The 72,089-nt window shown below is 48.7% G+C and overlaps 1 protein-coding gene across 6 annotated transcripts; it reads left to right on the top strand.

Moving 5' to 3' along the window:
• Positions 1 to 30,766: 30,766 nt before the first annotated feature.
• BICDL2 (BICD family like cargo adaptor 2) lies at positions 30,767 to 71,549 on the top strand. 6 transcript variants are annotated; one of them, XM_073560517.1, is made up of 10 exons: positions 30,767 to 30,913; positions 40,687 to 40,990; positions 41,326 to 41,541; positions 54,866 to 54,982; positions 56,136 to 56,282; positions 62,685 to 62,861; positions 66,604 to 66,741; positions 68,483 to 68,613; positions 69,424 to 69,577; positions 69,941 to 71,549. In XM_073560517.1, exons 2-10 carry the CDS (start codon positions 40,700 to 40,702, stop codon positions 70,094 to 70,096), a joined length of 1,527 nt encoding a protein of 508 aa, XP_073416618.1. In that variant the 5' UTR covers positions 30,767 to 30,913; positions 40,687 to 40,699; the 3' UTR covers positions 70,097 to 71,549. The 6 variants fall into 6 exon arrangements, with proteins under 6 accessions (XP_073416618.1, XP_073416623.1, XP_073416620.1 ...); XM_073560522.1 differs by having other exon boundaries at positions 30,768 to 30,913; positions 69,457 to 69,577; XM_073560519.1 differs by lacking the exon at positions 30,767 to 30,913 and adding an exon at positions 30,965 to 31,157.
• The last annotated feature ends 540 nt before the right edge of the window (positions 71,550 to 72,089 follow it).

Here is a 72,089-nt window from a genome sequence, read left to right as displayed (position 1 = left end):
TAAATGGCAGAGACCGGCCACCTGAGGAAGAGGACTCTGATTGGACCTCAGAAGTTTCTGATTGGATTTAAGGCAGCCGACTCCCTAGTTTCTTGCTGGCTGGTGATTTTTCCTGACTGTGGCTTATGGTTTCCAGTTTGGTTCCTGCCTTCTTAAAGCTAAGTTTTCTCTGCTATTGTTCATATGAGTGTTTGTCTGGTTTACTTAGTTTTTGTGTCCAGCCAGCCCTGGCTGGAACTGGGCTGAATCCCCATTTTTTGTCTCTGATCAGTTGATCTCTTTTGCTCTGTCTTCAGAATATACCTGAGTGTTGATATATGGAATTGAAGTCTATTGACTTCAGGGCTTTTTTCTATCAGATGTGTTGGACATTTTGGCAGGGTTTTTTGCGTGATTGCAGACAGCAGCTTTTCTTTCCTGTCCTTTCTAGTCAGTGAGGGCCCCATCGTTTGCTCAGCCTATCTTTCTATCTGTGTTTGTGTTTTAATCTTGTTTCACCGACAATACATGTTGGGGGCTGTCTATTGCTTTGGGATCTGCTCTGGGGCAGTTTAGATTTTCCCTTTCTTTCTTTAGGCTTATTTAGTTCTCCAGCCGTGACGAGGCGTCTAGGACCACCGTAGGCACGCTCCACGGCTACTGCTAGTTGTTGTGGATAGGATCAGGGGTCTGCAATCCGCTAGTTACCAACCTCTCCGGTTTTCTGGGCTTAGCTTGCTTTTTGTTTTTTCCTCCTCGGTGACTCATTCATAACAGGCCTCCATCCTTGTGTCCTCCGAGTACTGATGACAGCAGCCATTACCTAGGAAGGATTCAGGGCAGTAAAGTGCCTGATACTAATGGCCTCCATCCTTGTGTCTTCTGAGTACTGATTATACCAGCCATTACGTAGGAAGGATTCAGGGCAGTAAAGCGTCTGATACTAATGGCCTCCATCCTTGTGTCCTCTGAGTACTGATTATACCAGCCATTACCTAGGAAGGATTCAGGGCAGTAAAGCGTCTGATACTAATGGCCTGCATCCTTGTGTCCTCCGAGTACTGATCACAGCAGCCGTTACCTAGGAAGGATTCATGGCAGTAAAGTGCCTGATACTAATGGCCTCCATCCTTGTGTCCTCCGAGTACTGATGACAGCAGCCGTTACCTAGGAAGGATTCAGGGCAGTAAAGCACCTGATACTAATGGCCTCCATCCTTGTGTCCTCTGACTACTGATTATACCAGCCGTTACCTAGGAAGGATTCATGGCAGTAAAGCGCCTGATTCTAATGGCCTCCATCCTTGTGTTCTCTGAGTACTGATTATACCAGCCGTTACCTAGGAAGGATTAAGGGTAGTAAAGCGCCTGATACTAATGGCCTCCATCCTTGTGTCCTCCTGAGTACTGATGACAGCAGCCGTTACCTAGGAAGGATTCAGGGCAGTAAAGCGCCTGATACTAATGGCCTCCATCCTTGTATCCTCCGAGTACTGATTACACCAGCCGTTACCTAGGAAGGATTCAGGGCATTAAAGCTCCTGATACTAATGGCCTCCATCCTTGTGTCCTCCGAGTAATGATGACAGCAGCCGTTACCTAGGAATGATTAAGGGTAGTAAAGCGCCTGATACTAATGGCCTCCATCCTTGTGTCCTCTGAGAACATAGATGAAATTATTAAACCGCATCATAAGTTAAGTTGTATTCAAGAGGTACATAAAGAGACAAGTCAAGCAAGATGTCTAGCTATGTGATAGTATTTTTATATTACGGGTGTCAGAATGAAGAAAAAAAAATGGAGAGGGCAGTATCTCTAGCAAAGATCAGAGCTGTGAGGATAGAAGGTGGGGAGTCTGGCTAGAAGCTGTATCACCTACAGAGGATGCTAGGATTTCTCTGCAGTTTATCAGATATGGAGGAGACAGGATGAAAACTTTACCCCGATCTTCTGGGGAGAGTGTCTTGTAATTCAGTTGGAAAAGTAACCCTAGTCCTTCTCCCTCTTCGGAGCAGCCCGTATAGTGGTGAAACTAAAATTTTCTAGGACCGATCGGAATCCGAAAGAAAGCCTTATAGTTCCTTGAAAAAGTATTAATACCCCATGAACTTTTCAGCATTTTTTCACATTACACCCACAAAGTGAAATGTATTTTATTGGGATTTGTGACGTGTAAAAGGAATGATACAAGGTTTTCTAAATATTTTAAAAATATAATCTGATAATTGTTCCGTGCGTTTGTCTTCCGCCCATGAGTCAGTACTTTGTAGGACCACCTCTCACTGTACTTACTGCTGCAGTCTTTGGGGTCTAAAACACAACAAGAAAACACAAAATGACAAATTTGTAAAAATACGCTGCAGTAAAAATTATGACAATAATCAGCAAGTGCTGGATAACAAATACAGGGTATTTAGTCGATACGTTTTTTGCAAAAAATGTATGCCAAGCTGCTCCACCTCGTCACGGTAACCCTTCACGGAGCAGTCCCTATCTAATGTATTTAAAACCTGAACATGTGAACAGTGTCTAAATGGACAGGATACAGACAGGCGCCTCCTAGTATTGGCTCGTGGTGTAAGACAGCTCATTTATGTACATGTCACACAAGAGAGGGGTGGGGTCTCCCAAACCATGCTAAGCAAGGAAAAAACGGATTAAAAACATATGTGACATGCACAAATGTGAACAAGTCATTGGGTGGTGTGAACACTGTCCGACCTACTTGTTCACATTTGTGCATGTCACATATGTTTTTAATCTGTTTTTAATCAGTCTTTGGGGTCTGTCTCTCCAGCTTTGCACATTTAGAGGTGACATTTTGCCTCTTCTTTGCGCTCTCGCTCAGTGTCATTGGATGAAGACGTCTGTGATCAGTAATTTTCACGACTTGTCACAAATCCTCCAGGAATATGCTCTGATCTATACCCTCCATTGTAGCTCTGGAGTGTCGTCCTGCTGGAAGGTGAACCTACGCCCCTATATCTGGTCTTATGCAGCCTCTAGCAGGTTTTCCTCCATGGTTGTTCTGTATTTAGCTCTATCCACCTTCCCTCTGACCAGCTTCTTTGCCCCTGCTGAAAAAAACCCATCCCAAAGCAGGATGCTGCCACCACCACGTGTGACTGTGGGGATGGTGTTTCAGTGTGATCATAGAATCACTGATGTACAGTGTTAATTTTCTGCCACAAATAGCGTTTTGCCTTTAGCCCTGTAAGGTCTACTTTGACAAGACCACCTTTACCCATATGCTTACCGTGTCCCCTACATGGTATGTGATGTGACAAAGTCACTGGTAAAGTGCTGGAGGGGAGATATGTTTCACTTCGCCTAATGGCGTCAGTGATATAAAACCCAGAGTTTTGCTCCAACATACTAAGCGTTGTGAGGGGTTAAGCAAATTTGCATAATGGGCTGGCTTTAATGTGAACATCCATAAAGAGGGTGGGAGGATGTCCATCTTCTCTTCACCCCAGGGTGTGGTCTGGGGATTAAGTATCTGGCCTCCAAAAGCAGCAGTGTTCAGTGTCTGGAGAGGAGCACTCCACAGAAGTGTTTTGTGGTTTTAGTTTATGCCTGAACCATGAGTCTTGCTAACCCTCAGCGGGCTGATCCCCGCTAATGTAAGGACTGTATCTGCTACCGTTTTGTTTTGCCGAGAGGGCAGTATTTATTTTGTACTTCAGCTTGCTTTGTGCCGTAAGTAATAAAGCAAGTGCATTCCTAATGCCACAGTTTCTCGTGTCTACCTTCGTCTGCAGCCAAGTGAGCCGATCTACCGCAGTGGTAAGATGAGTCCAAAGTAGAACTTTTCTGGCTAAATGCAAAATGCTATGTGTGGCTGAAAACTATTACTGCACATCACCCTGAAAACACCATCCCCACCGTCACACGTGGTGGCAGTCTCATGCTGTGTGGAAGCTTTTCTTCAGCAGGGGCAGGCGAGTGGCAGAAATAGGTGCTGGCCAAACAAGCTCTCCTGTGTATGGGAGAGATGTCTGGTGGCTGAACATGGACTCTTGTGTATGGAAAAGGCAGGCAAGGTGGCTGTTTACCGAACCGTGTCTGTTAAGCTACTGGTGTAGCACGACTGGAATCCAGTGGCCGGAGAAACATAAGCAGGAATAATAGTAAGTGTTAGAGTTCTTGGTTGTTTCTATGATCCATTGCTACAATCTGTGTAAGACAGTTTGTGGAGACTGGAAGTGGGCAGACGGCGAGAAACAATACTCCAGCAATGAGTGAACGTTCCGTGTGGCTTTAACCCCTTCGTCACCTTGGGTTTTTCTCTTTTTGAGTGTCTGTTTTTTTATTCCCCTTCTTCCGAGAGCCATAACTTTTTTATTTTCCTGTCAATATGGCCATGTGATGGCTTTTTTTTTGCGGAACGAGTTGTACTTTTGAATGACATCATTGGTTTTGTAAAATGGGAAAAAAAAAATCAAAGTGCGGTGAAATTGCCAAAAAAAGTGCAATCCCACAGTTGTTTTTTGTTTGGCCTCTTTGCTAGGTTCCCTGTATGCGAACACTGCCCGGCCATTATGATCCTCCAGGTCATTACGAGTTCACAGACACCGAACATGGCTAGGGTCTTTTTTTATTTAAGTGGTGAAAAAAATCCAAAGTTTCTTTAAAAAAAGTCCCCATATTCCGAGACCCGTAGCGTCTCCATTTTTCGTGATCTGTGGTTGGGTGAGGGCTTAATTTTTGCATGCCGGGCTGACGTTTTTAATGATACCATTTTGGTGCAGGTATGATCTTTTGATCGCCCGTTATTGAATTTTAATGCTATGTTGTGGCGACCAAAATAATGTAATTCTGCCGTTTTGACTTTTTTTTTTCGCCGTTTAGCAATCGGATTAATTATTTTTATAGCTTGATAGAGCGGGCGATTCTGAACGCAGCGATACCAAATATGTGTATTTTTTTATTTTATTTTGAATGGGGGGTGATTTGAACTTGATACATTTAATATTTTTACAAACTTTTTTCTTACTTTACACTTGCTTCAGAGACTAGAAGCTGCGATCTTCTGATCGCCTCTGCTTACACATAGGGGTGCAGCTGGGTGCAATCCGGCAATGACTATCACAGGGGTCTGCTGCAGACCCCGGGTTGTCATGCCAACCCATTGGCGACCAGCGGTCATGTGACTTGGGTGGGATTAGTGATGCGCTTCCTGCGCAATCGTGTTAAATGCCGCTGTCCGAGATTGACAGTGGTATTTAACATGTTAAGAGCTACGGGTGGATCACAATTCCACCCTCGGATTTTAGGGGCACATGTCAGCTGATGGAATCAGCTGACGTGCCAGAAAAGATGCGGGCTCAGCACTGGAGTCCGCAGCCAACAAAGGGAGCCTACCTTAGACATAACAACATATCTAAGGTAGTAAAGTGGTTAAATAAACCCATACAGGAAACAAGAAGGCTCCTACTGCCAACTTACTAAAGGTGACAGCAGAACACCAGCAGCCTCTGGTGGTAAGGAGTGGAATTGCAGCACAATTTATCAAAGTGAATAATGGCAGCCACTAGTGGTCAGTCTGGAGAAGGACAGCAGAATCCTGACATTACTCCCTCCTTTCACCTCTGGATGCTGCTTGACTTGGTTTATCTGGATACCTCTAGTGACACTCTTTAAGCAGGCAGCGATAATAATTTCTACAGATCCCCAGGATACCCTCATGGCCATACCCATGGTGGGTTCTCGGACACAACATGGTGGGTTCTCGGACACAACATGGGGGTTTCTCAGACACAACATGGGTGGGTTCTCGGACACAACATGGTGGGTTCTCGGACACAACATGGGGGTTTCTCAGACACAACATGGGTGGGTTCTCGGACACAACATGGTGGGTTCTCGGACACAACATGGGGGTTTCTCAGACACAACATGGGTGGGTTCTTGGACACAACATGGTGGGTTCTCGGACACAACATGGGGGTTTCTCAGACACAACATGGGTGGGTTCTCGGACACAACATGGTGGGTTCTCGGACACAACATGGTGGGTTCTCGGACACAACATGGGGGTTTCTCAGACACAACATGGGTGGGTTCTCGGACACAACATGGTGGGTTCTCGGACACAACATGGGGGTTTCTCAGACACAACATGGGTGGGTTCTCGGACGCAACATGGGGGGTTCTCGGATGCAACATGGGTGGGTTCTCGGACACAACACGGTGGGGTTCTCAGACACAACATGGGTGGGTTCTCAGACACAACACACTTTTCACTGGATTCTAATGTTCTGCAGAATTAGAAGAGATTAGTATAACATCCAGATAAATGACTGCAAATTGATCCAATAAGTCTGTGAAAATGTCATTAACACAATGCTGGAGCATCAAAAAGTACAAACGACATGACAAAGTGCTCATAGTGTCCATAACGTGATCAAAGTGCCATTTTCCATTCATGACTTGGTCTAACATGAACCAAGTTTTATGCTCCTTAAAAATCCCATTGTGTGAATGTCTTTGCATGATGAACTCAACTTCAACTCGGGGACCAAAGGCAGAGAGTAACAATTCTTTATGGTACTTGTGTTAATTCTCTGTGAGCAATACAAGGTGTCAAGAATCTGGCTTTCCTTTTGACAAGGAATCTAGGTGTACCTGCTGGTGACCAATTGGACAGTGGTACGGCCGATGAGGAGGGAGTTTATTGGCATTTTACTTGTCGCACACATCAGTAAATTCCTTTTGTATAGATGGCATTGTAGAAGATTGCTCAGGACCCTCTACAAAGTCTTCATTTGGTGACGCCTGTGGGGGTGGACAGGAGATGGAAAAGTACTCAAATCGAGTAGGTCGGAGGCTCGGGCGGGCTCGATTAGAGGAACGAGTATAATGAAAGCCAATGCGAAACTCGAGCCCTTATCCCAGGAGAGCTGGGGGGCAAGGAAATTACTGAAATGGAAGGGAACAGCGTGGGGCAGACGCCTGGACCCATCTCTGAGTCGCTGGTGGAAACAATGTTGTCAGAGTATTACGCCACTCTTAGACTGTGTGCACACGCTGCGGATTTTGCTGCGGTTCCGCAGCGGTTTTGGCCGCTGCGGACCCGCAGCAGTTTTTGCTGCGGTGTACAGTACCATGATTCCCTATGGGAATCAAAAACCGCAGTGCAGACGGTGCGGAATTTTCCGCGCGGATTATCTGCGGTTTTCAATCCACAGAAAGAATTGACATGTCAATTCTTTCTGCGGATTCTCCTGCGGTTTGCCATCTCCTCCATTGAGGAGATGAAAACCCGCAGGGCAAAACCGCAGAGCAATCCGCAGGTAAAACCGCAGGTCTTTTGACCTGCGGTCTTTTGAATCCGCACCTAATCCGCAGCGTGTGCACACAGCCTCAGAGACTGACAATAAAACAGCAAACCAAAGATAAAATGGATTTTACAGGAAAAAAAATTATAGGAAACTTTCTTTCTTGTATAATTTGCATACAAGACAAAAAAAAAGAAAAATAATCGCCTCCCCCTCCAATAGCCAGGCCATCCCTCACCGTACACCTGAGGCCTACAACGCCAGGCGATAACATAGCAGAGGAGGAAATACAACAGCCCCCTCCGATGCTCACCAAGTAAATGTACCTGTAACACTTTACTACCTTACCTGGCCATGTGGTGTGTGTGACACGTCAGACTCCTCCGGATTAATTTATCAAGGACGGACTCTGAGACTCACAGAGCCTATGGGGACGATATGAGAACAGAAGAGAGAGGGACTCGGATACACCCGGTGTTACACATAGTGGAGGCCTCATACACACTCTGTTACAATTATTAGGTGTATATATATATATACATACACATATATACATACAGCTCTGGCAAAAGCTAAGAGACCGCTGCACAATGTTCAGTTTGTCTGATTTTCCTCTTTATATTTCTGAGTAAAATGTAAATTGGTCTTTTATTCTATAAACTTCTGACAACATGTCTCCGAATTTCCAAGCAATACATTTTTTATTTGTTTTCAGAAAATGAGAAATGGTCAAAATAACAAAAAAATGCAGAGTGCTCGTAGACCTCAAATAATGCTAAGAAAACAAGTTCATGATCATTTAGAAGCAACAATCCTAATGTTTTACCTCAGGAAGAGTTCAGAGATCGATATTCTGTGGAATCCCCATGATTGTTAACCCCAGCTTTCCTGCGTCTTGGCTGCTTTCCTCCAGTCTCTCACACGGCTTTTGGGTGACCTTATGCCGCTCCTGGTACACACGTGTCAGCAGTTCTTCTTTGTGTGATGGCTTGTGACTCTCCATCTTCCTCCTGATTACATTCCAGAGGTTCTCAGTGGGGTTCAGGTCTGGAGATTGGGCGGCCATGACAGGGGTTTGATGTGGTGGTCCTTCATCCACACATTGAGTGACCTAGCTGTGTGGCATGGCGCATTGTCCTCAGAGTTGGGGAACATTGCCTGAGCAGAAGGAATCAGCTGTTTTTCCAGGATAACCTTGTGTGCGGCTTGATTCATACGTCCTTCACAAAGATTAACCTGCCCAATTCCAGCCTTGCTGAAGCCTCCCCAGATCATCACCGATCCTCCAACAAATTTCACACTGGGTGCAAGACACTGTGGCTTGTACACCTCTCCAGGTCTCCGTCTAACCATTAGATGACCAGGTGTTGGGCCAAGCTGAAAATTAGACTCATCAGAGAAGATTACCTTACTCCAGTCCTCTATGGTCCAATCCTTATGGTCTTTGGTAAACTTCAGCCTGGCTCTCCTTTGCTTCTCATTCATGAAAGGCTTTTTTCTAGCTTTACATGATTTGAGCCCTGCCTCTAGGAGCCTGTTACCAACTGTTCTTGCCATGCACTTCACTCCAGCTGCCATTTGCCATTCCTTTTGTAGGTCTCTTGATGTCATCCTGCGGTTGCTGAGTGACATTCGAATAAGATGACTGACATCCCGGTCAGTAGAGAGTCGTTTTCGCCCTCTGCTGGTCTATAGCTTTGTTGTCCCCAATGTCTGCTGCTTGACCTTGTTGTACTGGACTGCCGTCTTGGAAATTTTAAGGATGGAAGCAACATGGCGCTCACTGTATCCCTCTGCTAGTAAAGCCAGCATTGAGCCATTTTCTTCATTCAAGACTTTTCTTTTCAATTACTTTGGCATGGATAAAAGTTATTATTTCATTCCTATTACTTTTGGGATATTACTAGCACTTGTTTTGCCGTCCAGCTTGTCCTATGGCAGGAGGACTGTGAACACCACAGCAGGGTTTTTTATACTTTCTTTTCTTGATAAGATTTGGTTCAGGTGATCACCTAATCAGAAGCACATTAAGTAGAATGAGGTGGACTCTGGCTGGAATTCAGCTGACACTGGAATGGAATGGCTGCCAGACATGGAGAGAAGCGGATTTTTATAAACCACCGCAGTGGGCTCTTAATTTTTGCCAGAGCTGTATATTATGTATACATGTATAGCAACAAAAATCCCAAAGCATATTGATAAGCCAGGGTGGTGGTAAGTAGTGATATCCACCCCAGACTAACTACATCAACTCCAGCAACATAGAAAAAGGAGAACAAGGAGCAAAAGATGGTATCTTAATAAAATCACCAGTCAATTTTATTAATCAATATATAAAAGTAAAAATACATAACATTATGACAAAAGTGCAGAAGAAAAAAAAACCCAAACCCACTCCCCCCTCACAAGATGGAAACCACCTAAGGCAAACCCCATGTATCAACATATATGTCCAGTGACTCAAAGGGGGTAGTGAGAATCTCGAAACCAGCTAATAAGGTACAGTGTAAACACCAACATATGACCATGAGTATTCCTAACAGGAGACTCAAGACAGAGAGCCCCATTAAAAAAAGCCAATTACTAAAGAGAGCTTACCAGCAGATGGATGGGGAGGGGAGGGGCCAGGCAGTGGACCCCCGACGCACGTTTCACGGTAACAAAGGGCTGCTTTCTCAAGGTGATGTGACAAAAGGCTCCAACAGGACCTTCAAATAACCCAGCGACCCCAGTCTCCTGAACAGAAGTAGCCAGTCACGGTGGCGCTTTCGGTGCATACGCACTGGGGCCGCCAGGTCCCAACATGTGAACAAAGCATCATGCACAACGCGCATGCGCAGGGCATAAAGACGTCCGTCCACAGACAGGACCTAGCTGGTCACAACGTGATGCACACAGCCACACAAGGGATGACAGCGTCATGCAAATCAATATAGTACAGTGATATATAGATACATGACAGGTGATATACTATATAAAACATACCCCCAAATCCCTCAAACACCTAAGGATGACCAATCATATAAATCTGAAACATGTCACAGAATATCAAATAAATATTAGTCCATTCAAAGTTCACAACTGTGATCCATAGTTAGTGAAGTGGAAGTAAGTTCTCATCCACAATGTTTGGCCATGATCCATGGTTATGATGGACATGTACGATCGCTCCTGGGTCCAAAAGAAGGGCCAGATGAAGGCCATGATGGGAACCAAAGGTCAAAGAGGCCACTAGTGATACAAAATGAATTGACATTAGAGACAAACACGAATTAAAAACTAAAGCTAAAAACAACGCAAAACTGCCACATATCCAAGGGGGTTAAGGGATGAAGTGATGGGAACAGAGAGGTAAGGTACCGCTAAAGAAATATACTGTCAGCCTACTACAAAACAGGGGCAACACTCAAAGATTCGTAAAGCCCCTGCGGTGTCATTGTGTCCAAAAAAACAATCAGAAAAATAAAGAAGACTTGGATACATCCAAAACCAGACCATTATCGGTCAGTTTATCAGAATCCAACATCTCAGTCTGAAACTGAAAGCAGTGGTGATGCTACTCCCATAATAAAGACGGGGCGGGAGGAAGAACCGGCGGCGCGCACAGCAGGACCACAAGATGCAAGGCATAACGGAGGCAACAATGAGTGTACTGAATCTGTCTTCCCGGGTTTTTTCTAATGAACAACTTATTTTGCGGTCAAGAGGCACAATCATGGACATTATCCGCTTCATAAGAAACCTCACAGCTAAGAAACATGAAGAAGAGGAGGTTCTGGACAGGAAAAAGAGGTTTGTGAAAATGTTTACCGAGAATTGGATATTTCAGAACAGATTGCTCTACTGAATGTGGAAGAATTAAGAGGAAATTCACCTAAAGATGCCGATCAAAGATGACAATATTAGGGTGAAACATCCTTATTTCTATCCTGACAACTAAAGGGTGGATTGTATGGAGCGGTCTCAGGAGGTCTTGGAGAGGGGGAATTGCGCAGCTTAAGCCTAAAAATCAATAAAAACACCCCACCTAAAAATCCGAGTCCAAGATTAGTGAAAGTATTTAATCAGCTAAAATCCATGAAAGATATCACAGGTGGCGAGATAGTTGTGTCAGACACTGAAACTTACAAGGCGCAGATATTGAAGCTTTTGATGAAAACACATCTTCCCGCCTAAAGTTTAATCCAACCAAAACATTCAGTGAGCAAATTAATATCTTAATGGCGGAAGGTGTAAAGTTAGATAAATTAACAAAAAAAGAGTGAATATCTAACATCATTGAATCCTGTAATGCCTACAGTGCACGCCCTACCAAAGGTGATAAAGACCTCCACCGCGGATGAATGCACGCCCTACCAAAGGTGATAAAGACCTCCACCGCGGATGAATGCACGCCCTACCAAAGGTGATAAAGACCTCCACCGCGGATGAATGCACGCCCTACCAAAGGTGATAAAGACCTCCACCGCCGATGAATGCACGCCCTACCAAAGGTGATAAAGAACTCCACCGCCGATGAATGCACGCCCTACCAAAGGTGATAAAGACTTCCACTGCCGATGAATGCACGCCCTACCAAAGGTGATAAAGACCTCCACCGCCGATGAATGCACGCCCTACCAAAGGTGATAAAAACCTCCACCGCCGATGAATGCACGCCCTACCAAAGGTGAAAAAGACCTCCACCGCCGATGAATGCACGCCCTACCAAAGGTGATAAAGACCTCCACCGCCGATGAATGCACGCCCTACCAAAGGTGATAAAGACCTCCACCGCCGATGAATGCACGCCCTACCAAAGGTGATAAAGACCTCCACCGCCGATGAATGCACGCCCTACCAAAGGTGAGAAAGACCTGCACCGCCGATGAATGCACGCCCTACCAAAGGTGATAAAAACCTCCACCGCCGATGAATGCACGCCCTACCAAAGGTGATAAAGACCTCCACCGCCGATGAATGCACGCCCTACCAAAGGTGATAAAGACCTCCACCGCCGATGAATGCACGCCCTACCAAATGTGATAAAGACCTCCACCGCCGATGAATGCACGCCCTACCAAACCTCCACCGCCGATGAATGCACGCCCTACCAAAGGTGATAAAGACCTCCACCGCCGATGAATGCACGCCCTACCAAAGGAGATATAGACCTCCACCGTCGATGAATGTACGACCTACAAAGGTGATAAAGACCTCCATCGCCTATGAATGCATGCCCTACCAAAGGTGATAAAGACCTCCACCGCCGATGAATGCACGCCCTACCAAAGGTGATAAAGACCTCCACCGCCGATGAATGCACGCCCTACCAAAGGTGATAAAGACCTCCACCGCCGATGAATGCACGCCCAACTAAAGGTGATAAAGACCTCCACCGCCGATGAATGCACTCCCTACCAAAGGTGATAAAAACCTCCACCGCCGATGAATGCACGCCCTACCAAAGGTGAAAAAGACCTCCACCGCCGATGAATGCACGCCCTACCAAAGGTGATAAAGACCTCCACCGCCGATGAATGCACGCCCTACCAAAGGTGATAAAGACCTCCACCGCCGATGAATGCACGCCCTACCAAATGTGATAAAGACCTCCACCGCCGATGAATGCACGCCCTACCAAAGGTGAGAAAGACCTGCACCGCCGATGAATGCACGCCCTACCAAAGGTGAGAAAGACCTCCGCCGCCGATGAATGCACGCCCTACCAAAGGTGATAAAAACCTCCACCGCCGATGAATGCACGCCCTACCAAAGGTGAAAAAGACCTCCGCCGCCGATGAATGCACGCCCTACCAAAGGTGATAAAGACCTCCACCGCCGATGAATGCACGCCCTACCAAAGGTGATAAAGACCTCCACCGCCGATGAATGCACGCCCTACCAAAGGTGATAAAGACCTCCACCGCCGATGAATGCACGCCCTACCAAACCTCCACCGCCGATGAATGCACGCCCTACCAAAGGTGATAAAGACCTCCACCGCCGATGAATGCACGCCCTACCAAACCTCCACCGCCGATGAATGCACGCCCTACCAAAGGTGATAAAGACCTCCACCGCCGATGAATGCACGCCCTACCAAAGGTGATAAAGACCTCCACCGCCGATGAATGCACGCCCTACCAAAGGTTATAAAGACATCCACCGCCGATGAATGCACGCCCAACTAAAGGTGATAAAGACCTCCACCGCCGAAGATTGCACGCCCTACCAAAGGTTATAAAGACCTCCGCCGCCGATGAATGCACGCCCTACCAAATGTGAGAAAGACCTCCGCCGCCGATGAATGCACGCCCTACCAAAGGTGAGAAAGACCTCCACCGCCGATGAATGTACGCCCTACAAAGGTGATAAAGACCTCCATCGCCGATGAATGCACGCCCAACCAAAGGTGATAAAGACCTCCACCGCCGATGAATGCACGCCCAACCAAAGGTGATAAAGACCTCCACCGCCGAAGAATGCACGCCCTACCAAAGGTTATAAAGACCTCCGCCGCCGATGAATGCACGCCCTACCAAAGGTTATAAAGACATCCACCGCCGATGAATGCACGCCCAACCAAAGGTGATAAAGACCTCCACCGCCGATGAATGCACGCCCTACCAAAGGTGATAAAAACCTCCACCGCCGATGAATGCACGCCCTACCAAAGGTGAAAAAGACCTCCACCGCCGATGAATGCACGCCCTACCAAAGGTGATAAAGACCTCCACCGCCGATGAATGCACGCCCTACCAAAGGTGATAAAGACCTCCACCGCCGATGAATGCACGCCCTACCAAAGGTGATAAAGACCTCCACCGCCGATGAATGCACGCCCTACCAAAGGTGATAAAGACCTCCACCGCCGATGAATGCACGCCCTACCAAAGGTGATAAAGACCTCCACCGCCGATGAATGCACGCCCTACCAAAGGTGATAAAGACCTCCACCGCCGATGAATGCACGCCCTACCAAATGTGATAAAGACCTCCACCGCCGATGAATGCACGCCGTACCAAACCTCCACCGCCGATGAATGCACGCCCTACCAAAGGTGATAAAGACCTCCACCGCCGATGAATGCACGCCCTACCAAAGGAGATATAGACCTCCACCGTCGATGAATGTACGACCTACAAAGGTGATAAAGACCTCCATCGCCTATGAATGCATGCCCTACCAAAGGTGATAAAGACCTCCACCGCCGATGAATGCACGCCCTACCAAAGGTGATAAAGACCCCCACCGCCGATGAATGCACGCCCTACCAAAGGTGATAAAGACCTCCACCGCCGATGAATGCACGCTCAACTAAAGGTGATAAAGACCTCCACCGCCGAAGATTGCACGCCCTACCAAAGGTTATAAAGACCTCCGCCGCCGATGAATGCACGCCCTACCAAATGTGAGAAAGACCTCCGCCGCCGATGAATGCACGCCCAACCAAAGGTGAGAAAGACCTCCACCGCCGATGAATGTACGCCCTACAAAGGTGATAAAGACCTCCATCGCCGATGAATGCACGCCCAACCAAAGGTGATAAAGACCTCCACCGCCGATGAATGCACGCCCAACCAAAGGTGATAAAGACCTCCACCGCCGAAGAATGCACGCCCTACCAAAGGTTATAAAGACCTCCGCCGCCGATGAATGCACGCCCTACCAAAGGTTATAAAGACATCCACCGCCGATGAATGCACGCCCAACCAAAGGTGATAAAGACCTCCACCGCCGATGAATGCACGCCCTACCAAAGGTGATAAAAACCTCCACCGCCGATGAATGCACGCCCTACCAAAGGTGAAAAAGACCTCCACCGCCGATGAATGCACGCCCTACCAAAGGTGATAAAGACCTCCACCGCCGATGAATGCACGCCCTACCAAAGGTGATAAAGACCTCCACCGCCGATGAATGCACGCCCTACCAAAGGTGATAAAGACCTCCACCGCCGATGAATGCACGCCCTACCAAAGGTGATAAAGACCTCCACCGCCGATGAATGCACGCCCTACCAAAGGTGATAAAGACCTCCACCGCCGATGAATGCACGCCCTACCAAATGTGATAAAGACCTCCACCGCCGATGAATGCACGCCCTACCAAACCTCCACCGCCGATGAATGCACGCCCTACCAAAGGTGATAAAGACCTCCACCGCCGATGAATGCACGCCCTACCAAAGGAGATATAGACCTCCACCGTCGATGAATGTACGACCTACAAAGGTGATAAAGACCTCCATCGCCTATGAATGCATGCCCTACCAAAGGTGATAAAGACCTCCACCGCCGATGAATGCACGCCCTACCAAAGGTGATAAAGACCTCCACCGCCGATGAATGCACGCCCTACCAAAGGTGATAAAGACCTCCACCGCCGATGAATGCACGCCCAACTAAAGGTGATAAAGACCTCCACCGCCGATGAATGCACTCCCTACCAAAGGTGATAAAAACCTCCACCGCCGATGAATGCACGCCCTACCAAAGGTGAAAAAGACCTCCACCGCCGATGAATGCACGCCCTACCAAAGGTGATAAAGACCTCCACCGCCGATGAATGCACGCCCTACCAAAGGTGATAAAGACCTCCACCGCCGATGAATGCACGCCCTACCAAAGGTGATAAAGACCTCCACCGCCGATGAATGCACGCCCTACCAAAGGTGAGAAAGACCTGCACTGCCGATGAATGCACGCCCTACCAAAGGTGAGAAAGACCTCTGCCGCCGATGAATGCACGCCCTACCAAAGGTGATAAAAACCTCCACCGCCGATGAATGCACGCCCTACCAAAGGTGAAAAAGACCTCCGCCGCCGATGAATGCACGCCCTACCAAAGGTGATAAAGACCTCCACCGCCGATGAATGCACGCCCTACCAAAGGTGATAAAGACCTCCACCGCCGATGAATGCACGCCCTACCAAAGGTGATAAAGACCTCCACCGCCGATGAATGCACGCCCTACCAAACCTCCACCGCCGATGAATGCACGCCCTACCAAAGGTGATAAAGACCTCCACCGCCGATGAATGCACGCCCTACCAAACCTCCACCGCCGATGAATGCACGCCCAACCAAAGGTGATAAAGACCTCCACCGCCGATGAATGCACGCCCTACCAAAGGTGATAAAGACCTCCACCGCCGATGAATGCACGCCCTACCAAAGGTTATAAAGACATCCACCGCCGATGAATGCACGCCCAACTAAAGGTGATAAAGACCTCCACCGCCGAAGATTGCACGCCCTACCAAAGGTTATAAAGACCTCCGCCGCCGATGAATGCACGCCCTACCAAATGTGAGAAAGACCTCCGCCGCCGATGAATGCACGCCCTACCAAAGGTGAGAAAGACCTCCACCGCCGATGAATGTACGCCCTACAAAGGTGATAAAGACCTCCATCGCCGATGAATGCACGCCCAACCAAAGGTGATAAAGACCTCCACCGCCGATGAATGCACGCCCAACCAAAGGTGATAAAGACCTCCACCGCCGAAGAATGCACGCCCTACCAAAGGTTATAAAGACCTCCGCCGCCGATGAATGCACGCCCTACCAAAGGTTATAAAGACATCCACCGCCGATGAATGCACGCCCAACCAAAGGTGATAAAGACCTCCACCGCCGATGAATGCACGCCCTACCAAAGGTGATAAAAACCTCCACCGCCGATGAATGCACGCCCTACCAAAGGTGAAAAAGACCTCCACCGCCGATGAATGCACGCCCTACCAAAGGTGATAAAGACCTCCACCGCCGATGAATGCACGCCCTACCAAAGGTGATAAAGACCTCCACCGCCGATGAATGCACGCCCTACCAAAGGTGATAAAGACCTCCACCGCCGATGAATGCACGCCCTACCAAAGGTGATAAAGACCTCCACCGCCGATGAATGCACGCCCTACCAAAGGTGATAAAGACCTCCACCGCCGATGAATGCACGCCCTACCAAATGTGATAAAGACCTCCACCGCCGATGAAGGCACGCCCTACCAAACCTCCACCGCCGATGAATGCACGCCCTACCAAAGGTGATAAAGACCTCCACCGCCGATGAATGCACGCCCTACCAAAGGAGATATAGACCTCCACCGTCGATGAATGTACGACCTACAAAGGTGATAAAGACCTCCATCGCCTATGAATGCATGCCCTACCAAAGGTGATAAAGACCTCCACCGCCGATGAATGCACGCCCTACCAAAGGTGATAAAGACCTCCACCGCCGATGAATGCACGCCCTACCAAAGGTGATAAAGACCTCCACCGCCGATGAATGCACGCCCAACTAAAGGTAATAAAGACCTCCACCGCCGAAGATTGCACACCCTACCAAAGGTTATAAAGACCTCCGCCGCCGATGAATGCACGCCCTACCAAATGTGAGAAAGACCTCCGCCGCCGATGAATGCACGCCCTACCAAAGGTGAGAAAGACCTCCACCGCCGATGAATGTACGCCCTACAAAGGTGATAAAGACCTCCATCGCCGATGAATGCACGCCCAACCAAAGGTGATAAAGACCTCCACCGCCGATGAATGCACGCCCTACCAAACCTCCACCGCCGATGAATGCACGCCCTACCAAAGGTGATAAAGACCTCCACCGCCGATGAATGCACGCCCTACCAAAGGTGATAAAGACCTCCACCGCCGATGAATGCACGCCCTACCAAAGGTGATAAAGACCTCCACCGCCGATGAATGCACGCCCTACCAAAGGTGATAAAGACCTCCACCGCCGATGAATGCACGCCCTACCAAAGGTGATAAAGACCTCCACCGCCGATGAATGCACGCCCTACCAAACCTCCACCGCCGATGAATGCACGCCCTACCAAAGGTGATAAAGACCTCCACCGCCGATGAATGCACGCCCTACCAAAGGTGATAAAGACCTCCACCGCCGATGAATGCACGCCCTACCAAACCTCCACCGCCGATGAATGCACGCCCTACCAAAGGTGATAAAGACCTCCACCGCCGATGAATGCACGCCCTACCAAACCTCCACCGCCGATGAATGCACGCCCTACCAAAGGTGATGAAGACCTCCACCGCCGATGAATGCACGCCCTACCAAAGGTGATAAAGACCTCCACCGCCGATGAATGCACGCCCTACCAAAGGTTATAAAGACATCCACCGCCGATGAATGCACGCCCAACTAAAGGTGATAAAGACCTCCACCGCCGAAGATTGCACGCCCTACCAAAGGTTATAAAGACCTCCACCGCCGATGAATGCACGCCCTACCAAATGTGAGAAAGACCTCCGCCGCCGATGAATGCACGCCCTACCAAAGGTGAGAAAGACCTCCACCGCCGATGAATGTACGCCCTACAAAGGTGATAAAGACCTCCATCGCCGATGAATGCACGCCCAACCAAAGGTGATAAAGACCTCCACCGCCGATGAATGCACGCCCAACCAAAGGTGATAAAGACCTCCACCGCCGAAGAATGCACGCCCTACCAAAGGTTATAAAGACCGCCGCCGCCGATGAATGCACGCCCTACTAAAGGTTATAAAGACATCCACCGCCGATGAATGCACGCCCAACCAAAGGTGATAAAGACCTCCACCGCCGATGAATGCACGCCCTACCAAAGGTGATAAAGACCTCCACCGCCGATGAATGCACGCCCAACCAAAGGTGATAAAGACCTCCACCGCCGATGAATGCACGCCCTACCAAAGGTGATAAAGACCTCCACCGCCGATGAATGCACGCCCAACCAAAGGTGATAAAGACCTCCACCGCCGATGAATGCACGCCCAACCAAAGGTGATAAAGACCTCCACCGCCGATGAATGCACACCCTACCAAAGGTGATAAAGACATCCACCGCCGATGCCACCGCTAATCCATGGAATTGGATCATGTAAGGAACGCTTGGAGACTGGATGGAGTTGGTCTCGCAACCTTTGGTGCCTGGATACAGCAGTGACACTAAGGATATTGTAGATCAGTTGTCACACCAGAGATGGTCATTAGATGACCCCCGGATGGGCTGTGATGTTAACTCTTTATATGCCCTGTAGCTATGGGAGCATTGAGATTCCATTTGCAGAAGATCACTCTGTTTCCTGATGTAATGTAAGAATCTATATGAGACGTAACCAATTTTTTATTTAAATCATAATTATTTTGTTTTTGGCAGAATTTGTTATTTACAAACCCAAGGAGTCTCGATGGGCGCTCGTCTTTTGTTGGGAATCTCTCTCAGGCAAAACTAACAGGTCAAGGAAATTCTTATCCTCTCTTGCTGACAACTTTATCTTCCAAAAGGTAAAGGAGAAAACAAGGGGAACTGCTACCTTGGATCTAATCCTTATAAACAGGGAGGAAATGGTTGAGGAGGTAAAAGTGGCTGGGACCCTAGGAGGTAGCGACCATGCTATTTTAGAATTTTGGATAACTAGAGGCGGAAGACCTGTGAAGACTCAGACGTCAAGGTTAGATTTCAGAAAGGCAGATTTTAAGGGATTCAGAAAGAGAATTGGAGGGATCCAATGGCTGGATATCCTTAAAGACAAAAATGTCCAGGAAGGATGGGAAATCTTGAAAAATGAAATTCTCAAAGCACAGTTGTTAACAATTCCGAAAAGAGGGAAGAATAGGAAGCAGTTAAGGAAACCAGGATGGATGAACACAGAACTTAAGCACATGCTAAAAAGGAAGAAAAAAATGTTTATAAAATGGAAAGAGGGAGGCATATCTAAAGAAGAATATAATGCTGTCTGCAGAACCTGCAGGGCACAAATCAGATTATCTAAAGCTGAATATGAATTGAGGCTTGCAAGAGATGTCAAAAGCAATAATAAAGGATTTTGGGGATATGTCAAAAGTAAAAGAAAAGTCAAAGATGCTATAGGATTTTTACAGGATGAAAATGATGAAATGGTAAGACAGGATGCTGAGAAGGCTGAACTTTTAAATTCCTATTTTGCATCTGTTTTCTCTCAGAAACGAAATGTAACATCAACTGTTATTCACTGTCCTATTAAGGGAATAGAAGAATCCAGGATATCTATAAACAGAAAGATAGTGAGGAAACACTTAGCTAGCCTAAATGAATTCAAGTCTCCAGGTCCAGATGAATTACACCCCAGAGTACTGAAGGAGATAGCAGAAGAAATTTTTGAACCCCTCTCTATAATCTTTGAAAATTCTTGGAAAACAGGAGAAGTGCCAGAAGACTGGAGAAGAGCAAATGTTGTTCCTATCTTCAAAAAGGGGAAGAAGGTGGACCCAGGCAACTATAGGCCGGTGAGTCTGACTTCTATACCAGGAAAGATCTTTGAACAAATTATTAAACAACATGTATGTCAATACCTGGATAAGAATGAAGTGATTAAACAGAGTCAGCATGGGTTTGTAACTAATAAGTCATGTCAGACTAACTTAATTTCCTTCTATGACGGTATCACTGATTGGGTGGATCAAGGAAATTCTGTAGATATAGTATATCTTGACTTCAGCAAAGCATTTGACAAAGTCTCTCATACAATCCTTATTGAAAAAATGATTAAGTATGGAATGGACAAGGCAACTGTTAGGTGGATTCATAACTGGCTTAGTGATTGGACCCAAAGAGTGGTCGTAAATGGCTGCACATCCAGTTGGAAGAATGTCTCAAGTGGGGTACCACAGGGCTCTGTCCTGGGCCCTGTATTGTTCAACATCTTTATCAACGATTTAGATGAAGGAATTGAGGGTAAACTGATTAAATTTGCTGATGACACAAAGCTAGGAGGGATAGCTAATACTAGAGAAGAGAGAGAGAGGATTCAAAAAGATTTAAATAAACTGGAGAAGTGGGCAGCAACTAACAGAATGGTTTTTAACAGGGAGAAATGCAAAGTACTACATCTGGGCAATAAAAATGGAAAAAGCATATATAGAATGGGAGGAATAGGGCTAAGTGACAGCACATGTGAAAAAGACTTGGGTATACTAATAGATCACAGACTGAATATGAGTCAACAGTGTGATGCAGCAGCAAAAAAGGCAAATGCAATTCTAGGATGTATTAACAGAAGCATACAGTCTAGATCACGTGAAGTCATTATTTCCCTCTACTCCTCTTTGGTCAGACCTCATCTGGAATATTGTGTCCAGTTTTGGGCACCACATTTTAAAAAAGACATCAACAAACTGGAGCAAGTTCAGAAAAGAGCGACCAGAATGGTGACCGGTCTGCAAACCCTGTCTTATGAGGAAAGGTTGCAGGATTTGGGAATGTTTAGTTTGCAAAAGAGAAGACTGAGAGGAGACTTAATTGCTGTCTACAAATATCTAAAGGGCTGTCACATTGTAGAAGGATCAACTTTATTCTCATTTGCACAAGGAAAGACTAGAAGCAATGGGATGAAACTGAATGGGAGGAGACACAGATTAGATATTAGAAAAAACTTTTTGACAGTTAGAGTGATCAATGAGTGGAACAGGCTGCCACGAGAAGTGGTGAGTTCTCCTTCAATGGAAGTCTTCAAACAGAGGCTGGACAGACATCTGACTGGGATGATTTAGCGAATCCTGCTTTGAGCAGGGGGTTGGACCAGATGGCCCAGGAGGTCCCTTCCAACTCTACGATTCTATGATTCTATGATTCTATGATTCTTTCACCTTCTCTTATTGGGAACATTGTTTTTTGTATTCAGACGTTAACCCTTCCATCTCTCATCTATCCTGCTATGGTAGATTCATAGATGATATTCATATGGCAGGGGGTGAATCTGCCGTACCAGGATTTGTCACATTTCCTGTTTCCTATGATTCTAGAACTTTGTTGTTCTTAGATTTGATTCGTACGGGCGTTCCAGGTGACATTATATCCACTGCCATCCATCACAGACCGTCTGTGGGTAACTCCATCATGCATCATTCCAGCAGCCACCCGCAGCACATGTGGCCAAGGCCATACCAGTAGGTGAGGTCACGAGGATCGCCAGAAATTGTTCAGACCCCGCAGCGGTGGAAAATGAAATAATATCATCCTCGGAGGGATTGAAACAGCGGGGTTATCCCCAATGGGTGTTGGACAGGGGGATGAAAATAATTCTGACAAAAAACAAACTGATTGCGTCCTAAAATAAAAGTAAAAAATGATTTTTTGAAAAGTAACCCTGTCATTTCTCTGCAATACAGTGCACAATTTTCTGGGTTCATGGAGCACTAAAGGTTTTAATCTAAAGAGAGAAACCATGGACCACCATGGACTGCGCTCACTCTTCTGTTGGGTAAGGAATGTAATCGCTGATCATGTCCTGTGACTTGTTCCTACTGTTTTCATTGACACTTTTAGAATTTTAGTAAATCCTTTTGTTTGTGTAGCCAAGCTGTGATAAAGAACACACGTGAGCACTCGAAACGCGTCTTGCCCCCCGCCCTGAGGCCCAGGATCCGAGGCCGAGACCCACAGGACACTGTCGTCATGGCAGCTCCGTGGGCTTCATGGATTGTGTCCAGCCCTTTGGTGAAGTCATTGGGTTATGCTCCACGTTCTGCCGGTGTAATAAGGTATAAATGTGGGAATATTACACCTATCCCTGCACAGTAAGGAGTCTGTGACTTTTCTTGTAACTAATCTGTTTAAACACATGTGGAATTCTAAACCGCGCCTGACACGAGCAGCGAAGGATTGCCGAAACATTTATCAAGTGTCACATTTTTGTGCATGCAATAAAAGGCTAAAAAAAATGGATTTTACTCCAAAACTCTGGAGAAGCAGCATTAATAAGTGAAGCAATGTGTTACAGCTGTACTACAGATACTGGCCAGCAGAGGGCAGCCACAGAGTTTCATGAGCAGTTTTCCTGATTGATGTCCGATGCCATGCCTGGCGCTGATTCCTGTAGGTGTCATCTTACAGTTCTGGTGGTGCGGTGCCTGGCGCTGATTCCTGTAGGTGGCATCTTACAGTTCTGGTGGTGCGGTGCCTGGCACTGGTTCCTGTAGGTGGCATCTTACAGTTCTGGTGGTGTGGTGCCTGGCGCTGGTTCCTGTAGGTGGCATCTTACAGTTCTGGTGGTGCGGTGCCTGGCGCTGATTCCTGTAGGTGGCATCTTACAGTTCTGGTGGTGCGGTGCCTGGCGCTGGTTCCTGTAGGTGGCATCTTACAGTTCTGGTGGTGCGGTGCCTGGCGCTGATTCCTGTAGGTGTCATCTTACAGTTCTGGTGGTGCGGTGCCTGGCACTGGTTCCTGTAGGTGGCATCTTACAGTTCTGGTGGTGCGGTGCCTGGCACTGGTTTCTGTAGGTGGCATCTTACAGTTCTGGTGGTGCGGTGCCTGGCACTGGTTTCTGTAGGTGGCATCTTACAGTTCTGGTGGTGCGCTGCTTGGTGCTGATTCCTGTAGGTGGCATCTTACAGTTCTGGTGGTGCGGTGCTTGGTGCTGATTCCTGTAGGTGGCATCTTACAGTTCTGGTGGTGCGGTGCTTGGTGCTGGTTCCTGTAGGTGTCATCTTACAGTTCTGGTGATGCGGTGCCTGGCGCTGATTCCTGTAGGTGTCATCTTACAGTTCTGGTGGTGCGGTGCCTGGCACTGGTTCCTGTAGGTGGCATCTTACAGTTCTGGTGGTGCGGTGCCTGGTGCTGATTCCTGTAGGTGTCATCTTACAGTTCTGGTGGTACTGTGCCTGGTGCTGATTCCTGTCGGTGGCATCTTACAGTGTGGCATCTTACAGGTGTGGTGCCTGGTGCTGGTTCCTGTAGGTGTCATCTTACAGTCCTGGTGGTGTGGTGCCTTGTGCTGGTTTCTGTAGGTGGCATCTTACAGTCCTGATGGTGCAGTGCTTGGTGCTGGTTCCTGTAGGTGGCATCTTACAGTTCTGTTGGTACTGTGCCTGGTGCAGGCTCCTGTAGGTGGCATCTTACAGTTCTGGTGGTGCGTTGCCTGGCACTGGTTTCTGTAGGTGGCATCTTACAGTTCTGGTGGTGCGGTGCCTGGCACTGGTTTCTGTAGGTGGCATCTTACAGTTCTGGTGGTGCGTTGCCTGGCACTGGTTTCTGTAGGTGGCATCTTACAGTTCTGGTGGTGCGGTGCTTGGTGCTGATTCCTGTAGGTGGCATCTTACAGTTCTGGTGGTGCGGTGCTTGGTGCTGATTCTTGTAGGTGGCATCTTACAGTTCTGGTGGTGCGGTGCTTGGTGCTGGTTCCTGTAGGTGTCATCTTACAGTTCTGGTGGTGCGGTGCCTGGCGCTGATTCCTGTAGGTGTCATCTTACAGTTCTGGTGGTGCGGTGCCTGGCACTGGTTCCTGTAGGTGGCATCTTACAGTTCTGGTGGTGCGGTGCCTGGTGCTGATTCCTGTAGGTGTCATCTTACAGTTCTGGTGGTACTGTGCCTGGTGCTGATTCCTGTCGGTGGCATCTTACAGTGTGGCATCTTACAGGTGTGGTGCCTGGTGCTGGTTCCTGTAGGTGTCATCTTACAGTCCTGGTGGTGTGGTGCCTTGTGCTGGTTTCTGTAGGTGGCATCTTACAGTCCTGATGGTGCAGTGCTTGGTGCTGGTTCCTGTAGGTGGCATCTTACAGTTCTGGTGGCACGGTGCTTGGTGCTCGTTCCTGTAGGTGGCATCTTACAGTTCTGTTGGTACTGTGCCTGGTGCAGGCTCCTGTAGGTGGCATCTTACAGTTCTGGTGGTGTGCTTGGTGCTGGTTCCTGTAGGTGTCATCTTACAGTTCTGGTGGTACAGTGCGCTGGTTTCTGTAGGTGGCATCGTACAGTTCTGGTGGTGCGGTGCTTGTTCCTGTAGGTGTCATCTAACAGTTCTAGTGGTGCGGTGCCTGGTGCTGTTCCTGTAGGTGGCATCTTCCAGTTCTGGTGGTGCGGTGCTTGGTGCTGGTTCCTGTAGGTGTCATCTTACAGTTCTAGTGGTGCGGTGCCTTGTGCTGGTTTCTGTAGGTGGCATCGTACAGTTCTGGTGGTGCGGTGCTTGTTCCTGTAGGTGTCATCTAACAGTTCTAGTGGTGCGGTGCTTGGTGCTGGTTCCTGTAGGTGTCATCTTACAGTCCTGGTGGTGTGGTGCCTTGTGCTGGTTTCTGTAGGTGGCATCTTACAGTTCTGGTGGTGCGGTGCGGTGCTGGTTCTGTTCCTGTAGGTGGCATCTTACAGTTCTGGTGGTGCGGTGCCTGGTGCTGGTTCCTGTAGGTGGCATCTTACAGTTCTAGTGGTGCGGTGCTTGGTGCTGGTTCCTGTAGGTGGCATCTTACAGTCCTGGTGGTGTGGTGCTGGTTCCTGTAGGTGGCATCTTACAGTCCTGGTGGTGCGGTGCCTGGTGCTGGTTCCTGTAGGTGGCATCTTACAGTTCTAGTGGTGCGGTGCTGGTTCCTGTAGGTGTCATCTTACGGTTCTAGTGGTGCGGTGCTTGGTGCTGGTTCCTGTAGGTGTCATCTTACAGTCCTGGTGGTGTGGTGCCTTGTGCTGGTTTCTGTAGGTGGCATCTTACAGTTCTGGTGGTGCGGTGCTTGGTGCTGGTTCTGTTCCTGTAGGTGGCATCTTACAGTTCTGGTGGTGCGGTGCCTGGTGCTGGTTCCTGTAGGTGGCATCTTAAAGTTCTGGTGGTGCGGTGCCTGTAGGTGTCATCTTACAGTTGTGGTGCACTGGTCACTGGCAATGAGACATCACCCAAGTTCTGACCACTCTGTTGGACCCCTATAGCAGTGGTAAACAAGTCATCCATGTGTCACAGCTGAGATGACATGAGGGGTGTACAGAATATTCAGTGTGGTTTTAATAGCATTGTTGTAGGGTGGTTGTTTCTATGCACAGTTTTTATTTATTCATTCATTTAATTAACTCATTCTTCTCTTCTTTTGAGGTCTGGTCTCCCAAGGATTCAAACTCCTATCCTGTGTCAGACAAGTATGTACATGTGTATTTGAGTTTTCTTCTTTACAGGCACTTTGTCCTGGTACATGGAGCTTCTTCTCTATACACCAGTGCATTTCTATCTACCTGCTTTCTAGGGGTAAAATAAAAGTCTGACATTTTTTCTTCCTGTAAAATTGCAAAAAAAAAGTCATTTTGAATCCACCTATTTAACAAAATAAACTTCACAAATCAACAGGCGTATCTGTGTGCCTGTAATGGTAGCGAAATAACAGTACGGTGATCAGATTATTTTTGTGGATTGGTAAAAGGCGTAGAAAGAAATGGCGTGAATGTAAAATGTAACACTGAGGCCGTGTTCACACATAGCGTAAATGCTGCACCACACCACGCAGTAACAGCCTTCTCTGGTTATTACGTGTTTGCTGCATTTTCTGGTGCAGATGTGAAGCCGCGTTTCTCACGTGTATTTTATATACAGAGAAGCTTTGTCGCTGCAGTTTTTTTTTCATGCATTTTTCAGACTTCACTTAAAAGACACTAGAAAAAAAATCACCAAAACCGCAGAGTTCAGCGGCACCTTAAGACCACAGGGGGCGCAGTTCTCGTGAAATCACATCCACTTTGCTTGGACAGTTAAAAGCAGCAGAATTTCTGGGAAAAAAATGTAGCATATTTTCTACATGTGAACATGACCTTACTGACGTATTTGGCAAAATGGCGCTTCAAAAACTGCAGCTCATCTCACATATAAAGGAGCCAGAGCTGAAATGGCAACTCTGACAAGCGTGTGAAAAGGTAAGAAGGTTCTCGTGACTACATCTGTGAATTAAATAAGTCCCCAGGTCCAACCATCCCAGATCTGGGTCTCTGCAGTCACTGCCACCGCCCCTCTGACAATTCCTCCTGTCAGATGTCACAACACAGCTGTTGGGTGATCCAGAACCAGGGGCTCCTTCCCCTGTCGCTAACACTAGGGGGCATCCTAACAAGCCCTATTCCACGGTATACTTCTGAAGGTGAGGATGCCGGGGCCACCACCCTTCCCTTATCTCCTGAATCAGCCCTCCGTCTGTTCTCTTCCCACACCCAGGGAAGAGGGGCGCTGCCGTGCACCACAGTACACCAACCTGACAAACAAGGCAACACGTGCAATGGTAAACTGAAAACACCAGGCTTACAAAATATTCACTCACATATAACAGAGGAATGCAGCGAGGAGTGGAGAATGGGGAAAACCAACATAGAGAAGGGTAGAAACCCACGCAACAGTCACAGATAACTTCTATAAAACACCTCTCCTCCAAGCCATGCAGCATAAGCTACCTCTGACAATGTGTTAAGAACGAAAGTCACAATCAGCACAAAATGTCTGGGGTAAATAACGAAGCAATTGCTTTGGTCCAAAGACAAAGGCACAAATGCCAGTCAAGATAGAGTACAAGGTGGAAAAGCACCCATAACGACAATGGGCAAAACAAGAGAACACATATGGAGCCAAAAATGCCACCAATAATAAAAGACAAATATATTCTTTATTGATCCATACAAATATTAATGCCAACAATATAGGCCACTGGAGGGAAAAAGGGACAAAAAAAAGTACTGCAGGTACATACGAGAGTGCACAGAGAACAGCAGAGACCAAAAAATATTGAGTATATTAATCTCCCCAATATAGAGAGTAACGGGTAAGTATATAGCAATACATATATATACCAAGATAGGGCAAGTATAGGTGAGAAAGCACGTAACGCGAAACGTGCGTCAGGGGGTCTGCAGGGAGGCGCACAGACAGACCGGTGACCATGGGTAAGCGGCACTTTCACTTTTATTACCACATTTGGGCATATTAATTTGCATATCCTCTGTATGTGCACCCTATTTACTTGCCCTATCTTGGTATACATATGTATTGCTATATACTTACCCGTTACTCTATATATGAGAGATTAATATACTCAATATTTTTTGGTCTCTGCTGTTCTCTGTGCACTCTCGTATGTACCTGCAGTACTTTTTTTGTCCCTTTTTCCCTCCAGTGCCCTATATTGTTGGCATTAATATTTGTATGGATCAATAAAGAATATATTTGTCTTTTATTATTGGTGGTATTTTTTGCTCCATATGTGTTCTCTTGTTTTGCCCTCTGTGTGTCAGTCAGGACCCAGATTATATAGGGAAAATGGCTATCCGAGCTCAGCTGACATCTCAGACTCCCAGAGCTCCCAACATGGCCGATTAACCCCTGTACAGCCAAAAGAAATAAACACCATTTAAAAAGAAGGTGAAGTGCTTCTCTTCAGCGCAGGAGTAGGAGCAATCAGACGCTGCGGTCTCCTGCCTCCTCTCTGTTGCGGTAACCCAGTGACATCAGGGTAGAGAGCATGAGCGTATCCACCGTGGGGCAGGGGGGCAGCTGCCCCCCCCAGAAACAGGGGCGCACAATTAAAGAACACCTGGCCATGGTAGTGGAGAGCAAGTTTAATTTTTTTTTCTCTCTCTGTTCTTTCTTTCTCTCTCTGTTCCTTCTTTCCCCTCTTTCTTTCTTTTTCTTTCTTTCTCTCATTCTTTCCCCTCTTTCTTTCGCTCTCGATCTCTGTTCTTTCTTTTTTCTCCCTCTGTTCTTTCTCTCTCTGCTCTTTCTTTTTCTCTCTCTCCCTTTTCTTTCTTTCCCCTTTTTCTTTCTTTCTCTCTTCTTTTTTCCCTTCCCCTCTTTCTTTCTCTCTCTCTGTTCTTTCTCGCTCTGTTCTTTCTCTCTGTTCTTTCTTTTTTCTCTCTCCCTGTTCTTTCTTTCTTTCCCCTCTTTCTTTCTCTCTCTCTCTGTTCTTTTTTTCCCTGTTTATTTTTTTCTGTCCTCTCTTATTCTCTCTCTGGTCTTTCTCTGTTCTTTTTTTCTTTCTCTGTTCTTTCTTTCTTCCCCTCTTTCTTTCTTTCTCTCTGTTCTTTATTTATCTCTCTCTGTTATTTCTTTCTCTCTGTTATTTCTTTCCTCTTTCTTTCTTTCTCTCTGTTCTTTCTTTCCTTCTTTTTCTCTCTGTTCTTTCTTTCTTTCCCCTCTTTCTTTCTGTCTGTTCTTTCTTTCGCTCTCTGTTCTTTCTTTCCCCTCTTTCTTTCGCTCTCTGTTCTTTCTTTCCCCTCTTTCTTTTTCTCTCTGTTCTTCCTTTCTTTCTCTATTCGCTCTTTCTATCGCTGTTCTTATTTCTATCTCTCTGTCTCTTCTTTATTTCTCTCTCTCTTTTCTTTCTTTTTCTCTCTCTCCCTTTTCTTAACCCTCTTTCTTTCTCTCTCTGTTCTTTCTTTCTCCTCATTCTTTCTTTCTTTCTTACATTTTTTGCCATTTCTTTCTCTCTCTGTGTTCTTTCTTTTTCTCTCTCTCTGTTCTTTCTTTTTTTTCTCTCTCCCTGTTCTTTCTTTCCATCTGTTCTTTTTTCCCCTCTTTCTTTCTCTCTCTGTTCTTTGTTCTGTCCTCTCTCTCTCTCTCTCTCTCTGTTGTTTTTTTCTTTCTCTGTTCTTTCTTCCCCTCTTTCTTTCTCTCTGTTCTTTCTTTCTCTCGCTCTGTTATTTCTTTCTCTCTCTCTGTTATTTCTTTCCTCTTTCTTTTTCTCTCTGTTCTTTCCTTCCTTCTTTTTTTCTCTCTCTGTTCTTTCTTTCCCCTATTTCTTTCTCTCTGTCTGTTCTTCTTTTCTCTCTCTGTTCTTTCTTTCTCTCTCTGTTCTTCCTTTCTCTCTCTGTTCTTCCTTTCTCTCTCTTTGTTCTTTCTCTCTCTGTTCTTTATTTCTATCTCTGTCTCTCCTTTCTTTCTCTCTCTCTGTTCTTTCTTTCTTTCTTTTCCTCGGTTCCAGCCACTGTGCCTATAATGCCAGCCACTGTGCCTTCAGTACCAGTCAGTGTGATCAGCAGTGCTAAATGGGTGATGTTGGGGCGTAGATATGGGTGTGACTAATTGTGAAATGGGTGTGGTCGGGGACGTGGCCTAAAATTTGCCACGCCCCTGACCATGGCTTGCCCCCCCAGTTCTGATCCTGGGTACGCCCATGGTAGAGAAAAGTGGTAAAGGGCCACATGGTTCTCCCTCTTAGAGAGCAATAGGGTGAAAGCCCCGACATCTGCGCTCCGTGGTCTGTCCTGGAGACCACTGTGAACAATTCTCTGTGAGGATACAAGGGAGTGAATACTTCTGCACTCAGCAGTAATGGCTGGAGATCGCAGCATACAATCTCAAAACTGCAGGTATCAGTTTTTGCTGCGTTTTTGGTGCAGAAGCCTAAGGAGGTAAATCCAGGCTTTTTTGGGCACTAAACCTTATCTCATGCACAAGAGACAACAGAAACGCAGCAAATCCGGCTGTGAGCAGCTTCTTTCCTGCCAAGACAGCAGATTGTGCCTATAGAAAAAAACGCATCATGTAAACATAGCCTTATACTGCCGAAGTCTGCTGAGCGGGGACTACAGGGCTCAGCAGCACCCCAGCATTGTGATCTTGTGGATTAGATTGTGAGCTCTTGGGACAGGACAGGCGTTCGGCCTTGTTACCCCCCAGGGCTGAGTATGTGATAATCCTCCGTGGTCAGGGCTCAGAGCAGATCCTCTAATCCTCAGCCCGTGGTAATTCCCAGGTCACAGCTGACGCTGAGCTGACATCTCCGTTCTGTCTGCAGGTGGCGCAGACCTGTGTGCGGTATGAGGGAGGCTCTCGGCTGTCGTCTCCGGTCTCCTCCCTGTGGAGCCACACCTGACACCTGAGGAGAGTCAGGAAGAGTGCAAGAGACAGCTGCTCTCACGGAGATGGTCCCGGGACCCCCTGACTGCACAGGTGAGAGGCCTCGCTGCCCTGCATGTGCTGGCGACATAGGGAATGGGACTTATCGCTATCAGGTGTGTGCGCGTCCTGCCCGACTCCTCCAGGAATACGCCACAGCCTATGTCAGCGCTCCCGTGCAATCCTCTCCTCCCCGCACATATTTCTTGTACATGGCAGGAGGATCAATCCTCGTACTGCACAGGCCGGAAACTTCAGTGTGACACCTGGAAAATGGCGGCGGTACGTGTGATACCGGGTATGTGATATGTAACACCGTGATATTACACTTGTGGGGGGAGTGTTTGTATTACACGTGTGATATTACACGGGAGAGTGTCTGTATTACACGTGTGATATTACACGGGAGAGGGTCTGTATTACACGGGTGTGTGTCTATATTACACATAAGATATTACACAGGAGAGGGTCTGTATTACACATGTGGTATTATGTGTGAGGTCTGTATTACACATGTGATATTACACAGGGGGAGTGTCTGTATTACACGTGTGATATTACATTGGGGAGTGTCTGTAATACAAGGGGGGGTCTATATTACACATAATATTACACGTGTGATATTACACAGGAGAGGGTCTGTATTACACGGGTGTGTGTGTCTATATTACACATAACATATTAGGCAGGGAGGTTGTATTACACATGTGCTATTATGTGTGAGGTCTGTATTACACATGTGATATTACACGGGGGGAGTGTCTGTATTACACGTGTGATATTACATTGGGGAGTGTCTGTAATACACGGGGGGGTCTATATTACACACATAATATTACACGTGTGATATTACACAGGAGAGCTCTGTATTACACGGGTGTGTGTGTCTATATTACACATAAGATATTACGCGGGGGGGTTGTCTGTATTACACATGTGGTATTATGCGTGAGGTCTGTATTACACATGTGATATTACACGGGGGGAGTGTCTGTATTACACGTGTGATATTACATGGGGAAGAGTGTGTGAATTACATGTGTGATATTACAAGGGGGAGTGCTTGTATTACAAATGTGATATTACACAGGAGAGTGTCTGTATTACACGGGTGTGTGTCTATATTACACATAGGATATTACACGTGTGATATTACACGGGAGAGTGTCTGTATTACACGTGTGATATTACATTGGGGAGTGTCTTTATTACACGGGGGGTCTATATTGCACACACGATATTACACATGTGATATTACATGGGGAAGAGTGTGTGAATTACATGTGTGATATTACACAGGGGACTGTGTATATTACATGGGGGGGAAGGTCTGTATTACACATGTGTATATACAGTTCTGCTCAAAAGTTTACACACCCCGGCAGAATTTTTGCTTTCTTGGCCTTTTTTCAGAGAATATGAATGATAGCACCAAAACTTTTTCTCCACTCATGGTTAGTGGTTAGGGTTTTGTACAGTTTAATTACCTTTTCCCGTAGATCCATTGACAATTCTTTTGCTTTCCCCATGACTCACAATCCAGAAATGTCAGTGGCTGGATGAAAGATGCAAGAGTCTGTCTGGATCCCAGAAACTCACTCAGCTTTTATGCACACACACTGATTACAAGCAAACACGTCACAGGTGAGGATGTTACCTTTAGTAGCCATTCACACCCATTTGTGTCAACGTCTGTGCATGTTATCAGGCCACAATCACCAGGGTATGTGAGCTTTTGATCAGGGTCATTTGGATGCTTTGGGTTGTCATTATGATGTAAAAAGAGAAAACACAGTAGTCTGACAATAAATGGCTTCCCCCAACCACTAACCATGAGTGGAGGAAAAGTTTTGGTGTTATCATTCATATTCTCTGAGAAAAGGCCAAGAAAGAAAAAATTCTGCCGGGGTATGTAAACTTTTGAGCACAACTGTACATGGGGGAAGTATTACACGTGTGATGTTACACGGGGGAATGCCTGTATTATTATTATGTGTGAAATTACAAAGAATCATAGAATGGTAGAGTTGGAAGGGACCTCCTGGGCCATCTGGTCCAACCCCCTGCTCAAAGCAGGATTCACTAAATCATCCCAGTCAGATGTCTGTCCAGCCTCTGTGTGAAGACTTCCATTGAAGGAGAACTCACCACTTCTCGTGGCAGCTTGTTCCACTCATTGATCACTCTAACTGTCAAAAAGTTTTTTCTAATATCTAATCTGTGCCCCCTCCCATTCAGTTTCATCCTATTGCTTCTAGTCTTTCCTTGTGAAAATGAGAATAAAGTTGATCCTTCTACAATGTGACAGCCCTTTAGATATTTGTAGACAGCTATTAAGTCTCCTCTCAGTCTTCTCTTTTGCAAACTAAACAATCCCAAATCCTGCAACCTTTCCTCATAAGACAGGGTTTGCAGACCGGTCACCATTCTGGTCGCTCTTTTCTGAACTTGCTCCAGTTTGTTGATGTCTTTTTTAAAATGTGGTGCCCAAAACTGGACACAATATTCCAGATGAGGTCTGACCAAAGAGGAGTAGAGGGCAATAATGACTTCACGTGATCTAGACTGTATGTTTCTGTTAATACATCCTAGAATTGCATTTGCCTTTTTTGCTGCTGCATCACACTGTTGACTCATATTCAGTCTGTGATCTATTAGTATACCCAAGTCTTTTTCACATGTGCTGTTGCTTAGCCCTATTCCTCCCATTCTGTATATGCTTTTTCATTTTTATTGCCCAGATGTAGTACTTTACATTTTTCCCTGTTAAAAACCATTCTGTTAGTTGCTGCCCACTTCTCCAGTTTATTTATATCTTTTTGAATCCTCTCTCTCTTTAGTATTAGCTATCCCTCCTAACTTTGTGTCATCAGCAAATTTAATCAGTTTACCCTCAATTCCTTCATCTAAATCGTTGATAAAGATGTTGAACAATACAGGGCCCAGGACAGAGCCCTGTGGTACCCCACTTGAGACATTCTTCCAACTGGATGTGCAGCCATTTACGACCACTCTTTGGGTCCGATCACTAAGCCAGTTATGAATCCACCTAACAGTTGTCTTGTCCATTCCATACTTAGTCATTTTTTCAATAAGGATTGTGTGAGATACTTTGTCAAATGCTTTGCTGAAGTCAAGATATACTATATCTACAGCATTTCCTTGATCCACCCAGTCAGTGATTCTGTCATAGAAGGAAATTAAGTTAGTCTGACATGACTTATTAGTTACAAACCCATGCTGACTCTGTTTAATCACTTCATTCTTATCCAGGTACTGACATACATGTTGTTTAATAATTTGTTTAAAGATCTTTCCTGGTATTGAAGTCAGACTCACCGGCCTATAGTTGCCTGGGTCCACCTTCTTCCCCTTTTTGAAGATAGGAACAACATTTGCTCTTCTTCAGTCTTTTGGGACTTCTCCTGTTCTACAAGGATTTTCAAAGATTATGGAGAGGGGTTCAAAAATTTCTTCTGCTGTCTCCTTCAGTACTCTGGGGGAGTGTGTATATGACACAAGAGATATGACGCGGGGTAGTGTCTGTATTACACAAGGGAGGTCTCTGTATTACCCGTGTGCTATTACACTTGAGATATTTCATGAGGGGTCTGTATTACACTTGTGATATTACATTGGGTGTCTATTGCACAGATGATATTACACGGGGGTCTGTGTTACACAGGTGATATTACACTAGGGTCTGTATTAAATAGGTGATATTACACGAGAGGGTCTGTTTTACACTTGTGATATTACACAGGGGGTCTGTATTACACAGGTGTTATTACACAAGGGGTCTGTATTCCACTTGTGATATTACACGGGTGGGTCTGTATTATGCAGGGTGTCTGTATTACATGTGTGATATTACACAGGGGGTCTGTATTACACATGTGATATACAGGGGATCTGAATTGCACGTGTGATATTACATGGGGGGGTCTGTATTACACGGGGGTCTGTATTATGCGGGGATCTGTATTTCACGTGTGATGTTACACGGGGGTCTGTATTACACGGGAGGTCTATTACACGGGGATCTGTATTACACGTGTGATATTACAGGGAGGGTCTGTATTATACGTGTGATATTACACGGGGAATCTGTATTAAACGGAGGGTCTGTATTACACATGTAATATTACACGGGGAATCTGTATTACACGGGGGATCTGTATTACACATGTGATATTACACAGAGGGTCTGTACTACACGTGATATTACACGGAGGGTCTGTATTACACATTTGATATTACACAGGGAGTCTGTTTTACACGGAGGGTCTGTATTACACCTGATATTACATGGAGGGTCTGTATTACACATGTGATATTACACGGAGGGTCTGTATTACACGTGATATTACATGGAGGGTCTGTATTACACATGTGATATTACACAGGGAGTCTGTATTACACGGAGGGTCTGTATTACACCTGATATTACACGGAGGGTCTGTATTACACATGTGATATTACACGGAGGGTCTGTATTACACGTGATATTACACGGAGGGTCTGTATTACACATGTGATTTTACACGGAGGGTCTGTATTACACATGTGATATTACATGGAGGGTCTGTATCACACGTGATATTACACAGAGGGTCTGTATGACACGTGTGATGTTACACAGAGGGTCTGTATTACACATGTGATATTACATGGGGAGTCTGTATTAGGTGGGATCTGTATTACACATGTGATATTACACAGAGCGTCTGTATTACACATGTGATATTACACAGGGAGTCTGTATTACATGGAGGGTCTGTATTACACAGAGGTTCTGTATGACACGTGTGATGTTACACAGAGGGTCTATATTACACGTGTGATATTACATGGGGAGTCTGTATTAGACGGGATCTGTATTACACACATGATATTACACAGAGGGTCTGTATTACACATGTGATATTACACAGGGAGTCTGTATTAGATGGGATCTGTATTACACATGTGATATTACACAGAGCGTTTGTATTACACATGTGATATTACACAGGGAGTCTGTATTACATGGAGGGTCTGTATTACACAGAGGGTCTGTATGACACGTGTGATGTTACACAGAGGGTCTGTATTACACATGTGATATTACACAGGGAGTCTTTATTACATGGAGAGTCTGTATTACACGTGATATTACATGGAGGGTCTGTATTACACATGTGATATTACACAGGGAGTCTGTATTACATGGAGGGTCTGTATTACACAGAGGGTCTGTATGACACGTGTGATGTTACACAGAGGGTCTGTATTACACATGTGATATTACACAGGGAGTCTGTATTACATGGAGAGTCTGTATTACACGTGATATTACACGGAGGGTCTGTATTACACATGTGATATTACATGGAGGGTCTGTATCACACGTGATATTACACAGAGGGTCTGTATGACACGTGTGATGTTACACAGAGGGTCTGTATTACACATGTGATATTACATGGGGAGTCTGTATTAGATGGGATCTGTATTACACATGTGATATTACACAGAGCGTCTGTATTACACATGTGATATTACACAGGGAGTCTGTATTACATGGAGGGTCTGTATTACACAGAGGGTCTGTATGACACGTGTGATGTTACACAGAGGGTCTATATTACACGTGTGATATTACATGGGGAGTCTGTATTAGACGGGATCTGTATTACACACATGATATTACACAGAGGGTCTGTATTACACATGTGATATTACACAGGGAGTCTGTATTAGATGGGATCTGTATTACACATGTGATATTACACAGAGCGTCTGTATTTAACACATGTGATATTACACAGGGAGTCTGTATTACATGGAGGGTCTGTATTACACAGAGGGTCTGTATGACACGTGTGATGTTACACAGAGGGTCTGTATTACACATGTGATATTACACAGGGAGTCTGTATTACATGGAGAGTCTATATTACACGTGATATTACACGGAGGGTCTGTATTACACATGTGATATTACACAGGGAGTCTGTATTACACAGGGAGTCTGTATTACACGGGAGATCTGTATTACACGTGTTATCTCCTCTTCCTTGTTATATTGCTCAGATGTCTGATGATATTGGTTCTCAGGGTCGTGTTCCCGTTGGCAGCAGTGATATTTGAGTCTTGTCGCCTGTTGCAGGGTGTCCTCGGTGTGCGGCGGTGACGTGATTTTGGCCCGGACCCATTGTTTGTGTTGCATTGTGTAAGCCGCTGAGTATCATCACACCCGCTGCGCTGGTCGGACTTGTCCCGGGCGACGCACACCCTGAGAAATGTGCTGCAGAAACCGTCCAATCCCAATCCTCGTACCATGGGGACAGGTGCTGCTGAGGTGACAGTGCCGGCAGGTGACGGGGATGGGCTGACAATCTGGAGCACGACACCCGCAGGGCGACATTCCTGACATATAATGATCTGCTATTCGTGTCGCTGCGCTCGGAGGAACGTCCGGGAACGTTTTGTGTTTGTCTAAAAATGTGACATCAACAGAAAAAATATGAATGAAATAGCAGCGGGGAAGCGGCGGCCGTGAGAACGGACAGGAACAGGAATCTTGGCACGCGGACTGTGGTGGCTATCCTGTGTGACCCGTCCGTCCAGTCCAACTTGTCGCAGACCACCCTGTGCTGAGTTCCTGATCCCCTGAGATGTGTTCTGTCCTTCCGTGCAGGCCCGGTCCCTCATCCTTGGCACCCCGTGCTGGATCTTAGTCTTCTCGTCCATGGCACTGAGTGCTGGGTTTGAGTCCTTCATCCTGGGCTCTCCATGCTAGGTCTTAGGCTCACAATACTGAGTCTAGAGTCAGTTGTGCTGGGTCCTAGGCTATGCCTCGCTTGCTGCGCTGGGTCATGGGCTATGCCGTGCTGGGTCCCGGGCTATGCTGTGCTTGCTGTGCTGGGTCCCGGGCTATGCCGTGCTGGGTCCCGGGCTATGCTGTGCTTGCTGTGCTGGGTCCCGGGCTATGCCATGTGGGGTCCTGGGCTATGCTGTGCTTGCTGTGCTGGGTCCCGGGCTATGCTGTGCTGGGTCCTGGGCTATGCTGTGCTTGCTGTGCTGGGTCCCGGGCTATGCCATGCTGGGTCCTGGGCTATGCTGTGCTTGCTGTGCTGGGTCCCGGGCTATGCTGTGCTGGGTCCTGGGCTATGCTGTGCTTGCTGTGCTGGGTCCCGGGCTATGCCATGCTGGGTCCCGGGCTATGCTGTGCTGGGTCCCGGGCTATGCCGTGCTGGATGCTGGGCTATGCCGTGCTTGTCATGCTGGGTCCTGGGCTATGCCATGCTGGGTCCTAGGCTATGCCGTGCTTGCCATGCTGGGACCTGGGCTACTCCGTGCTGAGTCCCGGGTTATGCTGTGCTGGGTCCTGGGCTATGCCGTGCTGAGTCCCGGGTTATGCTGTGCTGGGTCCTATGCTTTGCCGCCCTGGGTCTCAGGTTTTGCCTCCCTGGGTCCTATGCTTTGCCGCCCTGGGTCTCATGTTTTGCCGCCCTGGGTCTCAGGTTTTGCCTCCCTGGGTCCCAGGTTTTGCCGCCCTGGGTCTCAGGTTTTGCCGCGATGAGTCTCAGGATTTGCCACACTGGGTCCCGGGCTTTGCTGCTGAGTCACAGGTTTTGCTCCGTTGGTTTCAGGGTTTCGCTGTGATGTATCCAATCCACTGGGTCCTTGATATATGGATGTTATTGGGCATATGGGTTCACAAACTTCTTGGCATTGTTGTGTCTGTGTGGCCGTCACATCTGCTGTCTATTTCTACATGTTGCTAACTATATGCCCCTGTGATCTCGCTCACACCGTGCCATTCCTGTTGTTTTCAGGAATTTCTCAGTAAAATGCTCGGGGCTGACTATCTGATTTCCATGTGACACACAGTCGCCACTCCACCTGCGCGGCCTCGCCAATACGTGCAGTATTTCCAGTCGGTTTTGTCTGAGTCACTTTCTGTCCTGGGAATCTGCACTTTCATCATTGGTGAATTTCCAAGTGTTGAGAGTTTAATTAGCGGCTTCATCAGGTGCCGATCACAAAATCTGCCCTCTAATTACCATAGGACGCCCTTCCTCCTGTCAGCCATTATGCTGTCATACGCAGCAAACAAGGAAGGTGGACGACCAAGGGTAAGTGGCCCTCAACTCCCAGCCTCTGTGGGAGCAGCACCGGCCCTACAACATATCCCAACATGTCCTGCCAGAGCCGTGAAAGCCAGAGAGAAAGAGACAGACTGAGACTGACCACACAGGCAGAACGCTGGAGAAGGACACGAAGGCCACTCCACAGCTCCTCACTGGGTTGCTGGACACTTGCCATTCTATATAGCTACTCATTATTTGTGGTCCATACACTTTGATGACTCTCTGCAGGGTCCACAGCTCCTCAGTGGGGGTTCCAGATACATTGGCCACTCTCTGCATGGTCTGTAGCTTCATGGTGAGGTTCCGGACAATGTGGCTGCTCTCCTCATTGCTTGGTCCAGACTCTTTATCCACTCTCTGTGGAGGTCTGGACACTTCGGCTGGTGCTAATTCTTTGGATGCTCTCTGTGGAGTTTATGGCTCCTCAGTGGGGGTTTGGACACTTCACCTGTCCTCTGCTGGTCTATGGTTCATAGTGGGGTAAAAGGTTCACTGGTCCTCAATGGGTGGTCTGGAAACTTTGCCTGCTCTATACAGATTGCATGTCTCCATGGTTGTGGTAAAAGGTGGTTGGTGGTGTCATTGGGCTCCTCAAGGGGACGTTTGGAAATCTTGGAGGCTTTCTGCAGTGTCTGTCGGATTCTTATTGAGAGGCCCACACTTAGTCTGCTCTCTGGAGGGTCTACAGCTCCTCGTTGGAGGATCCTGACACTTTGGCCACTCTCTACAGGGTTTATGCGCTCTTTGTTGGGGGTTTTGACAGTTGGGCCACTTTTTGCAGGGTTTTTTAACTCCTTGTTGGGGGAGTCCTGACATTTTGGCTGTTCTCTTCAGGGTCTATGACTCTTCATTGGGGGTACCGAAACTTTGGGTGCTCTCTTCAGGATTCTCAGCTTCTTGTTGGAGGTCCTGACATTTTGGGCACTATTTGCAGGGTCTATGGCTCCATAGTGGGGGGCTCCATGGCTTCCCATTGAGAGGTCTTTACACTTTGCTCTCTGGAGGGTCTGCGACTCCTCGTTTGGGGGGTCCTGACACTTTGATGCTCTCTGAAGGATCTACAGCTCCTTGTTGGGGGTATTGACAATATGGACACTTTCTGCAGGGTCTACGGCTCCTCGTTGGGTGGCCCTGACACTTTGGGTGTTCTCTGCAGGATCTACAGCTCCTCATTGGGGGTATTTACAATATGGCCACTTTCTGCAGGGTCTACGTCTCCTCATTGGGTGGCCCTGACACTTTGGGTTCTCTCTGCAGGTTCTACAACTCCTCGTTGAGAGATCCTGATAATATGGCCACTTTCTGCAGGGTCTACGTCTCCTCGTTGGGTGGCCCTGACACTTTGGGTTCTCTCTGCAGGTTCTACAACTCCTCGTTGAGAGATCCTGACAATATGGCCACTTTCTGCAGGGTCTACGTCTCCTCGTTGGGTGGCCCTGACACTTTGGGTTCTCTCTGCAGGTTCTACAACTCCTCGTTGAGAGATCCTGACAATATGGCCACTTTCTGCAGGGTCTACGTCTCCTCTTTGGGTGGCCCTGACACTTTGGGTTCTCTCTGCAGGTTCTACAACTCCTCGTTGTGAGATCCTGACAATATGATAACTTTCTGCAGGGTCTACGTCTCCTCGTTTGGGGGTCCTGACACTTTGGTTGCTCTTTCAGCTCTCTCCATTATATTTGTTTCCAGCTTCATCCATCTCATGACCTCAGGAGACGAGGAGAGTCGAGAAGGCGACCCCCACAGCTGGGATGGTGGCATGGCTTCTCCCACCATGGAGGAACATTTCTACCCCTTCTTGATAGAAAGGCGCCCGTCTTACCTGGAGGAAGATGATGAAGAGCGCGGGGAGGAGGACCTGAGCCTCGCCTTGGAGCGGAAGGACAAGGACCTGCTTCTGGCAGCAGAACTGGGCAAAGCACTTCTGGAGAGGAATGACTACCTGGAGAAAATCCGAGAAAGTCTGGAAGAGGAACTGCGTGACACACGAGAGGTGAGGCCACATTCCTAAATGTCCTGCTACATGATATCCTATTCTCCAATCACCTCCAGAGCTGCACTCGCTGTTCTGCTGTCACATCATGACTTATCCTCCAATCACTTCCAGAGCTGCACTCGCTGTTCTGCTGTCACATCATGACTTATCCTCCAGTCACCTCCAGAGCTGCACTCGCTGTTCTGCTGTGACATCATGACTTATCCTCCAGTCACCTCCAGAGCTGCACTCGCTGTTCTGCTGTCACATTGTGTCTTATACGCCAGTCTTTCCAGAGCTGCACTCGCTGTTCTGCTGTCACATCGTGTCTGATGCAGCGCCTTGTGTTGCAGCGTCTGGAGCAGGAGAAGCACGCTTTACGCCTGAAGATGGAGGCGAAGGATGGCGAATGGAAAGCGCAAATCACAGACCTGGAGAGCGACTTGTCCGAGGCCCGACACCAGGTCCGACAACTGCTGTCCGAGCACAAAGAGTGCGGCCGCGAGAGCGCCACCGCCGTGCAGGAGCTGTCCGAACAGAACCAGCGCCTGATGGAGCAGCTGGCACAGGTACCACCGAGGCTTAGATACAGCCAACACACAGGATAGGATTAGATACACGACTCATCACTCAGTATCACACAGGAGAGGATTAGATACACGGCTCAGCAGTCAGTATCACACAGTAGAGGATTTGGTACACAGCTCAGCAGTCAGTATCACACAGGAGAGGATTAGATACACAGCTCAGCAGTCAGTATCACACAAGATAGGATTAGATACATGGCTCAGCAGACAGTATCACACAGGAGAGGATTAGATACATGGCTCAGCAGACAGTATCACACAGGAGAGGATTAGATACACGGCTCAGCAGTCAGTATCACACAGTAGAGGATTAGGTACACAGCTGAGCAGTCAGTATCACACAGGATAGGATTAGATACACGGCTCAGCACTCAGTATCACACAGGAGAGGATTAGATACACGGCTCAGCAGTCAGTATCACACAGGAGAGGATTAGATACACAGCTCAGCAGTCAGTATCACACAGGATAGGATTAGATACATGGCTCAGCAGACAGTATCACACAGGAGAGGATTAGATACACGGCTCAGCAGACAGTATCACACAGGATAGGATTAGATACATGGCTCAGCAGACAGTATCACACAGGAGAGGATTAGATACACGGCTCAGCAGACAGTATCACACAGGAGAGGATTAGATACACGGCTCAGCAGTCAGTATCACACAGTAGAGGATTAGGTACACAGCTGAGCAGTCAGTATCACACAGGATAGGATTAGATACACGGCTCAGCAGTCAGTATCACACAGGAGAGGATTAAGTACACGGCTCAGCAGGCAGTATCAAACAGGAGATGATTAGATACACGTCTCAGCAGTCAGTATCACACAGGAGAGGATTAGATACACGGCTCCGCAGTCAGTATCACACAGGATAGTATTAGATACACGGCTCAGCAGTCAGTATCACACAGTAGAGGATTTGGTACACAGCTCAGCAGTCAGTATCACACAGGATAGGATTAGATACACAGCTCAGAAGTCAGTATCACACAGGAGAGGATTAGATACACAGCTCAGCAGTCAGTATCACACAGGATAGGATTAGATACACGGCTCAGCAGTCAGTATCACACAGGATAGGATTAGATACACGGCTCAGCAGGCAGTATCACACAGGATAGGATTAGATACACGGCTCTGCACACAGTATCACACAGGAGAGGATTAGATACACGGCTCAGCAGTCAGTATCACACAGGATAGGATTAGATACACGGCTCAGCAGTCAGTATCACACAGGAGAGGATTAGATACACAGCTCAGCAGTCAGTAACACACAGGATAGGATTAGATACACAGCTGAGCAGTCAGTATCACACAGGATAGGATTAGATACACGACTCAGCAGTCAGTATCACACAGGAGAGGATTAGATACACGGCTCAGCAGTCAGTATCACACAGGATGGGATTAGATACACGGCTCAGCAGTCAGTATCACACAGGAGAGGATTAGATTCACGGCTCAGCAGTCAGTATCACACAGGAGAGGATTAGATACACGGCTCAGCAGGCAGTATCACACAGGATAGGATTAGATACACGGCTCAGCAGTCAGTATCACACAGGAGAGGATTAGATACACGGCTCAGCAGTCAGTATCACACAGGATTGGATTAGATACACGGCTCAGCAGTCAATATCACACAGGAGAGGATTAGATACACAGCTCAGCCTGCAGTATCACACAGGAGAGGACTAGATACACGGCTCAGCAGGCAGTATCACACAGGATAGGATTAGATACATGGCTCAGCAGTCAGTATCACACAGGAGAGGATTAGATACACGGCTCAGCAGTCAGTATCACACAGGATAGGATTAGATACACGGCTCAGCAGTCAGTATCACACAGGAGAGGATTAAATACACGGCTCAGCAGGCAGTATCACACAGGATAGGATTAGATACACGGCTCAGCAGTCAGTATCACACAGGATAGGATTAGATACACGGCTCTGCAGTCAGTATCACACAGGATAGGATTAGATACACGGCTTAGCAGTCAGTAACACACAGGATAGGATTAGATACACGGCTCAGCAGTCAGTATCACACAGTAGAGGATTAGATACACGGCTCAGCAGTCAGTATCACACAGGATCGGATTAGATACACGGCTCAGCAGTCAGTATCACACAGGAGAGGATTAGATACACGGCTCAGCAGTCAGTATCACACAGGAGAGGATTAGATACATGGCTCAGCAGTCAGTATCACACAGGAGAGGATTAGATACACGGCTCAGCAGTCAGTATCACACAGGAGAGGATTAAATACACGGCTCAGCAGGCAGTATCACACAGGAGATGATTAGATACACGGCTCAGCAGTCAGTATCACACAGGATAGGATTAGATACACGGCTCAGCAGTCAGTATCACACAGGAGAGGATTAGATACACGGCTCAGCAGTCAATATCACACAGGAGAGGATTAGATACACGGCTCAGCAGTCAGTATCACACAGGATAGGATTAGATACACGGCTCAGCAGTCAGTATCACACAGTAGAGGATTAGATACACGGCTCAGCAGTCTATCACACAGGATAGGATTAGATACACGGCTCAGCAGTCAGTATCACACAGGAGAGGATTAGATACACGGCTCAGCAGTCAGTATCACACAGGAGAGGATTAGATACACGGCTCAGCAATCAGTATCACACAGGAGAGGATTAGATACACGGCTCAGCAGTCAGTATCACACAGGAGAGGATTAGATACACGGCTCAGTAGTCAGTATCACACAGGATAGGATTAGATACACGGCTCAGCAGTCAGTATCACACAGGAGAGGATTAGATACACGGCTCAGCAGTCAGTATCACACAGGAGAGGATTAGATACACGGCTCAGCAGGCAGTATCACACAAGAGATGATTAGATACACGGCTCAGCAGTCAGTATCACACAGGATAGGATTAGATACACAGCTCAGCAGTCAGTATCACACAGGATAGGATTAGATACACGGCTCAGCAGTCAGTATCACACAGGATAGGATTAGATACACGGCTCAGCAGTCAGTATCACACAGGATAGGATTAGATACACAGTTCAGCAGACAGTATCACACAGGAGAGGATTAGATACACGGCTCAGCAGTCAGTATCACACAGGAGAGGATTAGATACACGGCTCAGCAGTCAGTATCACACAGGAGAGGATTAGATACATAGCTCAGCAGTCGGTATCACACAGGAGAGGATTAGATACACAGCTCAGCAGTCAGTATCACACAGGATAGGAACAGATACACAGCTCAGCAGACAGTATCACACAGTAGAGGATTAGATAGACGGCTCAGCAGACAGTATCACAGGAGGGCATTAGATACACGGCTCAGCAGACAGTATCACAGGAGGGCATTAGATACACGGCTCAGCAGACAGTATCACACTGGATAGGATTAGATACACGGCTCAGCAGACAGTATCACAGGAGGGCATTAGATACACTGCTCAGCAGTCAGTATCACACAGGATAGGATTAGATACACGGCTCAGCAGTCAGTATCACACAGGATAGGATTAGATACACGGCTCAGCAGACAGTATCACACAGGAGAGGATTAGATACACGGCTCAGCAGTCAGTATCACACAGGATAGGATTAGATACACAGCTCAGCAGTCAGTATCACACAGGATAGGATTAGATACACGGCTCAGCAGTCAGTATCACACAGGATAGGATTAGATACACGGCTCAGCAGACAGTATCACACAGGAGAGGATTAGATACATGGCTCAGCAGTCAGTATCACACAGGATAGGATTAGATACACGGCTCAGCAGTCAGTATCACACAGGATAGGATTAGATACACGGCTCAGCAGTCAGTATCACACAGGATGGGATTAGATACACGGCTCAGCAGTCAGTATCACACAGGATAGGATTAGATACACGGCTCAGCAGTCAGTATCACACAGGATAGGATTAGATACACGGCTCAGCAGACAGTATCACACAGGAGAGGATTAGATACACGGCTCAGCAGTCAGTATTACACAGGATAGGATTAGATACACGGCTCAGCAGACAGTATCACACAGGAGAGGATTAGATACATGGCTCAGCAGTCAGTATCACACAGGATAGGATTAGATACACGGCTCAGCAGACAGTATCACACAGGATAGGATTAGATACACGGCTCAGCAGTCAGTATCACACAGGATAGGATTAGATACACGGCTCAGCAGACAGTATCACACAGGAGAGGATTAGATACACGGTTCAGCAGACAGTATCACACAAGATAGGATTAGATACACGGCTCAGCAGTCAGTATCACACAGGATAGGATTAGATACACGGCTCAGCAGACAGTATCACACAGGAGAGGATTAGATACACGGCTCAGCTGTCAGTATCACACAGGATAGGATTAGATACACGGCTCAGCAGTCAGTATCACACAGGAGAGGATTAGATACACGGCTCAGCAGTCAGTATCACACATGATAGGATTAGATACACAGCTCAGCAGTCAGTATCACACAGGATAGGATTAGATACACGGCTCAGCAGTCAGTATCACACAGGGTAGGATTAGATTCATGGCTCAGCAGACAGTATCACACAGGAGAGGATTAGATACACGGTTCAGCAGACAGTATCACACAGGAGAGGATTAGATACACGGCTCAGCAGACAGTATCACACAGGAGAGGATTAGATACACGGCTCAGCAGTCAGTATCACACAGGATAGGATTAGATACACAGCTGAGCAGTCAGTATCACACAGGATAGGATTAGATACACGGCTCAGCAGTCAGTATCACACAGGATAGGATTAGATACACGGCTCAGCAGTCAGTATCACACAGGGTAGGATTAGATACACTGCTCAGCAGACAGTATCACACAGGAGAGGATTAGATACACGGCTCAGCAGTCAGTATCACACAGGGTAGGATTAGATACACAGCTCAGCAGACAGTATCACACAGGATAGGATTAGATACACGGCTCAGCAGACAGTATCACACAGGAGAGGATTAGATACACAGCGCAGCAGTCAGTATCACACAGGAGAGGATTAGATACACAGCTGAGCAGTCAGTATCACACAGGATAGGATTAGATACACGGCTCAGCAGTCAGTATCACACAGGAGAGGATTAGATACACGGCTCAGCAGTCAGTATCACACAGGGTAGGATTAGATACACTGCTCAGCAGACAGTATCACACAGGAGAGGATTAGATACACGGCTCAGCAGTCAGTATCACACAGGGTAGGATTAGATACACAGCTCAGCAGACAGTATCACACAGGATAGGATTAGATACACGGCTCAGCAGACAGTATCACACAGGAGAGGATTAGATACACAGCGCAGCAGTCAGTATCACACAGGAGAGGATTAGATACACGGCTCAGCAGTCAGTATCACACAGGATAGGATTAGATACACGGCTCAGCAGTCAGTATCACACAGGAGAGGATTAGATACACTGCTCAGCAGTCAGTATCACACAGGATAGAATTAGATACACGGCTCAGCAGACAGTATCACACAGGAGAGGATTAGATACACTGCTCAGCAGACAGTATCACACAGGAGAGGATTAGATACACGGCTCAGCAGTCAGTATCACACAGGGTAGGATTAGATACACTGCTCAGCAGACAGTATCACACAGGAGGGCATTAGATACACAGCTCAGCAGTCAGTATCACACAGGAGAGGATTAGATACACGGCTCAGCAGTCAGTATCACACAGGAGAGGATTAGATACACAGCTCAGCAGTCAGTATCACACAGGAGAGGATTAGATACTCGGCTCAGCAGTCAGTATCACACAGGAGAGGATTAGATACACGGCTGAGCAGTCAGTATCACACAGGAGAGGATTAGACACGGCTCAGCAGTCAGTATCACACAGGAGAGGATTAGATACACGGATCAGCAGTCAGTATCACACAGGAGAGGATTAGATACACGGCTCAGCAGTCAGTATCACACGGGAGAGGATTAGATACACAGCTCAACAGTCAGTATCACACAGGAGAGGATTAGATACACAGCTCAGCAGACAGTATCACACAGGAGAGGATTAGATACACGGCTCAGCAGTCAGTATCACACAGGATAGGATTAGATACACAGCTCAGCAGTCAGTATCACAGAGGAGAGGATTAGATACACAGCTCAGCAGACAGTATCACACAGGAGAGGATTAGATACACTGCTCAGCAGACAGTATCACACAGGAGAGGATTAGATACACGGCTCAGTAGTCAGTATCACACAGGGTAGGATTAGATACACTGCTCAGCAGACAGTATCACACAGGAGGGCATTAGATACACAGCTCAGCAGTCAGTATCACACAGGAGAGGATTAGATACACGGCTCAGCAGTCAGTATCACACAGGAGAGGATTAGATACACAGCTCAGCAGTCAGTATCACACAGGAGAGGATTAGATACACGGCTCAGCAGTCAGTATCACACAGGAGAGGAATAGATACACGGCTCAGCAGTCAGTATCACACAGGAGAGGATTAGATACACAGCTCAGCAGTCAGTATCACACAGGAGAGGATTAGATACACGGCTCAGCAGTCAGTATCACACAGGAGAGGATTAGATACACGGCTGAGCAGTCAGTATCACACAGGAGAGGATTAGACACACGGCTCAGCAGTCAGTATCACACAGGAGAGGATTAGATACACGGATCAGCAGTCAGTATCACACAGGAGAGGATTAGATACACGGCTCAGCAGTCAGTATCACACAGGAGAGGATTAGATACACAGCTCAACAGTCAGTATCACACAGGAGAGGATTAGATACACAGCTCAGCAGACAGTATCACACAGGAGAGGATTAGATACACGGCTCAGCAGTCAGTATCACATAGGAGAGGATTAGATACATGGCTCAGCAGTCAGTATCACACAGGAGAGGATTAGATACACGGCTCAGCAGTCAGTATCACACAGGAGAGGATTAGATACACGGCTCAGCAGTCAGTATCACACAGGATAGGATTAGATACACGGCTCAGCAGTCAGTATCACACAGGAGAGGATTAGATACACGGCTCAGCAGTCAGTATCACACAGGAGAGGATTAGATACACGGCTCTGCAGTCAGTATCACACAGGAGAGGATTAGATACACGGCTCAGCAGTCAGTATCACACAGGATAGGATTAGATACACGGCTCAGCAGTCAGTATCACACAGGAGGGGATTAGATGCAGCAGCAGAGCAGAGATGTGGCGGTATTCAGGCTTAGATACAGCTGAGCTGCGCCCGTGCAGCAGTAATGAGGACACGCTGCTCCCACCATGTAATCCTGTAATCCGGGGTGACAGCTGCCGCTCCGCAGTCTCCTCCGCCCTGCAGTCTCCTCCGCCCTCTAATCCTCTGGATTGGGGGATCATTGCAGCATCAGGCTGGAGTGATGTTCTCCGCACCATCCCGTCCTCCCGGTTTCTGGCCATGTCACCCGCTGTTGTTCTCGGGTGTCAGTCACAAGTATATTAATAACAAGCAATAACCCGATGATTCTCTTCATATTACACACAGAAAGGAAGATAGAGCACCGCCATAATGCTACGACGCGCTCAGGGTGACGGGGGGCGGCAGAAGTATCCGAGCAGGCGGCCACATTGTGTCTAAATCACCAGCTACATCCGTAGGATTTACACCTAACAATCCTGCACCACAGCCGCCGTCATCGCGCTACCGTGGCCAGGACCTCAGTGTGGGTTTCGCATTGTGGATTCCTCAGGGGGTAGAGGGGATCAGTGCCCACAATTCATTGTATAGTGCGCACGCTCTGAGAATTACGTCTTGTTGCAGGTCAGCCAGTCACGCCGCCTCCCTCACCATCTTTAGTATCTCAGAAGTTACACTAAGTGCCACCCTTGGTGCCTGTATCATGTACGTGGCTCACACCGCGCACACAGACGCAGTCTGGGAAGGCGTAGATGGCGAGGGAGGTGGCGTGAGAACCAGAGAGCTCGGCGCAGAAACAATTGGCATATAATGTGATGGCGATCCCCACTACCCCTGACGAAGCAATAATGCGAAACGCACATTGGCTTTCTGGACAGCGCAGTCATGGATCTGTGTGTAATGTTCGGAGCAGTATCAGGTGATTGGTTGTACCATGCAGCGCTCATGTCGCCCTTGGTTATTGACACTTAGGCCTCTCTCCCGCTGCTGTCCTCTGGTGTCAGTGATTTCTGCGTTAGGGGGCCCGGCCGGTCTCTGCAGGAATTTAACCCTTCTGGGTCGTGCGGAGATTAGGCTCCCTGGCCTACCCAGTGCTGTCATTAGGACAGTCCGCCCACCACTCCCCTCCTGAACGTTGGTTCTTATTGCTATGGCGCTTGTTCGTGCTTTCATCCATTGTCTGTATCTCAATAGCCACCCGGCTCAGTTCCCGTTCCGTCTGACCTTTCTGCTCCTGACCTCGGCTATGTGTATTGATCCTTGTTTGCTGCCCAGACCTTGGACCGTCTGACCACGTTTTTGTCTGTACCCTCCAGTACCGCATACCTGCGCCTCTTACCCTTCGGTCAGCTGGTGCCGTCCGGGCGACTATCTGGAGTAGTACCGGCGACTACCGGCGGCCCATCCTATCCTCCCCACCAGGTAGTCACATAATCATGCCCCTGCAGGGTAAGCCCGGCCCGTGGCACAGGTAGCCCACAGCCACCATCATTACAATACGTTAGGGCCCCGCTGACAAGTCAGGATCCAGGGATCCCAAGTGTTGTAGGAGGAGGTCCACTCTCAGTGCGAGCGTCAGGACCAGCGATGCAGGACATCAACGTGGCGGCCATCCAGTTGCAGGGTCTGTCCACTGCGATGTCTACCCTGCCCTCTGCTACTACCATGTCCAGCCAGCCCCCTCTGGACAGTCAGCCTCTACGAGGGATCCAGTTCTGGTGGAGCTGCTAGGTTCCAGCTTCCACTTCCATCCAGGTCTGATGGAGACCCTAAGGAGAGCCGTGGCTTCACGAATCCGTGTAAGATCCGCTCAGGGTTTATGGCCTCTGTGCTGTCTGCAGAAGAAACCAAAAGGGAAACGCCGAACATGTGGTCAAGAAAGAACGAGGGGCATTAAGATGAAAGACCTTTATTAAACAGTGGGGGGCAACGAACGGCGAGACAGGAAAACCGAAATAAGCCAAAATAAAGAGAGAACGTGAAAGACCAACAGGTAACGAGATGTTAATAAGCAAATGACCTATGCCGGCTGCAGGACATAGACCTGTGGATATACTGTATACTAACTGCATACAACCAGGCCGGCTGCAGAGAAAGTAAACCAGTATATGGATACGGCAGCTATAGACCTAGATCCATTAGATGTCGGCCTGATATGCACCTAGAACGGCGAGATAGAGTGCTAGCAACATTGCCATATGGGCATCAGTACAGCTGGAGGTGTCACAGGGACAATGACATCATAATACCCTCAAAAAATGGGGGTACACCAGGAGAAATTAACCCAACAGACAGTGTCAATCAGGTAGGCATACATGTATGCAATGTGTGACCCAAGCAAGGTGCATGGAGTCTCAAGAGCTGAGCACTCCATGTAATAGACATGACCTGGTCAGAGGTCCCCAGTCCAAGTGCAGTGCACACCCCGACGCACGTTTTGGTACAAGTCCTTTGTCCTGGGGTGTTATTTGCTTATTAATACCTCATTACCTGTGTGCGGTCACTTTTATCTCTCTATTTATGCATATTTCTGTTGTTATACCAATGTGGGCACTCTGACGCATGAAGTGCCGTTCATTGCCACCCATTGTTTAGTAAAGGTGTTTTATCTGAATGTCCCACTTTCTTTCTTGACCACATGTTCTCTTTTTGGTTTCTAGTACATTCTGAATGGCCTGCCATTCCTTCCTCCAGCACATAGATATCCCATTATGTACAGATTGATGCATATGGTATTTCTTGAGAAAAGAGTGTGAGAGTATTCAGCTCACCTTTTATTCGTTCATTGTGAACTTTCTCTGAGCACGGACACGTCTCTGCCAAAACGTCCTTGTAGCATTCCAAAGAAAGAAAAGTCCAGCTCCAAGAGGTATCATTTGAAAAAATGTATTTAATACCATTAAAAAATGAATACATGGCTACTTGTGATCAAGAAATCGGAGTACCCGAGGGGATTACGGCATGGGGAGAGTCCAGAGAGGCTCTGTGCGCGTTTCCAGCACGATCTGCCCTTAGACTCAGAGTAACCGCAAAGTATCAGCTGAGCAATATATAAAATCAATGCACAAAATAACAAAGCAAAATATATACAAACAAGACAAATGTAAAGAAATAGAAGAGCAAAAAAGAATTCAGTAATGCAGCAGAAATTCTTTTCTCAAATCCAAACCCAAATGTTTTTCCATAAAATGACCTCTGAGGACTCCACACCCTGACAAGGTGGTCCTACCAGTCTTCCTTCAAAGAAAATTAAGGAAATTATTATGGAGGGAGAAAACTTGGTTTTTACAAAGAAACAATCAGAATTCCTTCAAATAGATGACCCAGTAATCCCTATTATGGATGCCCTGCCGAAGATGCATAAAGACATCTTCCCCCCTCCCAGGGTCTCTAAATGAACGCTCATCGCTGCCCCTCAGGAGAACTGGGTGCAACTATTCCCACCGGTGGAATTCTCCTACAATAGCCACGTTTGAAAGTCTTCCGGAGCACCGTCACTCCTCGTGGTATACTCCCAGTCTTCCTTAATGTCCCGGATGAACGTGTATGCAGGCGAGAAGAGAAGCTTTCTACATCAGTGGCACACCCTGGAGATAAAGTCTGGTTACTCTCTCAGAACATTCAGTTGAAGGTGCCTCCATACAAGATTGCTACTCGGTACCTTGGACCAGTCAGGATTCTCTGGCAAACCAGCCGCCTATAAACTTCAGCCGCCGCGCAATCTTCGGATCTCCAAGGCCTTTCACGCCTTGCTCTTGAAACCAGTGTTCTTAAATTAGTTCTCCAAGGCCTGCACTCCTGCCCCCACCTCCATTGCTAGAGGTCCTTTAGGTGTGTTTGAGGTAAAGGACATTTTGGACTCTAAGAGGGTCCGGTGAAATACCTTCTATTTGGTTGACTGGAGGGGTTTTGGTCCCGAAGAGAGATCTTGGGAGCCCGCTGGGAACATCCATGCCCTTGTCATCCTCCGAAGGTCTGGCCAAGAAAGCAGTGGGCCTAAGAGGGGTACTGTCACAGTGGTAACTTGTATGCCTCAGGGCCCCTCTACTCACTGTGCGGTTTCTCCCCGCGTCGGGCCGTTCCGCTAGTCTGCTTCATGCTGTACTGCTGCATTACTTGTGACATTCATTTAGTCTTGGTGCCTGGCCAGTCTTTGCTGGGATTTACCCCTTCTAGGTCCTGCAGAGATTAGGTGCATTAGCCTATCCTGTGCTAGCAGGGCCTTTATCAGGCTACTCCACCTACCACTCCCCTCCTTGGACCTCTCTGCTCCTGACCTCGGTTACATGTTTTGATCCTGTGCTTCCAGCCCCGACCTCAAACCATCTGGCCACGTCTTTTTCAGCTGCTGCAGTCTCGGGGACTGCTCTGGAGTGGCACTTGGTGACTACCTGTGGCCCAGCCTATCCTCACCACCAGAGGCTCTGGTGAAAACCAGGTAGACACTTAGGGTACCGTTACACCTAGCGATGCACCAGTGTTGTGAGTTCATTTTTCCCTTCACCATTGAGGTCTGATGAACTCCCTCCTCTAGTGAAGGAAGGTAGTGAGACTGATTACCAAACACCTGGGCAGCTAGATGATGACTGGGTGGCTGGAATTGAGGACTGGATATAAGGCTGCCGACGCCCTTCTTCCTGGCTGGTGATTTTCCTGCTGGATTCTTGGAGACCAGTCTGATTCCTGTATCTCAAAGCTAAGTTTTTCTGCTCTGCTTTGTACTCTTCAGTTTTGTTTTTGTTTTGCCTTGTTTTTTGGGAGTTCTGCCATCCCCGGCCGGGGGTGAGCTGAATTCCATTTTGTCTCTGATCTGTTGATATTTTGCTCTGTCTTCAGAATATACCTGAGTGCTGATATAGTCTTTTGGAGCCTAGCGACTTCAGGGCCAGTTTTTCCTATCAGTCGGTTGGCTCATTTTGATAGGGTTTTTGCGGATGGCAGACAGCAGCTTTCCTATCCTGTCCTATGTAGTTAGCTTGGGCCCCATCATTTGCTCAACCTATCTTTCTATCTGTGTTAGTGTTTTCATCTTGCTTCACCGTCATTATATGTTGGGGGCTGCCTTTTGCTTTGGGGTCTGCTCTGGGGCAGTTTAGTTTTTCCCCTTTCTGTCTTTAGGCTATATAGTTCTCCGGCTGTGATCGAGGGGTCTAGGGCACCGTAGGAACCCCCCACGGCTACTGCTAGTTGTTGTGGATAGGTTCAGGGGTCTGCAATCCGATAGCTGCCAACCTCTCTGGTTTTTCTGGACTTAGCTGGTATTTTGTTTTTTCCTCCTTCGGTGACTCATCATAACACACCAGCGATCCCGACCAGCGATATGACGCGGTCAGGATCGCCGGTGCATCGCTAGGTGGTCGCTAGTGAGTTGCCACACAGGCAGATCTCACCAGCGACATCGCAGGGGACGGGGATCGCTACTTACCTGTCAGACGCGGCGATCCTGCGTCCTCCCGCCCGGCTCTACGCATCGCTCGTCGGCGCCACAGGAAGCCCAGCAGGAAGTGGATGACGAGGAATGGTCCAGGAGCTTCTCGCGCGATCAGGGATAACCAGCGGGGGAGCCAGTCGGAGGTAAGTATCACATTCAGCGATATCGCTAGCAATATCGCTGCAACGTCACAAAATCGGTGACTTTACAGCGATATTGCTAGCGATATCGCAGTGTGTAACGGGGGCTTTAGTCATGACCCTCCAGGGTAAGCCCGGCCCGTGGAGTAGTGGGTCCACACCCACCAGTGTTATGACCGCCTGCACTATACACATTGTATCGCATGGGGATTATGTACAGTGAAGAGTGAAAGGGTCACGATGCTCTTACTCTCAGGCTCCTTATCTCACCATCCACTTCAGCTCTGATCGTGAGACCACCACCATTTATAGACAATCCTCTTTTCTATCTCACACATGAATGTCATTTTCACCTATTTAGCATATGATTAGTTATTCAGATTCTCATCATGCCGCTGCATTGTTGCTGTTTTGCTCCTGGTGGTGGAATAATCTTTTTCTTCCTGTAAACTGTAAATCAAGGGTGGGATTGGATCCATGGTAATGATTAACCCTCTCTCCGCCATGTCTCCTCAGGCCTCACAGGTGGAGAAGTCTTTGGTTCAGCAGCTGGAGTCTCTGAGAGAAGAAAACCGTGATCTGACACTGAGACGAGGACAGTTCACCCCTGCCCTGCAAAGTCTGCAGAGTGAGGTGGGAGCAGGAGAGTGCAGCGCGGGGACCAAGGGGGTGGGGGCCGGGCAGCGCAGGACCGAGGAGGGGGGCCGGGCAGCGAGGGGACCGAGGAGGGAGGCCGGGCAGCGAGGGGACCGAGGAGGGAGGCCGGGCAGCGAGGGGATCGAGGAGGGAGGCCGGGCAGCGAGGGGACCGAGGAGGGAGGCCGGGCAGCGAGGGGACCGAGGAGGGAGGCCGGGCAGCGAGGGGACCGAGGAGGGGGGCCGGGCAGCGAGGGGACCGAGGAGGGGGGCCGGGCAGCGAGGGGACCGAGGAGGGGAGACGGGCAGCGAGGGGACCGAGGAGGGGAGACGGGCAGCGAGGGGACCGAGGAGGGGGGCCGGGCAGCGAGGGGACCGAGGAGGGGGGCCGGCCAGCGAGGGGACCGAGGAGGGGGGCCGGGCAGCGAGGGGACCGAGGAGGGGGGCCGGGCAGTGAGGGGACCGAGGAGGGGGGCCGGGCAGCGCAGGACCGAGGAGGGAGGCCGGGCAGCGAGGGGACCGAGGAGGGAGGCCGGGCAGCGAGGGGACCGAGGAGGCCGGGCAGCGAGGGGACCGAGGAGGGAGGCCGGGCAGCGAGGGGACCGAGGAGGGAGGCCGGGCAGCGAGGGGACCGAGGAGGGGGGCCGGGCAGCGAGGGGACCGAGGAGGGGGGCCGGGCAGCGAGGGGACCGAGGAGGGGAGACGGGCAGCGAGGGGACCGAGGAGGGGGGCCGGGCAGCGAGGGGACCGAGGAGGGGGGCCGGGCAGCGAGGGGACCGAGGAGGGGGGCCGGGCAGCGAGGGGACCGAGGAGGGGGGACGGGCAGCGAGGAGGCCGAGGAGGGGGGTCGGGCAGCGAGGGGACCGAGGAGGGGGGCCGGGCAGCGAGGGGACCGAGGAGGGGGGCCGGGCAGCGAGGAGGCCGAGGAGGGGGGCCGGGCAGCGAGGGGACCGAGGAGGGGGGCCGGGCAGCGAGGGGACCGAGGAGGGGGGCCGGGCAGCGAGGAGGCCGAGGAGGGGGGCCGGGCAGCGAGGGGACCGAGGAGGGGGGTCGGGCAATGCAGGGACTGAGGAAGTGGGACTGGCAGGTCGGATGCAGTGGGCAGTATGTGGTGTTTTGCACCATCTTGATCTCTCCTATTTGCTTGGTAGAACACTCTTTTGCTGGAGAAGAAGAGGGACATGGAGTCACAAATTAATATTCTGCGGGGGGACAATGAGAGTGCTCAGAACATGATGCTCCACCTGAAAGAGACAGCCCAGCAGCTGGAGAGACAGAAGAATGAGACAGATGTAAAGGTAACAGTGAGGACAGAGGGCACAGAAACTGTAGACCTGTCCCTTCGGGCCCTGTCACGGGACAAGTGCACAATGATGGGAGTTATTGCCGCCTCTGTCGATGATTGGAGACTAGGCGGTGCAGCTGCCGGACACAGCGATCTGACCCACGGGCAGCCCGGAATTTTCTATACTAGAATAGTAAGGCTGCGGAGAGCCGTGTGTTACAGTGCCTTCCCCCCTCCCACCAGTCCCGTAATGACGACACAGCCAGGCCTAGATGGGTGAACAGGTCGGTCACAGTTTATTCATTACATAAGCAGAGAAGGGCACTTACATGTCATAACGGGCTCATCACCGAAGGCCGTGTCTGCAACCGACAGGCGAGCCGGCCAGTGAGCGGTCACGAGCCTTTGCCCTCCACATCTTCCGCCACGGAGGATCATGTGTGTGACTGACACAGGACTCCGACCCCCACCCATCAACATTACGGCCTGTTCCACTCCGTCCTGCAAGCCAGACAGGAATATGTCAAGACCAATGTCCGTGAGGTGAACTCCATCCACTCTTAATAGCGCCAAGTTATCGCCTTCGAGCTGGTGGTGACGAACCACAATACCACATCTACACCTCAAAAATTTCGCCATTCACGTGTTGATCTCCCTCCTTGCCCGCTCTATGGCTTTTGCATCCCTTGCTCCGAGCCAGATGGCTCGTGGTGCTATCTCTGACCACACCAGTATCATATCCGGGAAGAAACAGGTAAAACGTCCAATGTCTGTTGTCATCACTGTATAGAGTTTGTCGATTTTGCGTTTGCCCAAATCATTGCCCCCAGCGTGTAACACTAATATCTCCGGCCCTTTGGCCCTCCTGCAGACGTCAACTATCTCCGGGAACACCTGTTGCCACTGGAGCTGTCTAATACCTCTCCAGTTGACCTCTAGTCTCGGAAAGCCTAAATTGTTTCCTCCAGGCCGGAGCTCGCCTCCGAGTAGACATATGAATGTCCTAATACCCAAACTGCGGGCTTACAGCCGCCTGTAAGAGACAAAATGTGTTACTTCAGCAAATCCGGTCTTACATATCTGGCGAAGCATGCGGATTCCCAACCACCCATTCTCTGCACTTCGGCCTCCGATACTCCGGCCCAAGCTGCTTCTGTGGCTGCCCCGATTCGGAAGGAATGCCTCCCGTATTCCTTCGGATTAGCGCCGTTGTTTTCTAAGCATAGCTTGAAAGTCGCCTGAAATTGATACTTTGTAAGCGGGGACCCGTCTGTATGTGAGAGGATAAATCTGCTTTCATGTCTTACTACCGCAGAGCGTTTGCCTATTTTTAGTGGGCGTAGTGGACCATCTAATGAGTTCACCAGGACCCACGTGCCCCTACCGGCAGGACCGCGCTTGGATTTTTGCACACGAATGCATATGATTGTGTCCTCATTGATTATACCGCCTTCCGTCGCTATTTGTGCAGCAAAAATTCGCAGCGCACCGAAAAAGCGATAGCGAAGGTTGCCAATATGAGGACCGCCTCGTATTCCGACTTGCAAACTGATGTGGGTTGACCATCGATTTCTCATTTTTACACCATTTTATTTTTAGGGACCACCTCACATTTGAAGTCACTTTGAGGGGTCTATAGGATAGAAAATACCCAAACATGACACCATTCTAAAAACTGCACCCCTCAAGGTGCTCAAAACCACATTCAAGAAGTTTATTAACCCTTCAGGTGCTTCACAGGAATTTTTTGGAATGCTGGAAAAAAAATGAACATTTAACTTTTTTTCACAAAAAATTTAATTCAGGTCCAATTTTTTTTTATTTCCGCAAAAGTAACAGGAGAAATTGGACCCCAAAAGTTGTTGTGCAATTTGTCCTGAGTGCGCTGATACCCCACATGTGGGGGTAAACCACTGTTTGGGCGCATGGCAGAGCTCAGAAGGGAATGAGCGCCGTTTGACTTTTCAGTGCAAAATTGGCTGGAATTGAGATCGGATGCTATGTAGCGTTTGCAGAGCCCCTGATGTGCCCAAACAGTGGAAACCCCCCACAAGTGACCCCGTTTTGGAAAGAGCTGGCAGAGCAGGGGAGAATGATGAGAGTTGTGTTCAGCACCCGGCGCCGGGGAACAGCACTTACTGTAATGCTTTTTCCCTGGCACCCGTCCTTGTGGTACACACACGGACACTGACATCTCAGGACGTGTGAAAGAGGCGTTATAGCAGGTTTTTATAGCGGGTTTTTATGTTTGGCAGCTGTCACACCCTAAAAGACGCTTTTTATTGTAAAAATAGTTTTTGCATCACCACTTAGAGAACTATAATTTTTCCGTATTTTGACCCACCGAGTCATGTGAGGTCTTAATTTTTGCGGGACGAGTTGACGCTTTTATTGGTACCATTTTTGGGCACGTGACTTTTTTTTATTGCTTTTTATTCCTATTTTTGGGACGCAGAATGAGCAAAAACCAGCGTTTCAAGAATTTCTTTTGGGAAGTGCATTTACACCGTTCCGCCTACGGTAAAATTGATAAAGCCCTTTTATTCTTCGGGTCAGTACGGTTACAGTGATACCTCATTTATGTCTTTTTTTCTGTTTTGGCACTTTTATGCAATGAAAACAATTTTATATAAAAAATAATTATTTTTGCATCGCTTTATTCTGCGAGCTATAACTTTTTTATTTTTTCGCTGATGACGCTGTGTGGGGATTTGCGGGACAAGATGACGTTTTCAGCGGTACCATGGTTATTTATATCCGTCTTTTTGTTCGCGTGTTATTCAACTTTTTGTTCGGCGGTATGATGATAAAGCATTGTTTTTTGCCTTTTTTATGGTGCTCACTAAAGGGGTTAACTAATGGGACAGTTTTATAGGTCGGGTAGTTGCAGACGGGCGATACCAAATATGTGTACTTTTATTGTTTCGATTTTTTTTTTATTCAAATAAATATTGATTTTTTTATTATTATTTTCATTTTTTACTATGTTTAGAATTATTTACTTTATTATGACTTTTACACTTTGTCCCACTATTTTTTTTGCAGGCTGATCGCTTCTATAGCATGCAGATGAAGCAGCGTCCCCATGTCTTAGAAGCTGTCAGCAATGCACTTTCTACACACTGACCTGAGAGACTTCCCGACAGGCACTGCGCATGACCGGGAAGTTTCTTAGCTCTGGTAACCCGGATGTCGTCATGACGACATAAGGTCACCGTGGCAGCGATCGGGACCCGGCGTCACGCTGCAGGGTCTCCAAACCAAAGCTGTTCAATCGCAGCATTTCGGGGGTTAAAGTGGCGGGTGTCAGCTTTGTTTGCCGGACGAGTACACCTTGGTGCCTTGGGTTTCCCCCGCACGCCGAGCAGTCGTGCCTATATCTGCATGACGCGTGGAAACGGCACTTTCCTTCGTTAAACAGCCAGCAGTTTTCGTATGATCACCGAGTGTTGACCTGCGGCTGCGGAGTAGTTAGTGGTCGGAACTGAAAAGGGGAGAGCTGCTTCTGTGATGTGGAACGCTTTACGAATCTGCGTGTCATCCTTGCGCAGATAGCATCAGTCGTAATCCCACATCTGTCGCTTTTACTCCTATAAGCTGGATAGAAATATGTCAAGCCCATTAATAATCTCATTTTCCTGACCTCTGAGATGTTCCCCAGGGACCCGTATCCCACCATCCGCTGACTCCACTGCAGGGACCCGTATCCCACCGTCCACTGAGTCCACCACAGGGACCCGTATCACACCGTCCGCTGAGTCCACCTCAGAGATCCATATCCCACCGTACGCTGAGTCCACCACAGGGACCCATATCCCACCGTCCGCTGAGTCCACCTCAGAGACCCATATCCTACCGTCCGCTGAGTCCACCACAGGGACCCGTATCCCACCGTCCGCTGAGTCCACCTCAGAGACCCATATCCCACTGTCCGCTGAGTCCACCTCAGGGACCCGTATCCCACCGTCCGCTGAGTCCACCTCAGGGACCCGTTTTCCACCATCTGCTGAGTCCACCTCAGGGACCCGTATCACACTGTCCGCTGAGTCCACCTCAGAGACCCATATCCCACCGTCCGCTGAGTCCACCACAGGGACCCATATCCCACCGTCCGCTGAGTCCACCTCAGAGACCCGTATTCCACCATCTGCTGAGTCCACCTCAGGGACCCGTATCCCACCGTCCGCTGAGTCCACCTCAGAGACCCATATCCCACTGTCCACCTCAGGGACCCGTATCCCACCGTCCGCTGAGTCCACCTCAGGGACCCGTATTCCACCGTCCGCTGAGTCCACCTCAGGGACCCGTATTCCACCATCCGCTGAGTCCACCTCAGGGACCCGTATTCCACCATTCGCTGAGTCCACCTCAGGGACCCGTATTCCACCATCTGCTGAGTCCACCTCAGGGAACCGTATTCCACCGTCCGCTGAGTCCACCTCAGAGACCCATATCCCACCGTCCGCTGAGTCCACCTCAGGGACCCGTATCCCACCGTCCGCTGAGTCCACCTCAGGGACCCGTATTCCTCCGTCCACTGAGTTCACCTCATTGACCCATATTCCACCGTCCACTGAGTCCACTTCAGGGACCCATATTCCACCGTCCACTGAGTCCACCTTATTGACCCATATTCCACCGTCCGCTGAGTCCACCTCAATGACCCATATTCCACCGTCCACTGAGTCCACCTCAGGGACCCATATTCCACCGTCCACTGAGTCCACCTCAGGGACCCATATTCCACCGTCCGCTGAGTCCACCTCAGGGACCCGTATTCCACCGTCCGCTGAGTCCACCTCCGGGACCCGTATTCCACCGTCCGCTGAGTCCACCTCAATGACCCATATTCCACCGTCCGCTGAGTCCACCTCAGGGACCCATATTCCACCGTCCACTGAGTCCACCTCAGGGACCCATATTCCACTGTCCGCTGAGTCCACCTCAGGGACCCGTATTCCACCGTCCGCTGAGTCCACCTCCGGGACCCGTATTCCACCGTCTGCTGAGTCCACCTCCGGGACCCGTACTCCAGCGTCCGCTGAGTCCACCTCCGGGACCCGTATTCCTCCGTCCGCTGAGTCCACCTCCGGGACCCGTATTCCTCCGTCCGCTGAGTCCACCTCCGGGACCCGTATTCCTCCGTCCGCTGAGTCCACCTCCGGGACCCGTATTCCTCCGTCCGCTGAGTCCACCTCCGGGACCCGTATTCCTCCGTCCGCTGAGTCCACCTCCGGGACCCGTATTCCTCCGTCCGCTGAGTCCACCTCCGGGACCCGTATTCCTCCGTCCGCTGAGTCCACCTCCGGGACCCGTATTCCTCTGTCCGCTAAGTCCACCTCAGGGACCCGTATTCCACCGTCCGCTGAGTCCACCTCAGGGACCCGTATTCCACTGTACGCTGAGTCCACTTCAGGGATCTGTATTCCTCCGTCCACTGAGTCCTCCTCAGGGACCCGTGTTCCACCGTCCGCTGAGTCCACCTCAGGGACCCGTATTCCACCGTCCGCTGAGTCCACCTCAGGGACCCGTATTCCACCGTCCGCTGAGTCCACCTCCGCAACCCGTATTCCTCCGTCCGCTGATTCCACCTTCGGGACCCATATTCCTCCATCCGCTAAGTCCACCTCCGGGACCCGTATTCCACCGTCCCCTGAGTCCACCTCAGGGACCCATATTCCTCCGTCCGCTGAGTCCACCTCAGGGACCCGTATTCCTCCCTCCACTGAGTCCACCTCATTGACCCATATTCCACTATCCAGCGGGAATGATGGCGGGAATCGTCTGAGGAGGATGGGGGAGGACCTGCGGCGTCTATGCCTGTGTCCGCTGCGACTATGGGGTGGGATAAGGGGTTCATAGAGTGGGTTATGGGCCATAACACTGGTTGTTAATATTGTGCTGTTTAACATGGGAGGTGGATTACCTTTCCCATATAGGGCTGCAATAACATGGGTCATGTATGGGTGGGTGGTAGTAATTGTATATCTTTTATTAGCTCGTGACTGGGGGTGCTGTCAAAGGCATGTTCTTTATTCAGTACCGTGCCTGCCATTATTACAGCACCATTATGATGGCAGCATTGTATCAGCACCATCACGGCAGTATCCAAACACAAGACCCCACATTCCCAGCTCAGTCCCCAACATCCAAAATGGATTGGATGCAAAGGACCAAAACGAGAACATGAAGCACCACACACAAACACCGCCGTAGCACTAGCGCCAATACCAGCACCTCACTGCCACAGCGCCATAGATGGAGATGAGGACTGAGAAGCCCCCGGAGGTGGATGTGGGGGGCACATACTTTTTTGGTAGTTTCTGTATCATAAAACAAATGAGAAGTAAATAATCCTCTGATAATGGCATCGTTCCTTAGAATGTAACATCATGAAAATAAATGTTTCTTTCAGATGCTGGAAAAAGGTTTAGAAGTTGAGGTTCTAAGAGACAGTCAGCGATCTCTGCAGAAACAAGTGATAGAGCTACAGGACGAGCTGAAACTGAGAGACAGTCACTTTCCTCTGCAAGAAAACCGCTACTCCCTGCATTCTGAGATGCAAGAGACATCAGGAGGCCCAGAACATGAGGTAAGGAACCGCCACTGCCTGTGCAATGCTCTGCTGCCCCAACAACTGTAACCCATTACCTTATTAGTACTACCGCTTGGCCCTCACCATCAATCCTTCACATCGCCCCCGTCATCTGTCCTCCACATGGCCGCCGTCATCAGTTTTCCACTTGGCTCTCATCATCAGTCCTCCACTTGGCTCTCATCATCAGTCCTCCACTTGGCTCTCATCATCAGTCCTCCACTTGGCTCTCATCATCAGTCCTCCACTTGGCTCTCATCATCAGTCCTCCACTTGGCTCTCATCATCAGTCTTCCACATGGACCCGTCACCAGTCCTCCACTTGGCTCTCATTGTCAGTAAATTATGAATATGTTTACATTCTTTGTACACTTCCAGAGCTCGTGCTGCCCTTCCTCCATCACGTTTGTGCAGTGTCACACTGAGCTCTCATAGCTGAACTGTAGAACCCCCTCCCTCTCCAGTCCCCCAGCTTGTGTGTATTTCTATCCAACTCTTTCCCCCTCCCTCGGGAATGTGGTATATGACCAGCTAACGCAGGTTTTGTTTGAAGCACATGTCTCCTTTGTTCATTCAAACTCAAATATAATAACACAGAATAATCATAGAAGCAGGAAACTTATATTTTTGGAATCTGCATGATTAAAGCTATTCACAATGGCATTTTTGGGCTTCTATGCCCACCAGAAATCAAGTGAACAGTATATGCTTCCCAGTAACACATAGATACACAATGTTTGGTATCAAAAGAAAGGTAATGTCATAATAAGAAAAATGATACCCCTGTCGTGTCTTTCCAAGGTTTCCACACAGAGCTATGACAAATAGAAGTTTTTTAGTAACTTCCAAAAGGGTAGTACATTCCCTAGCTGAGCCCACCCTGTGAGGTCATCGAGGGGGGGGAGACCCTCGGTTTTGGGCAAAGGTATGAAGCTCAGAGGCCCAGACAAAGGGGGGTCTTTTGCCCGGGTAATCAGCTATGGAAAGCTGTGCATTGTGTCCGGTTGCTCTGGGAAGGTTCACCTCCCCCCTCCTCTACATGGTGTGCCAGTGACTGAGATGTGTAAGTTTCATATTTTAATCCATTTATTTTGCAACTATCTGTATATACTGTATCTTGTCTCATTTGTAACATCTTTTATATTTTTGTAAACACTGCCTATATTTTCTGGAGTAAATCTATAAAATTTACTAGTTTCATTTTTCCTTGCTCTATAAACGTAGCGCCACAACCTCTGCGCTAATTACGCTACCATGTGGGTTGGCTCCTGACCCGATATTGATTTAACCATCAAACGAGGAGCTGGTGGCAGCGAAGTGTTCTGGGGGATTGGGGTACTCTGACAGTGACGGATCGGAGGTTTTATGTGTGTATTACCCGCCCTGGGACTGGGGATATACTTACTGCCCTCACTGCAGAGTGCCCAATAGCCAGTAAACGCCAGGAAGCCAGTCTGGCGACTACTCTACTGGGTGTAGTTCTTTGATTGACCTGAAGTTAAGGGGGCGCCAGAGAGCTGCAAGTTCCGAACCAGAACAGGAAAGTGGGATGTAGTAAATCCCTGACAACTGGGGACAACCACACCCCCCCAGTTCCTGACACTCATCATCAGTCCTCCACATGGCCCCTGTCATCAGTCTTCCACATGGCCCCCGTCACCAGTACTCCATTTGTCTCTCATCATCAGTCCTCCACATGGCCCCCGTCACCAGTCCTCCACTTGGCTCTCATCATCAGTCCTCCACATGGCCCCCGTCACCAGTCCTCCACTTGGCTCTCATCATCATTCCTCCACATGGCCCCTGTCACCAGTCCTCCACTTGGCTCTCATCATCAGTCCTCCACATGGCCCCTGTCACTAGTCCTCCACTTGGCTCTCATCATCAGTCTTCAAAATGGCCTCTGTCACCAGTCCTCCACTTGGCTCTTATCAGTCCTCCACTTGGCCCCCTGTCACCAGTCCTCCAATTGGCTCTTATCAGTCCTCCACATGACCTCTGTCACCAGTCCTCCACATGACCCCCGTCACCAGTCCTCCACATGGCCCCCGTCACCAGTCCTCCACTTGGCTCTCATCATCAGTCCTCCACATAGCCCCCGTCACCAGTCCTCCACTTGGCTCTCATCATCAGTCCTCCACATAGCCCCCGTCACCAGTCCTCCACATGACCCCCGTCACCAGTCCTCCACATGACCCCCGTCACTAGTCCTCCACTTGGCTCTCATCATCAGTCCTCCACATAGCCCCCGTCACCAGTCCTCCACTTGGCTCTCATCATCAGTCCTCCACATGGCCCCCGTCACCAGTCCTCCACTTGGCTCTCATCATCAGTCCTCCACATAGCCCCCGTCACCAGTCCTCCACTTGGCTCTCATCATCAGTCCTCCACATGGCCGCTGTCACCAGTCCTCCACTTGGCCCCCTGTCACAAGTCCTCCAATTGGCTCTTATCATCAGTCCTCCACATGACCCCCGTCACCAGTCCTCCACATGACCCCCCGTCACCAGTCCTCCACATGGCCTCCGTCACCAGTCCTCCACATGGCCCCCGTCACCAGTCCTCCACTTGGCTCTCATCATCAGTCCTCCACATGGCCCCTGTCACCAGTCCTCCACTTGGCTCTCATCATCAGTCCTCCACATGGCCCCCGTCACCAGTCCTCCACTTGGCTCTCATCATCAGTCCTCCACATGGCCCCTGTCACCAGTCCTCCACTTGGCCCTCATCATGAAAAATGAAGATCTCTTGTTCAATTGTTTGGTCAGTTGTCGTCTTGTCAGATGGTGGTTCTTTTAGTGTAGGCTTATTTGGTGAGCTGTTGGTTGCAGGTTAGTTTTTGGTTAGTGGGTCATTTAGTTTGTGGATTGTTGGCCAAGTCAGCACAAGTCTTTTTCTTGATTGGTGGGTTGCTTGAGGAAACAGTAGCCATGTGAGCAACAGGCTCTCTTTCTTGATTGGTGGCCATGTCACCTATGGGGCTTCTTCTCAATATAAGGGTTTGTGGCCAGTTCAGAAGGTGGGTCTTTTTCTTGACTGGTGGGTCCCATGGTTGGTGGGTCAATAGACAGATCAACAGATGGGTCTTTTTGGAAGGTTGGTTGTCTACTTGAAAGTTCACTTGGTTGGTGTTTTTTTTTGTTTGTAGGTTGGTTGCCAGGATAGCAAGAGAATCAGTTCTGTGAATAATGACGTGCACATTTGGTGGTCAGGTTAGCAGGTGGGTTCTCTATGTGAAGGTTCGCTTGGTTAATGGTTTCCTTGGTTAGTAGACAGGTAAGGAGTGGGGTCACTTGGTTGGTGGTTCGGTGGCAAGATAATCAGATATGACTTTTCTCAGGTTAGTCATTGGGTAACTAGGTGGGCAATATTTATGGCTTGTGGCTGAGAAACTTGGTCCGGTGAGCAGGTGGGTCTTTTGGTGGCATGGTCCGATAGTTACTTAACATTATGAGTATGCAGCATCATCTTTTTATTTACTTCTTTAACCATTTCAAGAAACCAGACAGATCTGCGGTTCTGTCCCATAGAAAGATTCCCCAAAGTGAAGCCCCTCCATAGATGTCTGCGAGTTCTTTATAAAGTGTATCTGATTAAACGTACCCGCAAACTGTGTAGTAATTGTTCAGAAGTATCTTTGACCCTCTTAATAGCATGAAATCCAGTGTGTGCCCACTAGTGGAACACTGTGCTCCCTCTCGAGTGCTGAAAATAAAATTGCTTTGCATTCTCATCCCAGAGCACTTTGCTGAACCCCTCGCTTCAGTTTGGAGGACAAGGAACAGAAACCACTGGTCACATGACCTCATACAAAATACAAAGAGAGCAAGAACTGATCAAGGAAAAAGAAGTAGAGATTGTGAGGTTACAAGATCTGGTGAGTGCGGTTATCAGACCGTAATATGGCATAGACGTGAGTATACATACAGTTAGGTCCATATATATATTTGGACAGAGACAACTTTTTTCTAATTTTGGTTCTAGACTTTACCACAATGAATTTTAAACAAAACACTTCAGATGCAGTTGAAGTTCAGACTTTCACTTTCATTTGAGGGTCTCCACATTAACATTGGATGAAGGGTTTAGGAGTTTCAGCTCCTTAACATGGGCCACCCTGTTTTTAAAGTGACCAAAAGTAATTGGACAGATTAAATAATTGTAAATAAAATGTTCATTTCTAGTACTTGGCTGAAAACCCTTTGTTGGTAATGACTGCCTGAAGTCTTGAACTCATGGACATCACCAGACGCTGTGTTTCCTCCTTTTTGATGCTCTGCCAGGCCTTCACTGCGGTGGTTTTCAGTTGCTGTTGGTTTGTGGGCCTTTCTGTCTGAAGTTTAGTCTTTAACATGTGAAATGCATGCTCAATTGGGTTGAGATCCGGTGACTGACTTGGCCATTCCAGAATATTCCACTTCTTTGCTTTAATAAACTCCTGGGCTGCTTTGGCTTTATGTTTTGGGTCATTGTCCATCTGTAGTATGAAACGAGGACCAATCAGTTTGGCTGCATTTGGCTGGATCTGAGCACACAGTATGGCTCTGAATACCTCAGAATTCATTCGGCTGCTTCTGTCCTGTGTCCCATCATCAATAAACACTAGTGACCCAGTGCCACTGGCAGCCATGCATGCCCAAGCCATCACACTGCCTCCGCCGTGTCTTACAGATGATGTGGTATGCTTTGGATCATGAGCTGTACCACGCCTTCGCCATACTTTTCTCTTTCCATCATTCTGGTAGAGGTTGATCTTGGTTTCATCTGTCCAAAGAATGTTCTTCCAGAACTGTGCTGGCTTTTTTAGATGTTTTTTTAGCAAAGTCCAGTCTAGCCTTGTGATTCTTGATGCTTATGAGTGGCTTGCACCGTGCAGTGAACCCTCTGTATTTACTTTCATGCAGTCTTCTCTTTATGGTAGATTTGGATATTGATACGCCGACCTCCTGGAGAGTGTTGGTCACTTGGTTGGCTGTTGTGAAGGGTTTCTCTTCACCATGGAGATTATTCTGCGATCATCCACCACTGTTGTCTTCCGTGGGCGCCCAGGTCTTTTTGCATTGATGAGTTCACCAGTGCTTTCCTTCTTTCTCAGGATGTACCAAACTGTAGATTCTGCCGCTCCTAATGTTGTAGCAATTTCTCGGATGGGTTTTTTCTGTTTTTGCAGCTAAAGGATGGCTTGTTTCACCTGCATGGAGAGCTCCTTTGACCGCATGTTTCCTTCACAGCAAAACCTTCCAAATGCAAGCACCACACCTCAAATCAACTCCAGGCCTTTTATCTGCTTAATTGAGAATGACATAACGAAGGGATTGCCCACACCTGTCCATGAAATAGCCTTGGAGTCAATTGTCCAATTACTTTTGGTCCCTTTAAAAACAGGGTTGCACATGTTAAGGAGCTGAAACTCCTAAACCCTTCATCCAATGTTAATGTGGAGACCCTCAAATGAAAGCTGAAAGTCTGAACTTCAACTGCATCTGAATTGTTTGGTTTAAAATTCATTGTGGTAATGTCTAGAACCAAAATGAGAAAAATGTTGTCTCTGTCCAAATATATATGGACCTAACTGTACGTGGTGTCCACACCTCACCTCACTTTCTCTGTCTTCACAGCACAACCTTCAATATATAGAAATCAAATCTTTGCAGGAAGAACTTCAAAACCTTCGTGAAATGTTACAGCAGAATGACCGCGACAGCGTCCTGAGACAAGCGGTGTCCGACCGTGATGAAGCCATTATGAAGTGAGTCAATACAACGAGCTATGAAGAATAAAATCATGTTGATGTCATGGCGGGTGTATGGGATGAGGTACGACTGGATGGCGGGTGCTCGGGACATGTAGGAGCGGATGGCCGGTGCCCGAGACAGCATACGATTGGATGGTGGGTGCCCGAGATGACATATGAGTGTCTTCCCAAGATGACGTATGAGCAGCTGGCGGGTGCCCAAGACGACATATGAGTGCAGGGCAGGTGCCTGAGACGATGTACGAGTGGGTGCCAGGGTTGATTGCTGGTGCCCAGGACAATGTACAAGCAGATGGTAGGTGACTGGGACAAAATTTGAGCGGCTAGTGGGTGCCCAAGATGACAGACAGGTGGGTGCCCAAGGCTCCATACGAGCAGCTGGTGGGTGCCCAAGAGTGCCAGTGGCTGTCGGGTGACCGGGACGACGTACGAGTTGATGCCGGGGCCGATGTGTGAGCTGATGGTGTGTGCCCGGGACAATGTATGAGCAGATGGCATTTGGCCGGGATGTTTCAGCGGCTAGTGGGTACCAGTGCTGCCGTATGAGTGGCTGGCAGATGCTGATGTACGAGCGGATGCTGGGTGCACGAGACAACTGACGAGCTAATGGTGGGTGACAGGGCTGACGTACGAGCGGATGGCGGGTGCCTGGGACAACAAACGAGCGGATGGCGGGTACTTGGGGAAGTCGTACGAGCGGATGGCGGGGGCCTGGATAACTGGTGAAGGGGCAGGGAATGAATAAGGCCACAATACACTTGTATAACTTCTTGCTCTGTAACTTGTCTACTACTGGTGGTGCAGACTGATCAGTTCAATGCCATCTATACTCAGCAGAAAAGGAGAATTGGAATTGGAGTTGGCAAAATGTCGTCTGGAGAAGGAGTCAATGAGCCGTCAGCTCCTCAGCGCAGTGGAACAGAAGGTGATACTGAGTCAGGAGCTGGAGGCTTGGCAGGTGAGACCCGGACATGGTGCATTTCTGGGCAGTGTCTAAAGCTCTGGCATTTGAGGGTCAGTCCATTGTCTGGTGTCCATTGACTGTAAATGTTCAGTTGAACTTTGGAGCTGGAGCAGTTGATTCTCTGCAAACCAACTGGGCGTAGTGAGTGGTGGGGTGGTACACAGTATGTAGGATGCCACCTCTGTCCTTAGTACAATCCCATAATCGCCATCTAAGTGGTCTCCTCGTATGACTGGCAGATACCATGTGGGCGACAGATTGGAAGGCAATGCGCCCACGTACCTGCGCCCAGTGTAGAGGCCCAAGAGGGTCTCGGTTCTTTTGACCCAGCTGATCTTTTCTCTGTTCTACCCACAGGACGATATGCAGATTGTTATCAATCAGCAGCTAAAGTCCCAGAGAGAGCAGGAAAGGACGACCGAGACTGCACCATCCACCCCCACCAGAAGAGACAGCCGCCGAAGACAAAGAGATGGCGGCAACAGCATCTTTTCAATCTTCAAGAGGAATTAAGATGAGAGACGATCTGAACCTTCAGCGTACTCTGGAGATAAGGCCAGGAGCAAGGCCACCCTCCCACCATATCAACGGGCATGACTCGGAGAGCCAATGCCCCTGACGAGTGACTGCACAGAGCTATATAGGCCCTCATGACCATCCGACCACCATATCAACGGGCATGACTCGGAGAGCCAATCCCCCCGATGAGTGACTGCACAGAGCTATGTAGGCCCTCGTGACCATCCGACCACCATATCAATGAGCATGACTCGGAGAGCCATTCCCCCGATGAGTGACTGCACAGAGCTATATAGGCCCTCGTGACCCCCCGACTACCATATGAACGAGCATGACTCGGAGAGCCAATCCCCCCGATGAGTGACTGCACAGAGCTATATAGGCCCTCATGACCACCCTCCACCATATCAACGAGCATGACTCGGAGAGCCAATCCCCCCGACAAGTGACTGCACAGAGCTATGTAGGCCCTCATGACCATCCGACCACCATATCAACGGGCATGACTCGGAGAGAGAATCCCCCCGATGAGTGACTGCACAGAGCTATATAGGCCCTCATGACCACCCTCCACCATATCAACGAGCATGACTCGGAGAGCCAATCCCCCCGATGAGTGACTGCACAGAGCTATATAGGCCCTCATGACCACCCTCCACCATATCAACGAGCATGACTCGGAGAGCCAATCCCCCCGACGAGTGACTGCACAGAGCTATGTAGGCCCTCATGACCATCCGGCCACCATATCAACGGGCATGACTCGGAGAGCCAATCCCCCTGATGAATGACTGCACAGAGCTATGTAGGCCCTCATGGCCATCCGACCACCATATCAACGGGCATGACTCGGAGAGCCAATCCCCCCGATGAATGACTGCACAGAGCTATGTAGGCCCTCATGACCATCCGACCACCATATCAACGGGCATGACTCGGAGAGCCAATCCCCCCGACGAGTGACTGCACAGAGCTATATAGGCCCTCATGACCACCCTCCACCATATCAACGGGCATGACTCGGAGAGCCAATCCCCCCGACGAGTGACTGCACAGAGCTATATAGGCCCTCATGACCATCCGACCACCATATCAATGGGCATGACTCGGAGAGCCAATCCCCCCGACGAGTGACTGCACAGAGCTATATAGGCCCTCGTGACCATTCGACCACCGGCGAGAGGACAACAAATCCCACCTGACTGCTACACCCAGCAGAACGGAAGGCCAGTACATCTGACATCGGTGCTCCCTTTTATACTAGAGGGTTGTATCAGCTGCCTCTTCTGCAGAGGCCAAGTCCAGATCTTATACACCCCTCCACATCTCACCTTGTTGTGGGTGGAGCTAGCTCGTGTCCACATGCTGCTGTTGGCCAGGCTGTCCAGTCACCTCTGTATATACTGTTCATTATGTATATAAATATATACGGATATTTTATAATGTCTCCATGCCTGTAATAAATGGGGAGGGAGGGAGCCAGCGCCACATGCGCGAAGAGCAAAGAGAGGCGGAGCAGTGAGCGAGTGCACGTCATGTGCGGAGAGCAGGGGAAGGGGGCAAGTGCTATACATGTGGAGGGGAGAGGGAGCGAGCATGCATAGAGGGCAGGGGAGGGAGTGTCATGTGAGAACAGCAGGGGAGAGGGAGGGAGCGAGCGCTACACATGAGGAGGGGAGAGGAAGAGAGCATGCATGGAGGGCAGGGGGAAAGGGAAGGAGTGAGAGCTACACCTGTAGAGGGGAGAGGGAGCGAGCATGCATAGAGGGCAGGGGAGGGAGCAAGTGCTACACATGTGGAGGGGAGAGGAAGCGAGCATGCATAGAGGGCAGGGGGAGGGAGCAAGTGCTACACATGTGGAGGGGAGAGGGAGCGAGCATGCATGGAGGGCAGGGGAGGGAGTGTCATGTGAGGAGTGTAGGGGGGAGAGGGAGGGAGCGAGCGCTACACATGAGGGGAGAGGAAGCGAGCATGCATAGAGGGCAGG

The sequence above is a fragment of the Dendrobates tinctorius genome, unplaced genomic scaffold, assembly GCF_039654945.1.
Source record: "Dendrobates tinctorius isolate UK_male_01 unplaced genomic scaffold, ASM3965494v1 ptg000297l, whole genome shotgun sequence".
Lineage (NCBI taxonomy): Eukaryota > Metazoa > Chordata > Amphibia > Anura > Dendrobatidae > Dendrobates > Dendrobates tinctorius.
The sequence above is the reverse complement of the archived record's forward strand: the minus strand, read 5'-3'. Positions and strand labels throughout refer to the sequence as shown.

Coding starts and splice junctions, on each gene's coding strand:
- BICDL2 (XM_073560517.1), top strand. CDS start 40,700: ATGACCTCAGGAGACGAGGAGAGTCGAGAAGGCGACCCCCACAGCTGG. Junction 56,283..62,684: donor AGAATGAGACAGATGTAAAG/GTAACAGTGAGG, acceptor TGTTTCTTTCAG/ATGCTGGAAAAAGGTTTAGA. Junction 62,862..66,603: donor CAGGAGGCCCAGAACATGAG/GTAAGGAACCGC, acceptor TTCTCATCCCAG/AGCACTTTGCTGAACCCCTC.